A 72,089-nucleotide genomic window follows, 5' to 3' on the forward strand; every position below is an offset into this window, starting at 1 on the left:
AGAGCGGAAGTGAGCACTGGCATCTCCTAGGAAGGAGATGGGGGCCAGCGCTCACAGATCCATGGCTGCGGGTGTCGGGAGGTGAGTAAACCCGACGGCCCGCGGCCATGGACGCTACATTTGGGTACGTTGCTTATGTAGTTGTACATACAGTATAATGCATAGAAAAATAAAGATGAGCATTATGTGTCTCGCGGGGGGTGTCAGAATGCCCCTAATATTCTGGCACTGTGTAGCAGTGATTGGCAGCACAATCCCACTAGGGTAACATCTGCCTGGAGGTTGTATGTTGTCCCCTTTTACTTGTGTGGGTTTCCTCCAGTTTCTCCAATTCCTTCCCCCACTCCAAAAACATAAATTTTTACTTCCTATAACCCTACTTTCCTAATGTTCTTGTAATATGGCAAATTAAATTGTAAGCTCTACTGGGAGAAGGGACTGATGTGAGCAGGGCCGGATTTATCTATAGGATACTTGAATGTCTGTTAGACACCCGGAAAAAGGGGAGAACTACCTCGCACTCAGAAGAGCAGGCAAATTGTTTCTCAAAAGTTGTCAAGTATGACCTACAGGTACAGTAGGCCTACGCCTATAGGTGGCCCTACATGACTTTAGGTGTGGCCTACTTGGTGGGCGGAGTCTAAAGGGCCAGGCTCCTGAGAGGTGCATCTGATACTGGTTGTGAGTGATGATATCTGTACTACGCTTGTGAATGTGATGGTGCTACATAGTTGATAGTTGACAATGTGAGCTGGTGGGAAATGTAATCGTTTGATGTATGTGTCGTGCAGTAGATGGTGGCGTCACGTGTCCTTTCTTTCTGCTCACAGTGTCGAGCAAACACCACTTTGTGGACAGCGCTCTCCTGTACCAGTTCCGGCTGAACTTCAGAAGAAGACGAAGAGTCATGGAGCTTCTCATTAAAAGGCCCCAGGCCGTTGTGGAGAGTCAAGACAGCCCATTTTGCCTTCGTAAGCAGAGCCATGACAAGTCTACAAGCTTCGTATCTGGTAAATCATCCGGTTAGATATCAAATGTATTAATTTTTACCTCTTAATGTAGATGTTTGCACCTAGTGCCTAGAAAATAACTATACCCAATCACCTCTCCATGTTGGCTTTGGGTACTCAAAATTACAAAGTACTCCCCCTAAGCCCAGTGGCCCTTGACATTAGCGCAGGTTTGCCTCGTGCTGGCGCTGGACCTACAAGTTTACTGCTTGACATATGCATAGATAAGGAAAGATGGCCAAACTAGATTTCGGTGGCAGGGTTTGTTCTGCAAATTTTACACCTGTGATAGCTTGGACTTCCATATATAAAATAAAAAAATCATACTAAATCCAATGAACATATATTTTATGAAAGTAGGTACCTGGCCAGGGGTGTAGCTAAAGGCTCATGGGCCCCAGTGCAAATGTTCCTCATGGGCCCCCCCCCCCCCCAACTTCTCTTCATGGCCGACAGCGCGCAACTTTCAGTTGCATCTCTGGGTCTCCTTAGTGACCCATCAATGCAGCACTTGCAGCCAAGGGCGTTGCTAAGGTCTTAAAACGTCAGGGGCAATAGCCCATAGACATATGTTTTGCCCCCCCCAACAAATGTGATATGTTTAGTCACAGGGCCCAGCGGACAGTATCACAAATGATAGGCTTAGATACAGCGCCCAGCGTATAGTATCACACATGGTATTCTTAGATACAGGGCCTATGTGTGATACTGTCTGTTGGGCCTTAAAGATAAGCATTAAATTATACATTTGTGGTATATCTAATATTTTTTCTTTGAGAATGCACAAAATATCACCCCCTCTATAATGTAATATCACCTCCTCTATAATGTAATATCACCTCCTCTATAATGTAATATCACCTCCTCTATAATGTAATATCACCTCCTCTATAATGTAATATCACCCCCTCTATAATGTAATATCACCTCCTCTATAATGTAATATCCCCTCCTCTATAATGTAATATCACCCCCTCTATAATGTAATATCACCCCTCTATAATATCACCTCCTCTATAATGTAACATCACCTCCTCTATAATGTAATATCACCCCCTCCTCTATAATGTAATATCTCCTCCTCTATAATGTAATATCACCCCCTCTATAATGTAATATCACCCCCTCTATAATGTAATATCACCTCCTCTATAATGTAATATCACCTCCTCTATAATGTAATATCACCCTCTATAATGTAATATCACCTCCTCTATAATGTAATATCACCTCCTCTATAATGTAATATCACCTCCTCTATAATGTAATATCACCTCCTCTATAATGTAATATCACCTCCTCTATAATGTAATATCTCCTCCTCTATAATGTAATATCTCCTCCTCTATAATGTAATATCACCTCCTCTATAATGTAACATCACCTCCTCTATAATGTAATATCACCTCCTCTATAATGTAATATCGCCTCCTCTATAATGTAATATCACCCCCTCTATAATGTAATATCACCTCCTCTATAATGTAATATCACCCCCTCTATAATGTAATATCACCTCCTCTATAATGTAACATCACCTCCTCTATAATGTAATATCACCTCCTCTATAATGTAATATCACCCCCTCTATAATGTAATATCACCTCCTCTATAATGTAATATCACCTCCTCTATAATGTAATATCACCTCCTCTATAATGTAACATCACCTCCTCTATAATGTAATATCACCTCCTCTATAATGTAATATCACCTCCTCTATAATGTAATATCTCCTCCTCTATAATGTAATATCTCCTCCTCTATAATGTAATATCACCTCCTCTATAATGTAATATCTCCTCCTCTATAATGTAATATCACCTCCTCTATAATGTAACATCACCTCCTCTATAATGTAATATCACCTCCTCTATAATGTAATATCACCTCCTCTATAATGTAATATCACCTCCTCTATAATGTAATATCACCCCCTCTATAATGTAATATCACCTCCTCTATAATGTAATATCACCTCCTCTATAATGTAATATCACCTCCTCTATAATGTAATATCTCCTCCTCTATAATGTAATATCTCCTCCTCTATAATGTAATATCACCTCCTCTATAATGTAATATCTCCTCCTCTATAATGTAATATCACCTCCTCTATAATGTAATATCTCCTCCTCTATAATGTAATATCACCTCCTCTATAATGTAATATCGCCTCCTCTATAATGTAATATCACCCCCTCTATAATGTAATATCTCGTCCTCTATAATGTAATATCACCTCCTCTATAATGTAATATCACCTCCTCTATAATGTAATATCACCCCCTCTATAATGTAATATCACCTCCTCTATAATGTAATATCACCCCCTCTATAATGTAATATCACCTCCTCTATAATGTAATATCACCCCCTCTATAATGTAATATCACCTCCTCTATAATGTAATATCACCTCCTCTATAATGTAATATCACCTCCTCTATAATGTAATATCACCTCCTCTATAATGTAATATCACCCCCTCTATAATGTAATATCACCTCCTCTATAATGTAATATCACCTCCTCTATAATGTAATATCACCTCCTCTATAATGTAATATCACCTCCTCTATAATGTAATATCACCCCCTCTATAATGTAATATCACCTCCTCTATAATGTAATATCACCTCCTCTATAATGTAATATCACCCTCTATAATGTAATATCACCTCCTCTATAATGTAATATCACCTCCTCTATAATGTAATATCACCTCCTCTATAATGTAATATCACCTCCTCTATAATGTAATATCACCTCCTCTATAATGTAATATCACCTCCTCTATAATGTAATATCCCCTCCTCTATAATGTAATATCACCTCCTCTATAATGTAACATCACCTCCTCTATAATGTAATATCCCCTCCTCTATAATGTAATATCACCCCCTCTATAATGTAATATCACCTCCTCTATAATGTAATATCACCTCCTCTATAATGTAATATCACCTCCTCTATAATGTAATATCACCTCCTCTATAATGTAATATCACCTCCTCTATAATGTAACATCACCTCCTCTATAATGTAATATCCCCTCCTCTATAATGTAATATCACCCCCTCTATAATGTAATATCACCTCCTCTATAATGTAATATCACCTCCTCTATAATGTAATATCACCTCCTCTATAATGTAATATCACCCCCTCTATAATGTAATATCACCTCCTCTATAATGTAATATCACCTCCTCTATAATGTAATATCACCTCCTCTATAATGTAATATCACCTCCTCTATAATGTAATATCACCTCCTCTATAATGTAATATCACCTCCTCTATAATGTAATATCACCCCCTCTATAATGTAATATCACCTCCTCTATAATGTAATATCACCTCCTCTATAATGTAATATCACCTCCTCTATAATGTAATATCACCTCCTCTATAATGTAATATCACCCCCTCTATAATGTAATATCACCTCCTCTATAATGTAATATCCCCTCCTCTATAATGTAATATCACCCCCTCTATAATGTAATATCACCCCTCTATAATATCACCTCCTCTATAATGTAACATCACCTCCTCTATAATGTAATATCACCCCCTCCTCTATAATGTAATATCTCCTCCTCTATAATGTAATATCACCCCCTCTATAATGTAATATCACCCCCTCTATAATGTAATATCACCTCCTCTATAATGTAATATCACCTCCTCTATAATGTAATGTCACCCTCTATAATGTAATATCACCTCCTCTATAATGTAATATCACCTCCTCTATAATGTAATATCACCTCCTCTATAATGTAATATCACCTCCTCTATAATGTAATATCACCTCCTCTATAATGTAATATCTCCTCCTCTATAATGTAATATCTCCTCCTCTATAATGTAATATCACCTCCTCTATAATGTAACATCACCTCCTCTATAATGTAATATCACCTCCTCTATAATGTAATATCGCCTCCTCTATAATGTAATATCACCCCCTCTATAATGTAATATCACCTCCTCTATAATGTAATATCACCCCCTCTATAATGTAATATCACCTCCTCTATAATGTAACATCACCTCCTCTATAATGTAATATCACCTCCTCTATAATGTAATATCACCCCCTCTATAATGTAATATCACCTCCTCTATAATGTAATATCACCTCCTCTATAATGTAATATCACCTCCTCTATAATGTAACATCACCTCCTCTATAATGTAATATCACCTCCTCTATAATGTAATATCACCTCCTCTATAATGTAATATCTCCTCCTCTATAATGTAATATCTCCTCCTCTATAATGTAATATCACCTCCTCTATAATGTAATATCTCCTCCTCTATAATGTAATATCACCTCCTCTATAATGTAACATCACCTCCTCTATAATGTAATATCACCTCCTCTATAATGTAATATCACCTCCTCTATAATGTAATATCACCTCCTCTATAATGTAATATCACCCCCTCTATAATGTAATATCACCTCCTCTATAATGTAATATCACCTCCTCTATAATGTAATATCACCTCCTCTATAATGTAATATCTCCTCCTCTATAATGTAATATCTCCTCCTCTATAATGTAATATCACCTCCTCTATAATGTAATATCTCCTCCTCTATAATGTAATATCACCTCCTCTATAATGTAATATCTCCTCCTCTATAATGTAATATCACCTCCTCTATAATGTAATATCGCCTCCTCTATAATGTAATATCACCCCCTCTATAATGTAATATCTCGTCCTCTATAATGTAATATCACCTCCTCTATAATGTAATATCACCTCCTCTATAATGTAATATCACCTCCTCTATAATGTAATATCACCCCCTCTATAATGTAATATCACCTCCTCTATAATGTAATATCACCTCCTCTATAATGTAACATCACCTCCTCTATAATGTAATATCACCTCCTCTATAATGTAATATCACCCCCTCTATAATGTAATATCACCCCCTCTATAATGTAATATCACCTCCTCTATAATATAATATCACCTCCTCTATAATGTAACATCACCTCCTCTATAATGTAATATCACCCCCTCTATAATGTAATATCACCTCCTCTATAATGTAATATCACCTCCTCTATAATGTAATATCACCTCCTCTATAATGTAATATCACCTCCTCTATAATGTAATATCACCTCCTCTATAATGTAATATCCCCTCCTCTATAATGTAACATCACCCCCTCTATAATGTAATATCACCTCCTCTATAATGTAATATCACCTCCTCTATAATGTAATATCACCCCCTCTATAATGTAATATCACCTCCTCTATAATGTAATATCACCTCCTCTATAATGTAATATCACCTCCTCTATAATGTAATATCACCTCCTCTATAATGTAATATCACCTCCTCTATAATGTAATATCGCCTCCTCTATAATGTAATATCACCCCCTCTATAATGTAATATCACCTCCTCTATAATGTAATATCACCTCCTCTATAATGTAATATCACCTCCTCTATAATGTAATATCACCTCCTCTATAATGTAATATCACCTCCTCTATAATGTAATATCACCTCCTCTATAATGTAATATCCCCCCTCTATAAATGTAATATCCCCCTCTATAAATGTAATATCCCCCCTCTATAATTTAATATCACCTCCTCTATAAATGTAATATCACCTCCTCTATAATGTAATATCCCCCCCTCTATAATGTAATATCACCTCCTCTATAATGTAATATCACCTCCTCTATAATGTAATATCACCCCCTCTATAAATGTAATACTCCCCTCTATAAATGTAATATCCCTCCTCTATAAATCCCTTGTAAGGCCACATTTAGAATATGGAATTCCGTTTTGGGCTCCACATTGTAAAAAGGACATAGGGGAACTGGAGAGGGTTCAAAGGCGACAGCGAGATTATTAAATGGGATGGGAGGTGTCGCTTACAATGTAAGGCTGGAAAATTGGGCTTGTTCAGCTTGGAAAAAAGACGTCTTAGAGGAGATCTTATTAATATGTTTAAATATATGTGGGGTCAATCCAGAGAAGCAGCACATGATCTGTTCCTTCCAAGGACTCTACAAAACACCAGGGGACATTAAGTGTGGAAGAAAGACGTGTCCGACATCAATATAGGAAAGGGTTCTTTACACTTAGAGCGGTCAAGCTATGGAATACCCTTCCCCAAGAGGTAGAGATGGCAGATACAATGTCCGCAAGGGCAGGATGATTATTTATTCACGAATAACATTGAGGGTTATAGTAATTTACTGAGAAAGGTTGAACCTGATGGACCGGGGTCTTTTTTCAACCTATATATTTAACTATGAATGTACAGTGTGACCTGCTGTGGGACTTCACATATGTTAACTCTTCAGAGCCCCTCTATAGATATATAGGTGTCATTATTAATCGCCTGCTTCCTACTGAGTGAGTAAATTTGCTCACACTTCCATCTGGAAAAGGAATCATTCTAGGTAGAGGATGAGGAACTGTGAGAATTGACACCCTGTCCCCATTATCCTGTCAAGCTCCCAGTGAATGACTTGATTAGTGGACACTGCCACCACTGTGAACACCTGTGACATGTAGCAGACCTTGTGAAATCTCTGCCCGAGAGCAGACACCCCCGGATCTGGGAAAAGTCTTGAGAATGGAAAGCTCCCCCACAGCACAGAATGGATCGCCCTCTGCGTCCCACAAGCTGGAATTACTGGACATTTATAATGGGGAAGTTGCACTTTTTTTGATTAGATAAATTAGTCAAACTTTTCTAAAGTTACCCTGACCCTCACCTTAAATCAGACGTCTCCAGCATTACAGAGGAGGTTATCGCCCCGACCGGGAGCGCATTTCACCTGGTAAAGCATCAAACAAATCAGGACTCCGTCCCTGCAAATATGTCTCTCATACATTGGGATATGTGGGTGCCGTTAACTACGTTTCCATATATCGAAGCTGGAATTGAGATCCCTTATTCTGATCTGACAGCTGGGAGGCCCCAAAGAGCAAACAGCAATACAAGAAACGGCTGCACATTTCTGGATTGACACTCGCCGAGGACTCCCCGAGTACAGTGCTACTTTAAGCGCTGTGCTCGGGGAAGCCCTGATGTCACTGTCCATATATGATCAAGGAGTAGCCATTGACGTCACATACAACCTATATCGGTCTGACTCCCACCTACCGATCTTCTTAACCATCGCCGGGGATAAACCCCACCGAGCTGCTTCCGTAGCTGCGCCAATTCTAAAGGAATGAGAGCTAAAACCTGCTCCACCTCTGCCAGACAACAGGATACATTTCTTGAACACCTGTGAAAACTGGAATTTTGACAAAGACAAACAATCTGAATGAACCAACAAGGACTCCGGCCCCTCAGGCCTCACTGCAACAAACTCCCGAAAACAGTGAACCGGGCACACCCGCGACCCTGGTAACTCATACAAACGCACCACAAAACCTCTCCCCTCCTGATCTGTCTTTGATCTACGAAGCAAACAAGAAAGGCAGGAGCCATCCAAATCCACATCCGCGTACAATAAACCCCCTGCCACACTCTTACTCCGATATCCGGAACGCCCCAAAGAACACCAAAGAAAAGGCCATTGTAAATAGCCGCGCTTCAAACGCCGAAACACAAACATCCCCTAATAAATCACAAATCGCTACCAACAGCTCAAATGACACCGGCTTCCTGTGGTCCCTAACTGCGGAACCCCTCCTGAAACCCTTCATTGCCTGCCGGACCAGAAAGGACTTAGTCACGTCCTCCTCACCTTTCTTCTTGAACCAAAACGCCAAGGCCGACAAACTCCGAGCAACCGTTGCTGCAGACGCCCCTTCACTGTACGCATTTCCTATAAAATACAGCAAACACGCCTGCCGATCTGCAATACCTGCCTGCGCATTTTCCAACAAAGCCTCCCATACCTGCCATACCGCACTGTACCTCTGCCACGTGACCGCACTAACCGACCTTTCCACAAGCGACATCGCCATTGTCACACCACCTCCACAGATGCTCTGGACAAGGCAGGCCATGAGACTCCGCCCCCGGCGCCAGCAGACGAAACCTGTCCCACTGTTGACGAGAAAGGGAATCAGCCACAGAATTCAGCACCCCAGGAATATGCACTGCCACAAAATGCGCATTCAACATCAGACCTCTCAAAACTAAATGTCTCAATAGTCGCACGACTGGCGGAGAATTAGCTGTCTGCGCATTAACTGCCTGAACCACACCCAGATTGTCACATACGAAACGCACTCTCCGGTCCCGCAGACAATCCCCCCACAACTCCGCCGCCACCACAATCGGGAACAATTCCAGCAGAGCCAAGTTACGGACAAAACCACATTCATGCCATGTATCAGGCCAAACTCCCGCACACCAACCCGCACACCAACCTGCACACCCCCGCACACCAACCTGCACACCCCCGCACACCAACCCGCACACCAACCCGCACACCCCCGCACACCAACCCGCGCACCACTGCCCCTGGAAATAAGCCCCAAAGCCACAAGCACCTGATGCATCAGTATACAGCTCCAAGTCCACACTAGACACCGGCTGATACATGAGAACAGACCACCCATTGTAGCGCTGCAAATGCTCCCCCCAAACCAACAAATCAGCTTTCAACTCTGCCGACAACCTAATAAAATGATGGGGAGAATGCACCCCTGCGGTAGCACCAGCCAACCGCCTGCAAAACACCCGCCCCATGGGCATAATCCTACAAGCAAAATTCAAATGCCCCAACAAGTATTGCAAGTCCCGCAACTGTATCTTCTTCCTGCGCAGCGCACTCGCCACCAACTCTCTCATCTCCAGCAACTTATCATCAGGCAAGCGACACTCCATATTATCTGAATCAATCATGATTCCCAAAAACGTAATGACCGTCGTGGGTCCCTCAGTTTTTTCAGGCGCCAGAGGTACCCCAAAATCCTTTGCCACTCTCTCCATAGTGTGTAGCAATCCTGCACACACATAGGTACCCGGCGGGCCGATAAACAGGAAATCATCCAGATAATGCAGGGCAGATTGCACCTGCGCCTCCCGACGGACCACCCACTCCAAAAACGTGCTAAACATCTCAAAATAAGCGCATGAAATGGAGCAGCCCATCGGGAGGCAACAATCCACAAAATATTCCTCCTGCCAATAACATCCCAGCAAACAAAAACTATCCGGATGCACCGGCAATAAACGAAAAGCGGCCTCAATGTCAGTTTTCGCTAACAGAGAGCCCTTCCCGTACCTGCGAACCCAAACAACCGCCGCATCAAAGGAAGTGTAACTGACCGCGCACAAGGCCGGATCAATGCCGTCATTCACCGACTCGCCTTCCGGATAAGACAAGTGATGAATAAGGCAAAATTTATTCACCTCCTTTTTAGGAACCAAACCCAACGAGGAAACCCGCAAACCAGAAACAGGCGGGGAGGAAAACGGACCCGCCATGCGGCCCAAAGCCACCTCCTTCAGCAGCTTATCCGTAACCAGATCAGGCCGCGCCAAAGCAGACGACAAATTACGGACCAGCCCATCACGTCCCGCCGACGTACACGGAATCCGAAAACCTTCTGAAAAACCTAACAACAACAACTCTGCAACTTTCTTATTTGGATACTCCCTTAAAAACGGGAGCATCCTTTCCACCCTCACCGGCGTCGCCCCTCTTCTGCTCAGCATCTCCCTGCCTGCCCTTATGCTTCTTGAAGCATCTGGACAAACCATGGGCGCCTCCGCAACCGGAGCACTCGTGCTTGTACCTGCAGTCTGGGCCGAACTTGCAATGCCCCTCGTTGTACTGCCAGCAACACCCCTTTCCTGAGGATCCTGACCGACCCGCTGCTGACCCCTGACCGCCGGCCGCATCCCGAAAGGGCTGCTGCCCCTGTTTTGGCACAGACATCAGACGCATCCACAAACTGATATCCTAAATATTTTCTCCTGTTGTCCAGCGGGAAAGAGGGCTGCCTCTTCCCCGCATGGACTTATATACATTACTCTCCACCCACCACATATAGATACATTTGCCCCATGCCCCTTTCACTTAACCCTCTAATCCCTATAAAATAGCCTAAAACGTAGTAGCCTAAAACCCCAAACACCTAGTCATGCGCTCCCTTCATTACGGCTGCGCCTACATTACGTTGGGCTTACTTTACTATAATAATAGTGCTAGGTTTAAAATTTCAGATATTTCTCCACGCGCTTATTTCAACAATCCAGTTTTCCAGTTTAAGTGTCGGTAAATGCAGTCCGGCGGCTCAGTTAGCAGCGTTTGGCAGACACACATGTCAAGATTGGGCAGCCCCTTTTTAGATAGTGCTACAGTGCCCTCTGTAGATGCTGCCACAGTGCCCTCCGTAGATGCTGCCACAGTGCCCTCTGTAGATGCTGCCACAGTGCCCTCCATAGATGCTGCCACAGTGCCCTCCGTAGATGCTGCCACAGTGCCCTCTGTAGATGCTGCCTCAGTGCCCTCTGTGGATGCTGCCGCAGTGCCCTCTGTGGATGCTGCCGCAGAGTCTTCTGTAGATGCTGCCACTGTGCCCTCTGTAGATGCTGCCTCAGTGCCCTCTGTGGATGCTGCCGCAGTGCCCTCTGTGGATACTGCCGCAGAGTTTTCTGTAGATGCTGCCGCAGTGCCCTCCGTAGATGCTGCCACAGTGGCCTCCGCAGATGCTGCCGCAGTGATGTCAGGTGCTTGCCCAGAGCTGGAGTCCCAGAGCAGAGCCGCTTCTAGCACTCTGCCTGGGATTCCAGCTCTGCTCCTGACATCACTGTCCATGTATGGACAGAGATGTCAGGGGCAACCCCAGAGCTTGAGTCCCGGGCAGAGCGCTAGTATGATCTTCCTGGGACTCCAGCTGTGCTCCTGACATCACTGGGACTCCTGATCTGGGGAAGCCCCTGACATCATTGTCGATGTATGGACAGCAATGTCAGAGGTTTTCCCAGAGTCCCAGCGCAGAGCCTATACTAGCGCTCTGCCCGGGACTCCGGCTCTGGGGAAGCCCCAGAAATCGTGTGTCCAAACATGGACACCGATGTCAGGGAATTTCCCACAGTCCTGGAGCAGAGCCGATACTAGCGCTCTGCCCGGGTCTCCGCTCTGGGGAAGACCCTTACACACTGTCCATATATGGACAGTGATGTCAGGGAATTCCACAGAGTTCCGGAGCAAAACCGATACTAGCGCTCTAACCGGGACTCCACTCTGGGGAAGACCCTGACACACTGTCCATATATGGACAGCGATGTCAGGGAATTCCACAGAGTCCCGGAGCAGAGCCTATACTAGCGCTCTGCACGGGACTCAGGCTCTGGGGAAGCCCCAGACATCGTGTGTCCAAACATGGACACCGATGTCAGGGAATTCCAGAGTCCCGGCCCGGAGCCAATACTAGCACTCTGCCCGGGACTCCGCTCTGGGGAAGAAGTGGACACACTGTCCATATATGGACAGCGATGTCAGGGAATTCCACAGAGTATCGGAGCAGAGCCTATACTAGTTCTCTGCCCGGGACTCCGGCTCTGGGGAAGCCCCAGACATCGCTGTTCATATGTGGACAGCGATGTCAGGGAATTCCAGAGTCTCGGAGCAGAGTCTATACTAGCAGCTCTGTGTCCCGCGGGCCGCAGATGACAGCCCCAGGGGTCCCAGGGGCCGCATGGGCCGCGTGCTTGAGACCCCTGACCTACAGGAAGGCGGGCTGTTTGTGGCACCCAATTGAGGGGGGCCTAGTCAAAACTTTGCTATGGGGCCCAGTGTTTCCTAGTTATGCCACTGAATGCCCCCTGGCTGCCACACACAGCCCTCCCCATGTAGATAGTGCCCCCTGTAGATTGTCCCATACAGCCTCCCCATAGACAGTGCCATAATCCCCCACCTCCCCCTTGTAGACAGTGCCATACAGCCCCCACCTCCCCATTGACACTATCTACAAGGAGGAGGTGGGGGGCTGTATAACACTGTCTACAAAGGAGATGTGGGGGCTGTATGGCACTGTCTACAAGGGGGAGGTGTGGGCTGTATGACACCATCTACAAAAATAGGGTGGGGGCTCTATTGCACTGTTTACAAGGGGGAGGTGGAGGCTGTATGGCACTGTCTACAAGTGAAGGAGGGGGCTGTTTGGCACTATCTACAAGGGGGAGGTGGGGGCTGTATGGCACTGTCTACAAGGGGAGGTGGGTGACTCTATGGCACTGTCTTCAAGGGGTAGGTGAGGGGCTGTATTGCTCTATCTACAAGGGGGAAGTGGGTGGCTCTATGGCACTGTCTTCAAGGGGAGGTGAGGGGCTGTATGGCACTATCTACTAGGGGGAGGTGGGGGCTGTATGGCACTATCTACAAGGGGAGGTGAGGGGCTGTATGGCACTGTCTACAAGGGGGAGGTGAGGGGCTGCATGGCACTGTCTACAAGGGGGAGGTGGGGGACTGTATGGCACTATCTACAAGGAAAAGGTGGGGGCTGTATGGCAGTCTACAATGGGGAGGTGGGGGCTGTATGATACTGTCTACAAGGGGGAGGTGGGGGGCTGTATGGCACTATCTACAAGGGGGAGGTGGGGGCTGTATGATACTATCTACAAGGAGAAGGTGGGGGCTGTATGGCAGTCTACAATGGGGAGGTGGGGGCTGTATGATACTGTCTACAAGGGGGAGGTGGGGGGCTGTATGGCACTATCTACAAGGGGGAGGTGGGGGGCTGTATGGCACTATCTACAAGGGGGAGGTGGGGGCTGTATTGCACAAGGAGGAGTTGGGGGATTATGCCACTATTTACAGGGGGCACTATCTACAAGTGGGACTGTGTGTGGCAGCCAGGGGAGGGGGTGGGTACTATAAAGGGCTTTATACTGTGTGTGGGTACTATAAAGGGGCATTATACTGTGTGGGTACTATAAAGGGCTTTATACTGTGGGGGGCATTTGACTTTCTTGTGGGCCATTTTTTTATGATGGGGTGGGGCACCGAAGGATAATTTCGCACGGGACGCCTTCTATCCTAAGGCCGGCCCTGGTCTCCAGCCTCCATGTTCTCCAGGGTTACAGAGAGAAGATATAGCACTCATGTGGAGAAGTAACTGCCCCCTGTAGATTTACAGCACATTTCTGCTGACCTAAACATTGTCACGGGGTATAAAGTCCTATAATAATATTTTTCGGTGCGTGCCCTCGATGTTTATGTATATGGCGGCATGCGTATAAACATATAATATTCATTCTTATTTATGGGGCTCACATTTTTCTATGGTGTTTACATTGTCTCACATTTTTGGTTTGTTCACATACCGATAAATGTAAATGTGCCGGATCTGACCAGATTGTCCGGGCTCTTTATTGTAGGTGTAACCAGGCGGCACAGGACCCTGAGCTCTACAGCAATGTCTGTGCTTAGTGAAAGGGATGAGAGCTGGAAGGGTGTGACTGCAGATAGTAGAGTATAGATACATAGATATATAGATACATAGATACAAGGATACATAGATATATAAATACATAGATTATATAGATACATAGATATCTAGATACATAGATACATAGATATATAGATACATAGATACATAGATATATAGATACATAGATACATAGATATATAGATATTTAGATACATAGATATATAGATATATAGATACATAGATATATAGATGCATAGATACATAGATATATAGATACATAGATATATAAATACATAGATATATAGATATATAGATACATAGATAGATATATAAATACATAGATATATAGATACATAGATACATAGATATATAGATGCATAGATATATAGATGCATAGATATATAGATACATACATAGATACATAGATACATAGATAGATAGATATATAGATACATAGATACATAGATAGATAGATATATAGATACATAGATAGATAGATAGATAGATAGATAGATAGATAGATAGATAGATAGATAGATAGATAGATAGATAGATAGATAGATAGATAGATAGATATAGATGCATAGATATATAGATGCATAGATATATAGATGCATAGATATATAGATGCATAGATATATAGATGCATAGATATATAGATGCATAGATATATAGATACATAGATATATAGATGCATAGATACATAGATACATAGATATATAGATACATAGATATATAGATGCATAGATATATAGATATATAGATGCATAGATATATAGATATATAGATACATAGATACATAGATATATAGATACATAGATACATAGATATATAGATACATAGATATATAGATGCATAGATATATAGATATATAGATATATAGATACATAGATATATAGATATATAGATATATAGATACATAGATACATAGATACATAGATATATAGATACATAGATACATAGATATATAGATACATAGATATATAGATGCATAGATATATAGATACATAGATACATAGATACATAGATATATAGATACATAGATACATAGATATATAGATACATAGATATATAGATGCATAGATATATAGATATATAGATACATAGATACATAGATACATAGATATATAGATACATAGATACATAGATATATAGATACATAGATACATAGATATATAGATACATAGATACATAGATATATAGATACATAGATACATAGATACATAGATACATAGATATATAGATATATAGATACATAGATACATAAATATATAGATACATAGATATATAGATACATAGATACATAAATATATAGATACATAGATATATAGATATATAGATACATAGATACATAGATACATAGATACATAGATATATAGATACATAGATATATAGATACATAGATACATAGATACACACATGCAGCAGCCAGGAGTGGATCTAAATGGAAGGAAAATGATAAATGACTAAGCCTCTGTTCACACTGGCATCGTGGCTTTCCTTGATAACCAATGACTATTGGAGGAATCCCAGGTTCCAAGACTTCAGTGCTTCAGGACACCAGGGCAGGGGACACTTCAAGGACATTTTCTCTATACTGTCCCCATTGTCAGGAACTACTGAAGACCTCGCACTGAAGACGACTGGTACATACCAAGATCAACGTGCAGTGTGATTATGAGCCCTGTGCAGTGTGATTATGAGCCCTGTGCAGTGTGATTATGAGCCCCGTGCAGTGTGATTAGGAGCCCCGTGCAGTGTGATTATCAGCCCCGTGCAGTGTGATTATGAGCCCCGTGCAGTGTGATTAGGAGCCCCGTGCAGTGTGATTATGAGCGCCATGCAGTGTAATTATCAACCCCGTGCAGTGTGATTATGAGCCCCGTGCAGTGTGATTATGAGCCCCACGCATTGTGATTATGAGCCCCATGCAGTGTGATTAGGAGCCCCATGCAGTGTGATTAGGAGCCCCGTGCAGTGTGATTATGAGCCCCGTGCAGTGTGATTAGAAGCCCTGTGCGTTGTGATTAGGAGCCCCGTGCAGTGTGATTATGTGTCCCATGCAGTGTGATTATGATCCCTGTGCAGTGGGATTATGAGCCCCGTGCATTGGGATTATGAGCCCCGTGGAGTGTGATTATGAGCCCCGTGCAGTGTGATTATGAGCCCTGTGCAGTGTGATTATGAGCCCCGTGCAGTGTGATTATGAGCCCCGTGCAGTGTGATTATGAGCCTGTGCAGTGTGATTATGAGCCCCGTGCAGTGTGATTAGGAGCCCCGTGCAGTGTGATTAGGAGCCCCGTGCAGTGTGATTAGGAGCCCCGTGCAGAGTGATTATGAGCCCCGTGCAGTGTGATTATGAGCCCCGTGCAGTGTGATTATCAGCCCCATGCAGTGTGATTATGAGCCCCGTGCAGTGTGATTATGAGCCCCGTGCAGTGTGATTATGAGCCCCGTGCAGTGTGATTATGAGCCCCGTGCAGTGTGATTATGAGCCCAATGCAGTGTGAGTAGGAGCCCCGTCCAGTGTGATTAGGAGCCCCGTGCAGTGTGATTAGGAGCCCCGTGCAGTGTGATTAGGAGCCCCGTGCAGTGTGATTATGAGCCCCGTGCAGTGTGATTATGAGCCCCGTGCAGTGTGATTAGGAGCCCCGTGCAGTGTGATTATGAGCCCCGTGCAGTGTGATTATGAGCCCCGTGCAGTGTGAGTAGGAGCCCCGTGCAGTGTGAGTAGGAGCCCCGTGCAGTGTGATTAGGAGCGCCGTGCAGTGTGATTAGGAGCCCCGTGCAGTGTGATTAGGAGCCCCGTGCAGTGTGATTATGAGCCCCGTGCAGTGTGATTATCAGCCCCGTGCAGTGTGATTATCAGCCCCGTGCAGTGTGATTATTAGCCCTGTGCAGTGTGATTATCAGCCCCGTGCAGTGTGATTATGAGCCCCATGCAGTGTGATTAGGAGCCCCGTGCAGTGTGATTAGGAGCCCCGTGCAGTGTGATTATGAGCCCCGTGCAGTGTGATTAGGAGCCCCGTGCAGTGTGATTATGAGCCCCGTGCAGTGTGATTAGGAGCCCCGTGCAGTGTGATTAGGAGCCCCGTGCAGTGTGATTAGGAGCCCCGTGCAGAGTGATTATGAGCCCCATGCAGTGTGATTATGAGCCCCGTGCAGTGTGATTATCAGCCCCGTGCAGTGTGATTATGAGCCCCGTGCAGTGTGATTATGAGCCCCGTGCAGTGTGATTATGAGCCCCGTGCAGTGTGATTATGAGCCCAATGCAGTGTGAGTAGGAGCCCCGTCCAGTGTGATTAGGAGCCCCGTGCAGTGTGATTAGGAGCCCCGTGCAGTGTGATTAGGAGCCCCGTGCAGTGTGATTATGAGCCCCGTGCAGTGTGATTATGAGCCCCGTGCAGTGTGATTATGAGCCCCGTGCAGTGTGATTATGAGCCCCGTGCAGTGTGATTATGAGCCCCGTGCAGTGTGATTATGAGCCCCGTGCAGTGTGATTATCAGCCCCGTGCAGTGTGATTATCAGCCCCGTGCAGTGTGATTATGAGCCCCATGCAGTGTGATTAGGAGCCCCGTGCAGTGTGATTAGGAGCCCCGTGCAGTGTGATTATGAGCCCCGTGCAGTGTGATTAGGAGCCCCGTGCAGTGTGATTAGGAGCCCTGTGCAGTGTGATTAGGAGCCCCGTGCATTGGCCGCTGTGACGTGACGTTGATTTATGTTCTGTGTGTGACATCCATTGTCTCCTGCACAAGAGCCGCCGGCCGGACGCCATTTGTCATTTGTATGTAATGGGTCATTTCTGGCTCTCGGAGCCGGTGTTCCAGTTTACAAACTGAATGATTCAAGTGCAATCAGTCACAACGACAACTTGGCCTAAACATCTCAAGAAAAATATGAATTTGTGAAGCACCTTCATCCATCAAGGTCATTGCTTCGGTTCTCAGCCCTGGGCAGATTATTTGGGGCGCCAGGTTGTTTTACCATCTTGATATCATTTCATCGGCGGACATCCTGGGAGGCGCGTCCTGGAGATCTTTACAAACCTCCTAATCCCACAGACCAATATTCTGACAACCATTAGCGCTGCCAGATTAATGTCAAGGCCTCGGTCCCATCTCTCTGCACAGTTGTCACATTTGCGGTGGCGATGGCTCGGATGGACATTGGTTATTGCGAGTTCTTCTGCAGCTTCAGGCCGGGGGACAGGGCAGGAGCATCCGGAGTTCCAGCTGTTAATCACACACTTGTTGATCTGAGCGTCGGGGTCAAGAAGTCCATACAGTGTCATTATGAGGTGGGGGTTGTGTAGGGCGCTCGCTATGTCCTCTGTGCACATCTCTACACCTGTTCTGTAACATAACAGCAAATGCAGACAATAAAAACAGAAGCTCCAGTCTCACTCCATGACTCTACCACCGTCACCTCCGGGGACATGCCAACAAAAAGCCCAAATCTCCACAAGGAACCCCATAACTGCAACACCCTGAGCCGAGAACCCCCAACACCAGCCCATATGACCCCTACTCAACGCGCCTGCGTTCAGACCTCATTGCCTGAATTTACAGGACAAGAGCCTTTCTCTCCGTGTCCCCATGACAACACTTTCTGGCAGTTCAGCCTTGTCATAGGACATTATAAATTATTAGACACTGAAGCAGAAAAATCGCAGAAAACCTGTACATACAATAAGATTCTGGCCATAAAACATGGGACTGACAAGACACTAGATATTTATAATGACCCCAGAAATGTAGAAATCATCTGCCTGGATGGGACGCCCTAGAATCCTTCATTTATTAAAGCTTCGCCTACGACTCCAGCACTTTCCTGTAACGACACCTAAGAAAACAATGGTCAGAGCAGCTGCTGGGCCGGATGTGACGTGACTGAAAATGCAGAGAGAAGCCTGAGATGGAGAAGCATCGCGGATGCCGACCTCCGGGCTCCTAAGTCACGGTGGCCGGATATGAAGTGTTGTTGGGTGCACTTTTATTCATCCGCGTTCCTCCCTCATCACATGCGGTCACCTCATCCTGGTATCTCGGCTGGATTACTATTCCACATTCGGCCTGCTGGAGCTTCTGTTGTCTGCCACCTCTAGAACTGTGAGGCGGTCTGTGCTCCTGGACACTTCTGGACGGACGGACGGACTCTACGGATCACAGACTTCTTTTACTGCAAATCTCAAACAACATTCCTAACACATTGACACTGAGATGGCCCTTTAGTAATAACCATATGGGATGATGCACCCTATAGAGCTTTGTCTTTAGACGGTCCCATGATGTCCCTGTCGGGGGACTTTCACATATGAGGGACAGCTTCTCATAACTCCATCTTTAGCTTCTCCTTTCAAGCAGAGAGATGGCGGGGTAAGAAGTCCTCCACAGGTTCCTCCACAGGTTCCCCCACTGGTTCCTCCACAGGTTCCCCCACAGGTTCCCCCACAGGTTCCTCTACAGGTTCCACCACAGGTTCCTCCACAAGTTCCACCACAGGTTCCCCCACAGGTTCCCCCACAGGTTCCTTCATGGGTTCCCCCACGGGTTCCACCACGGGTTCCTCCACAGGTTCCTCCACAGGATCCACCACTGGTTCCCCCACAGGTTCCTCCCCAGGTTCCACCACAGGTTCCTCTACAAGTTCCACCACAGGTTCCCCCACAGGTTCCCCCACAGGTTCCTTCACAGGTTCCCCCACGGGTTCCACCACGGGTTCCTCCACAGGTTCCTCCACAGGTTCCACCACTGGTTCCCCCACAGGTTCCACCACAGGTTTCTCCACAGGTTCCACCACAGGTTCCTCCACAGGTTCCTCCACAGGTTCCCCCACAGGTTCCTCCACAGGTTCCACCACAGGTTCCCCCACAGGTTCCACCACAGGTTCCTCCACAGGTTCCACCACAGGTTCCTCCACAGGTTCCCCCACAGGTTCCACCACAGGTTCCCCCACAGGTTCCACCACAGGTTTCTCCACAGGTTCCCCCAGAGGTTCCCCCACAGGTTCCACCACAGGTTCCCCCACAGGTTCCTCCACAGGTTCCACCAGAGGTTCCCCCACAGGTTCCCCCACAGGTTCCTCCACAGGTTCCACCACAGGTTCCTCCACAGGTTCCACCACAGGTTCCTCCACAGCCCCCTCCTTATACAGTATAATTCCTCCATATGTGCATAACAGAAAAATAATAAAGTTACTTACCTATCCTCGTTCCCACAACGGGTGGAGGAGCAGATCCTTCTCCTCCTTTGCCCTGTGTTATGAGTGACTTGGCGCAGACAGGCGCGATGACACCACTAAATCGCGCCTGTCTGCGGCGAGCCGCTAATAGCTCACGGCAGTGAATGCTGGAGGAAGGAGCCATCAGCTCCTTGCTCCAGGATTAAATTCAACTGGATCTGCGTCCTGAGGACGCAGATACAGTTGGAAGCAGGACCTCGGTGAGTGGTTTGCGACCCCCCGAAGGTCTTTACACGACCCCCCAGTGGGAGCGCGACCCACAGTTTGTAATGTATTATGTTGTGCAGTTTGTGTTTGCAGTGGAGAGAGGAGAGAGGAGAGGGGGGCCTGTAATTTAAAGCCCCTCTCTCCACCGCAAACACAGACAGTACAACACACATACATTACGGGCCCCTCTGCAGCTCACCTGCAGTCTTCCATGCTCTTCCGCATCGGCTCTTCCACAGTGGCTGGAATGCCCCCTCTCGTGACGTCACGGTCACATGTGTAAGGGAATCAGGTAGTGGCAAAGTCGTCACTCGGTATCAAACACGCCAGTAAATTCCAGTCCGCACAGCCTCAGGCCTCATGCACACGACCGTAAAAACTCCCGTTATTACGGGTCGTAATTACGACCCCTAATAACGGGCTCATAGACTTCTATTGGCGACGGGTGCCTTCCCGTTTTCTCACGGGAAGGTGCCCGTGCCGTTGAAAAAGATAGAACATGTCCTATTTCAGGCCGTAATAACGGCACGGACAGTCCATAGAAGTCTATGGAGCTCTCGTAATGACGGGTGGCTACATGTGTGCACCCGTCATTACGGCAGCGTTGCTAAGCGACGTCAGTAAATAGTCACTGTCCGGTGAGCTGACAGAGTTAACTGATCGGCAGTAACTCTTTCAGCACCCTGGACAGTGACTACCGATCAGTATAAACCTGTTAAAAATAAAAATAAAAGACGTTCATACTTACCGACAACTTCCTGCTTCCTCCAGGCCGGTCTCCCGCCCGTTGCCTTGGTGACGCGTCCCTCTCGACATCGGGCCCGACGTCCTGGATGACGTTTCAGGCCATGTGACCGCTGCAGCCAATCACAGGTCAATCACAGGCTGCAGCGGTCACATGGACTGCCGCGTCATCCAGGGATGTCGGGCTGGATGTGAAGAGAGGGACGCGTCACCAAGACAACGGCCGGGTAAGTATGAATTTCTTTAACTTTTATTACAGAAAAGGCTGTGCCTTCTCTCTATCCTGCACTGATAGAGAGAAGGGGCTGCCGATTAGTGCAGTGCTATTTTGCCGCCAAAAACGTGCTCGTAAATACGGGTGGAATACGTGTGACACCGGACCCATATTTACGGGCACGGGTTCGTAAATACTGGTGCAAAACGGGTGGAATACGTGTGACACCGGACCCGTATTTACGCCAGTATTTACGGGTGGGAAAAAATACGGTCGTGTGCATGAGGCCTCAGACAGTTTTATTTACAGGTTGTACATGAAATAAAAGAAAACAAATAAAAGAAAACTCTCTGCCTGTCCGGCACTAACTATACAATCAGGTATCCTAACTAACACAGTGCAGGCCTAATGCCTGGCACCATAAACCATGCTGACCAGACAACCTGTTATGAATGCAGTCGGTTTTGCTCTCACAAGCTCCTCCCCCAGGCTGAGAGAGAGTGTGACTGAACTGCAGGCTTTTTAAAGGGCTATCACACCTGATCCCTGATTAATAGATAGACAGCCCAAGACCAGGACTGTGAGGATGGAGTGGGGACCCCCCATCTCTCCCCACTCCAACAACCAGGCCCTTTTCCAGGTTTTAGACAAAACCTTTTGCAGAGGGAGAACCACATTCTCTGCTGAATTTATTCCCTGGTTGTTTTCAGATAGCAGAAGACAGAAATCTTGGGGAAATATAGACCCCATCCACAACCTGTCCACATGGTCTGTCATACATGGTACACTGAGTGTACCATGCGACTGTGACGTCTAAACAAACCATGCCCGTAACCAGGAAGTGTCGGGATCACGGCACATACAAACTTTGTATTAGCACGCTGCATGGCAATGGGGGCCCTGCGGGCCCCCTGGCTTGTGGGCCTGGTCACAACTGTGAACGCTGCGACCCCTATAGCTACGCCACTGGCACTGCACCTGGAACGTATCTCCTTCTATTTTTTAAAGAACTCTCTGAACCCTTTGCTTCTGGGTCTACCGTGGTTGCAGAATCACTCTCCTGTTATTGACTGGACTGGAGGTCAAATTACCCGCTGGAGTGACTTCTGTCACCAACATTGTCTACTATCTATTCACCCACCTATGCCTCAGTCTGCAGAACCTAACTCAGCAGGATTTCCTACTCCATACAAATGCTTCTCGGATGTCTTCTGCAAACAACAAGCTGAATTGCTGCCTCCTCACAGGCCATACGACTGTGCCATAGACCTGGTCCCCAACGCCACGCCTCCCGGAGGTAGAGTCTACCCTTTGTCTTTGCCTGAGATGGAGGCCATGTCTAGGTATGTCCAGGAAAATCTGGAGAGAGGATTCATCCGTAAGTCCTCCTCTCCTGCTGGCGCAGGGTTTTCCTTTGTGGGAAAAAAAAGTCGGTTCCCTGCGTCCTTGTATTGATTACCGAGGATTAAATAATATCACGTTAAAGAACAAGTACCCATTACCATTGATCTCAGATCTCTTTGACTGGCTACAGGGGGCGAAGATCTTCACCAAACTAGACCTTCGTGGAGCTTATAATCTCATCCGTATCCGCGAGGTAGAGGAATGGAAAACCGCCTTCAATACTCGTGATGGGCATTTTGAATACCTTGTCATGCCCTTTGGCCTTTGTAATGCTCCTGCAGTTTTCCAGGCCTTTGTTAATGACATTTTTCGGGATCTGTTGTCCAGCCGTGTGGTGGTATACCTAGATGACATCTTAATCTTCTCTCCCAATATTCAGACCCATTGTGTGCATGTGCGCCAAGTGTTAAAGCGTCTGCGAGAGAACTCTGTTTGCCAAGCTAGAGAAATGCCTCTTCGAGAAAACCAGCCTGCCTTTCCGGGGGTATGTCATTTCCGACTAGGGAATTCAAATGGATCCAGTCAAGTTATCCTCAATTCTCAACTGGCCTCGTCCGCAAGGACTCAAAGCGGTCCAACGCCTGCTGTGATTCCCTAATTATTCCCTAGTTTATTCCTCATTTCTCCTCTATGACGGGTCCTATTTCTGCTCTGACCAAAAAGGGGGTTAATGCCAAAGACTGGACCATGGAGGCCCTTAAAGTTGCCTTCTCTTATGCTTCAGTCCTACATAGACCGGATTCCACCAAACCCTTTGTTCTGGAGGTCGATGCTTAATTTGTGGGAGTCGGAGCTATTCTTTCACAAAAGACTTGTAGAGGGAGACTGGTGGCCTGCGTTTTTTTCTCCAAATCGTTCACATCCGCTGAGAAAAATTATGGTATTGGAGATAAAGAACTTTTGGCTATTAAATCGGCCCTGGAGGAATGGAGACATTTGCTTGAAGGTGCACGGCATCCTATCATCATCTACACAGATCATAAGAACCTCCTATACTTGCAGACTGCTCAACGCCTAAACTCTCGCCAAGCTCGGTGGGCATTATTCTTCTCTAGATTCTATTTTCAGCTTCACTACAGAACTGCTGGAAAGAATACCAAGGCTGACGCCTTATCTCACTGTTTTTGACCCCACAGACCAAGAGCCCAGCCCTCAGTTTATTATAGATCCTAAACGTATTGTGATCGCTGCTCCAGCTGAAGTGGTACACGTTCCCCGAGGAAAGACCTACGTACCCCCGAAACAAAGGGATTGTGCTCTTTGCTGGGGTCATGCCTCCAGGGTTTCTGGCCACCTTGGCATCAAAAAGACTCTCAATTTGATTGGCCGTCAGTACTGGTGGCCTTCCATGTCCCAAGACACTAAAGACTTTGTTTCAGCCTGCTCCACTTGCTCTCAAAATAAAGTCTCCCATTTAAGACCTGCTGGCCTTTTGCACCCCTTGCCTGTGCCTGACTCTCCCTGGTTGCACATTGCCATGGACTTCATCACCGATCTGCCTAGTTCTGCTGGGTGAAGCGTGATCTGGGTAGTAGTGGATTCGTTTTGCAAGATGTCGCATTTTGTACCCCTCTCAGACCTTTCCGTCATCTTCCCGACTGGCAACGCTGTTTTTCGAGCACATCTTTCGCCTGCATGGTCTTCCTAAGCACATTGTTTCTGACAGAGGAGTTCAGTGCAAGTTCTGGAGAACCTTGTGCAAACTGCTGGAGGTCAAACTAGACTTCTCTTCCGCATACCATACCCAATCCAATGGTCAAGTAGAGCGGATAAACCAAAGATTTGAAAGTTTCCTCAGGAATTTCGTGTCTCCACGACAAGACGACTGGGCTAGTCTACTTCCATGGGCCGAATTTGCCTACAACAACCATACGGGGGAATCTACCCGCTCTTCTCCCTTCTTCTTGGTGTATGGCCAGCACCCAGGAATTCCCCTACCAGTCTCTGTGCCTTCTGAGGTTCCAGCTGCGAAACACGGTCCACCGCGACTTTCTACGGATATGGCAGAAGGCCAAGGACTCCATCCATAAAGCCGTAGCCAGGTTTAAGAGAGACGTGGATAAAAGACGCAGGATACCACCACAGCTCCTTCCTGGGGATAAAGTCTGGCTGTCCACCTGGTACATACGTCTGAAGACCCCTTGTTACAAGCTCGCTCCTCGGTTTCTGGGTCACTATGAGATAACAAAACAAATCAATCCAGTAACTTTCAAACTTCACCTTCCTCAGTCTCTTAAAATCTCTAATTCCTTCCACATTTCTCTGCTGAAACCCACTATACTCAACCGATTTTCCCAAAAAATTCCTGTCCATCCTGCTCCTGCGGCTGATGCCGAAATTGAGATTAAAGAGATCCTAGATGTCAAACAAACACGGGGGAGATAATGGTCCTGAGGAGAGATCATGGGAGCCCGTGGAGCCCGTGGAGAATGTCAACGCCCCAGCTCTCATCAAGGACTTTGAACGAAGGTTCCCAAGCAACCCAAAAAAGAGGGGGCGTAAAGGGGGGTACTGTAACGGCTGCCGCGCCGTTCCCCACCTTCCCCACGGCCTCTGCTCCAGTTCCCTCGCCCTCCATTACCTCATGCTCATCCTGAGCTCCACTTACCAGATCCAGATGCTCTGCTGGCCCTAGGCGGCGTCAGGTAAGTGCAACCCTTACCTCCCTCCGCGGCCGTCATCGACTAGAGGGCGTGTGCACCTTAATTCAAAAGACTTCCTATATAGGGATCCTCCTTCCTCTAATCCATGCTTGCTCAACCAAGTTCCCTGTGAGTTTCCCTGTACCCTGGTTCTCTGTTTCCTTCCTTGCTGCCTTGGTCTGGATTTCCCGCTGTTGACCTCTGCCTGAACTTGACTATCCTTGTCTGCCGCCTGCCTTGACCTATTGCTATCCAAACCCGTTATGACGCCTGCCACCTGTCCTGACTTCTGCCTTACCATCCGACCGCCTCTAACCCGCTGCGCCAAGCATTGCCCTGGGTCCCTAAGCACCATCTCCCAGACAACACAGAGGATCCACAAACAAACCGGTGAGAACCGTTATAGTTCATTTCTTGGGGTTTGTTCTGTCTCTTCATGATTTTTGTATGGAATCCGCTGAGGTGTCCATCCTTGTCTCGTGATGTGAGTTCCTACGTCTCTGCCTGTGATGTCTGCGCTCGCGCTAAGACTTCTCCAACTCGTCCTATGGGTGAACTGCAGCCACTGTCTGTTCCGCAGAAACCTTGGTCTCCTCTGTTCATGGGTTTTATCTCTGATTTGCCTCCCCTGAAGGGAAATCTGTCATTTGGGTTGTGGTGGACGGTTCAGTAAAATGTGTTATTTCATTCTGTTGCCTCAACTCCCTGATTCCAGACCTCTGTCTATATTATTTATTGATCCGGCGGTCCGTCTGCACGGTATTCCGGAAAATCTTGTCTCTGATAGAGGTGGACGGATTGTGTCTGACTTCTGGAGAGCTTTCTGTAAGGAGATTGGGGCACAGTTATCGTTCTCTCCTGCTCTTCACCCCGAGACTAACGGTCACACCGAGCACATTACTCAAACCTTGGAGCAATATCTGATGTTATGTTGCGGATAATCCGGCTGAATGGGTCTCGTATCTTCCATTAGCGGAATATGTGATAAATAATCGCCACCATGTGTCTCTTGATAAATTTTCTGCGTCTTCACGTCTGGCTCCTCCTCCAGTTCAGTTGGATTTGGAGTTTGAGGTTCGGAGAATTGTGGATTCTAGAAGGGTCAGGGGTATTCTACAGTACTTGGTGCACTGGAAGGGGTATGGGCCAGAAGAGCGAACTTGGTTTCCTGCCCATTCAGTACACGCCAGTCATTTGGTTAAAGTTTTTCATTTAAAGTTTCCTTTGAAACCTGTCAGTGCTTGTGAATTTTCCTGTCTTCTGGTGTCTGATCAAGCTTCCCACATTCCCTGCACTCCTGACTTCTGAACCTTTTGGAAACTGACCTCAGCTTGTCCCTCGTTAACCCCTTGTTTGCTGAGTTTGGATTATCCACTCCCGGACGGTTTTGACCTTTTATTTTCCTGATATCCGCTTGCCTTCTGATTTGGACTTAAGGTTAACCTCTGGCTGTCTGGTTTCCTGCTCAGGTTAGCCTGCATTGCACCTCCTATCCAACGCTGAACTCTGCTAAGACAACTTGTGTTCGAAGCAGCAAAGACCACCCCACCTTGAGGTCGGCTCTGGCAAACACTTTTGAGTTGCCTTAGACACTGTTGATCAGAGTTGTGATGGATTTGAGGTTGCGGTTTTATGTGCACGCTCTCTCCTGGCACTCTCCAGCAGCCTATGGGGAATCGATCAAATTGCAATTCCATAACAGAGCAAAGAGGTATGTAGTGCTGTAATAGAAGTCTACAGATGGAGCAGAGAGGTATGTTGTCCTGTTTAGTCATTTACAGATGGAGCAGATGGGCAAGTAGCACTTTCACAACAGTCTGCAGATGGAGCAGAGAGGTATGTCGTCCTGTTATAGTCGTTTACAGATGGAGCAGAGGGGCATGTAGCATTTGTCATGAACAGAACCTTGAATAAGAGCTGGAACTTCCTTGCACTCACTTATGTGTTAATTTTTTACTTTGTTTCCTGGTGTAGAATTAGATAGCCTCATGCTGATCCCCAGTTACTTTATGGATTTGTAAAATAATCCCCCAGCCCATGATGATGTAAAAGATGAAATATTGTTTTAAGTATCCCAGGCGCCATTCTGCCTGCGCTCTTCTGTAAGTGGGCCTGATGCCAGTAGGCTGGCTGGCACTGTGCTGGTAAATTAAGCGTGTCTATCCCGTGTGAACAGAGAGAAGGGCAGGACCACCAGACCCCTGCGCTGACAGATGTGAGCAGGCTGGAACATGAGCGTGCAGTTGGACCATTGAATGGACTGTGTCCGGGGCCTGTGCACCTGCACCGCCACATATGCAGACATTTCTCCCAGACCTCCTCACCCTGCGCTGACAGGACATTATAGAGAGAGGGAATTAGCGCTGTTTTGACATCCTCTGGATTTGGGGAGTTTGCATTCACAGTAATTGGGGAGAATTCTCCAGTAAATCCTCAGGGAAGTCCAATGCTTCATATTAATGGAATTCCTGTTGAGTCTTTTCTTCCTCATTGTCAAGTTGTTTCTCTGCCACTTACTGTGTTGTTATGAGAGTTTCAAGGCTGCGGCCTGAACCTGGAGATGAGTGATTCTCTGCTGAGTGCGTACAGGGCATAAAGTCCTCATGATGCATTGACAATATGAATCCAAAGCCCCGGGAATCAGATCTGCATCTTGATGGGACTATGAGGCCAGGTTTACGCAGGGCAACGTGGCGCAGCAGCGGTTCCTAAATATATAAGAGAAAGACTTAACCTGTACGTTTTATGTTTAGCCCAAATCAGATGGGGTACAAGCAGAAGCCAGACGGTGGCTCAGTGGTCAGCCGACCATTCCAAAAGCGCCATATCACAGGATCTAGGATATCATAGAGCCTGAAGAAGATCAAGGATTTGCCCGAAACGTGGCACTGATACTGGCAAACAATAACAATCGTTCTTCAAAATTACTCTCATTGGTGTGCATAGTACCTTCTTATATTATATCAGGTTGGGCCAATATGCACCCACGAAAAAATCTAGTGCTGTCTGAGTCTTGACAAATCAGTGGTCAGTACTGTTCTCTTGTAGAACGGTTGCTCAGTTGTCAGTACTGTTCTCTTGTAGAACGGTGGCTCAGTGGTCAGCACTGTTCTCTTGCAGTACAGTGGCTCAGTGGTCAGTATGGTTCTCTTGCAGTACGGTGGCTCAGTGGTCAGCACGGTGGCTCAGTGTTCAGCACTATTCTCTTGCAGCTTGGTGGCTCAGTGGTCAACACTGTTCTCTTGCAGTATGGTGGTTCAGTGGTCAGCACTGTTCTCTTGCAGAATGGTGGCTCAGTGGTCAGTACTGTTTTCTTGTAGCACGATGGCTCAGTGGTCAGTACTGTTCTCTTGCAGCAGAGTGGCTCAGTGGTCAGCACTGTTCTCTTGTAGCTTGGTGGCTCAGTGGTCAGTACTGTTCCCTTGTAGCATGGTGGCTCAGTGGTCAGCACTATTCTCTTGTAGCACGGTAGCTCAGTGGTCAGCACTGTTCTCTTTTAGTACAGAGGCTCAGTGGTCAGCACTGTTCTATTTTAGTTCAGTGGCTTAGTGGTTAGTACTGTTCTCTTGTAGTATGGTGGCTCAATGGTCAGTACTGTTCTCTTGTAGTATGGTGGCTCAGTGGTCAGTACTGTTCTCTTGTAGTACGGTGGCTCTGTGGTCATTACTGTTCTCTTGTAGTTTGGTCTCTCAGTGGTCAGTACTGTTGTCTTGCAGTACGGTGGCTCAGTGGTCAGTACTGTTCTCTTGCAGCACAGTGTCTTAGTGGTCCATATTGTTCTCTTTTAGTACGGTGGCTCAGTGGTCAGTTCTGTTCTCTTGTAGTTCGGTGGCTCAGCGTTCAGTACTTTTCTCTTGTAGCACGCTGGCTCAGTAGTCAGTACTGTTCTCTTTTAGTATAGTGACTCAGTGGTCAGTACTGTTCTCTTGTGTTATGGTGGCTCAGTGGTCAGTACTGTTCTCTTGCAGCATGGTGTCTTAGTGGTCAGTACTGTTCTCTTTTAGTATGGTGGCTCAGTGGTCAGTTCTGTTCTCTTGTAGTTTGGTGGCTCAGTGTTCAGTACTTTTCTCTTGTAGCACGCTGGCTCAGTAGTCAGTACAGTTCTCTTTTACTATAGTGACTCAGTGGTCAGTACGGTTCTCTTGTGGTATGGTGGCTCAGTGGTCAGTATGGTTCTCTTGTGGTATGGTGGCTCAGTGGTCAGTACTGTTCTCTTGCAGCATGGTGTCTTAGTGGTCAGTACTGTTCTCTTTTAGTAAGGTGGCTGAGTGGTCAGTTTTGTTCTCTTGTAGTACGGGGGCTCAGTGGTCAGTACTGTTCTCTTGTAGTATAGTGGCTCAGTGGTCAGTATTGTTCTCTTGTACTATGGTGGCTCAGTGGTCAGTACTGTTCTCTTGTAGTACGGTGGCTCAGTGTTCAGTACTGTTCTCTTGTAGCACATTGGCTCAATGGTCAGTACTTTTCTCTTGCAGTATGGTGGCTCAGTGTTCAGCACTGTTCTTTTGCAGTATGGTGGCTCAGTGGTCAGTACAGTTGTCTTACAGCACGGTGTCTTAGTGGTCAGTACTGTTCTCTTTTAGTATGGTGGCTCAGTGGTCAGCACTGTTCTCTTGCAGTACGGGGGCTCAGTGGTCACTATTGTTCTTTTGTAGCACGGTGGCTTAGTGGTCAGTACTGTTCTCTTGTAGTACGGTGGCTCAGTGGTCAGTACTGTTTTCTTGTAGTAGGGTGGCTCAGTGGTCAGTACTTTTCTTTTGAAGTATGGTGGCTCAATGGTCAGCACTGTTCTCTTGTAGTATGGTGGCTCAGTGTTCAGTACTGGTCTCTTTTAGCATGCTGGCTCAGTGGTCAGTACTATTCCCTTGTAGTACGGTGGCTCAGTGCTCAGTACTTTTCTCTTGTAGCACGGTGGCTCATTAGTCAGCAATGTTCTCTTACAGTATGGTGTCTCAGTGTTCAGCACTCTTCTTTTGCAGCACGGAAGCTCATTGGTCAGCACTGTTCTCTTGTAGCACGGTAGCTCAGTGCTCAGCACTGTTCTCTTGCAGTATGGAGGCTGTGTTCAGCACTGTTCTTTTGCAGTACGGTGGCTCAGTAGTCAGTACTGTTCTCTTGCAGCACAGTGTCTTAGTGGTCAGTACCATTCTCTTGTAGTGCGGTGGCTCAGTGGTCAGCAATGTTCTCTTGCAGCTCGGTGTCTCAGTGATCAGTACTGTTCTCTTGCAGCAAAGTGTTTTAGTGGTCAGTGCTGTTCTCTTGTAGTATGGTGGCTCAGTGGTCAGTACTGTTCTCTTGTAGTATGGTGGCTCAGTGGTCAGTACTGTTCTCTTACAGCACGGTGTCTTAGTGGTCTGTACTGTTCTCTTTTAGTGCGGTGGCTGAGTGGTCAGTTCTGTTCTCTTGTAGTATGGTAGCTCAGTGGTCAGCACTGTTCTCTTTTAGTACAGTGGCTCAGTGATCAGTACTGTTCTCTTGTAGTATGGTGGCTCAGTGGTCAGTACTGTTCTCTTGTAGTATGGTGGCTCAGTGGACAGTACTGTTCTCTTGCAGCACAGTGTCTTAGTGGTCCATATTGTTCTCTTTTAGTATGGTGGCTCAGTGGTCAGTTCTGTTTTCTTGTAGTTTGGTATCTCAGTGTTCAGTACTATTCTCTTGTAACACGCTGGCTCAGTAGTTAGTACTGTTCTCTTGCAGCATGGTGGCTCAGTGGTCAGTACTGTTTTCTTTTAGTATGGTGACTCAGTGGTCAGTATGGTTCTCTTGTGGTATGGTGGCTCAGTGGTCAGCACTGTTCTCTTGCAGAACGGGGGCTCAGTGGTCAGTATTGTTCTTTTGTAGCATGGTGGCTTAGTGGTCAGTACTGTTCTCTTGTAGTACAGTGGCTCATTGGTCAGCACTGTTCTCTTGTAGTATGGTGGCTCAGTGTTCAGTACCTGTCTCTTTTAGCATGCTGGCTCAGTGTTCAGTACTGGTCTCTTGTAGTATGGTGGCTCAGTGGTCAGTACTATTCTATTGTAATACGGTGGCTCAGTGCTCAGTACTATTCTCTTGTAGCACGCTGGCTCAGAAGTCAGCACTGTTCTCTTGTAGTACGGTGGCTCAGTGGTCAGTACTGTTCTCTTGTAGTACGGTGGCTCAGTGGTCAGTACTGTTCTCTTGTAGTGTGGTAGCTCAGTGGTCAGCACTGTTCCCTTGTAGTGTGGTAGCTCAGTGGTCAGCACTGTTCTCTTTTAGTATGGTTGCTCAGTGGTCAGCACTGTTCTCTTTTAGTACGGTTGCTCAGTGGTCAGCACTGTTCTCTTGTAGCATGGTGGCTCAGTGGTCAGCACTGTTCTCTTGTAGCATGGTGGCTCAGTGGTCAGCACTGTTCTTTTGTAGTACGGTTGCTCAGTGGTCAGTACTGTTCTCTTGTATTACGGTTGCTCAGTGGTCAGTATAGTTCTCTTTTAGCACGGTAGCTCAGTGGTCAGCACTGTTCTCTTTTAGTACAGAGGCTCAGTGGTCAGCACTGTTCTATTTTAGTACAGTGGCTTAGTGGTTAGTACTGTTCTCTTGTAGTATGGTGGCTCAATGGTCAGTACTGTTCTCTTGTAGTATGGTGGCTCAGTGGTCAGTACTGTTCTCTTGTAGTACGGTGGCTCTGTGGTCATTACTGTTCTCTTGTAGTTTGGTGGCTCAGTGGTCAGTACTGTTCTCTTGCAGTACGGTGGCTCAGTGGTCAGTACTGTTCTCTTGCAGCACAGTGTCTTAGTGGTCCATATTGTTCTCTTTTAGTACGGTGGCTCAGTGGTCAGTTCTGTTCTCTTGTAGTTCGGTGGCTCAGTGTTCAGTACTTTTCTCTTGTAGCACGCTGGCTCAGTAGTCAGTACTGTTCTCTTTTAGTATAGTGACTCAGTGGTCAGTACGGTTCTCTTGTTGTATGGTGGCTCAGTGGTCAGTACAGTTCTCTTGCAGCATGGTGTCTTAGTGGTCAGTACTGTTCTCTTTTAGTATGGTGGCTCAGTGGTCAGTTCTGTTCTCTTGTAGTTTGGTGGCTCAGTGTTCAGTACTTTTCTCTTGTAGCACGCTGGCTCAGTAGTCAGTACAGTTCTCTTTTAATATAGTGACTCAGTGGTCAGTATGGTTCTCTTGTGGTATGGTGGCTCAGTGGTCAGTACTGTTCTCTTGCAGCATGGTGTCTTAGTGGTCAGTACTGTTCTCTTTTAGTATGGTGGCTGAGTGGTCAGTTTTGTTCTCTTGTAGTACGGGAGCTCAGTGGTCAGTACTGTTCTCTTGTAGTATAGTGGCTCAGTGGTCAGTATTGTTGTCTTGTACTATGGTGGCTCAGTGGTCAGTACTGTTCTCTTGTAGTACGGTGGCTCAGTGTTCAGTACTGTTCTCTTGTAGCACATTAGCTCAGTGGTCAGTACTTTTCTCTTGCAGTATGGTGGCTCAGTGTTAAGCACTGTTCTTTTGCAGTATGGTGGCTCAGTGTTCAGCACTGTTCTTTTGCAGTATGGTGGCTCAATGGTCAGTACAGTTGTCTTACAGCACGGTGTCTTAGTGGTCAGTAATGTTCTCTTTTAGTATGGTGGCTCAGTGGTCAGCACTGTTCTCTTGCAGTACGGGGGCTCAGTGGTCACTATTGTTCTTTTGTAGCACGGTGGCTTAGTGGTCAGTACTGTTCTCTTGTAGTACGGTGGCTCAGTGGTCAGTACTGTTTTCTTGTAGTAGGGTGGCTCAGTGGTCAGTACTTTTCTTTTGAAGTATGGTGGCTCAATGGTCAGCACTGTTCTCTTGTAGTATGGTGGCTCAGTGTTCAGTACTGGTCTCTTTTAGCATGCTGGCTCAGTGGTCAGTACTATTCCCTTGTGGTACGGTGGCTCAGTGCTCAGTACTTTTCTCTTGTAGCACGGTGTCTCATTGGTCAGCAATGTTCTCTTGCAGTATGGTGGCTCAGTGTTCAGCACTCTTCTTTTGAAGCATCGAAGCTCATTGGTCAGCACTGTTCACTTGTAGCACAGTAGCTCAGTGCTCAGCACTGTTCTCTTGCAGTATGGAGGCTGTGTTCAGCACTGTTCTTTTGCAGTATGGTGGCTCAGTGGTCAGTACTGTTCTCTTGCAGCACAGTGTCTTAGTGGTCAGTACCATTCTCTTGTAGTGCGGTGGCTCAGTGATCAGCAATGTTCTCTTGCAGCTCGGTGGCTCAGTGATCAGTACTGTTCTCTTGCAGCAAAGTGTTTTAGTGGTCAGTTCTGTTCTCTTGTAGTATGGTGGCTCAGTGGTCAGTGCTGTTCTCTTGTAGTATGGTGGCTCAGTGGTCAGTACTGTTCTCTTGTAGTATGGTGGCTCAGTCGTCAGTACTGTTCTCTTACAGCACGGTGTCTTAGTGGTCTGTACTGTTCTCTTTTAGTGCGGTGGCTGAGTGGTCAGTTCTGTTCTCTTGTAGTATGGTAGCTCAGTGGTCAGCACTGTTCTCTTTTAGTACAGTGGCTCAGTGATCAGTACTGTTCTCTCGTAGTATGGTGGCTCAGTGGTCAGTACTGTTCTCTTGTAGTATGGTGGCTAAGTGGTCAGTACTGTTCTCTTGCAGCACAGTGTCTTAGTGGTCCATATTGTTCTCTTTTAGTATGGTGGCTCAGTGGTCAGTTCTGTTTTCTTGTAGTTTGGTAGCTCAGTGTTCAGTACTTTTCTCTTGTAACACGCTGGCTCAGTAGTCAGTACTGTTCTCTTGCATCATGGTGGCTCAGTGGTCAGTACTGTTCTCTTTTAGTATGGTGACTCAGTGGTCAGTATGGTTCTCTTGTGGTATGGTGGCTCAGTGGTCAGCACTGTTCTCTTGCAGAACAGGGGCTCAGTGGTCAGTATTGTTCTTTTGTAGCACGGTGGCTTAGTGGTAAGTACTTTTCTCTTGTAGTACAGTGGCTCAGTGATCAGTACTGTTTTCTTGTAGTAGGGTGGCTCAGTGGTCAGTACTACTCTCTTGTAGTACGGTGGCTCATTGGTCAGCACTGTTCTCTTGTAGTATGGTGGCTCAGTGTTCAGTACCTGTCTCTTTTAGCATGCTGGCTCAGTGTTCAGTACTGGTCTCTTGTAGTATGGTGGCTCAGTGGTCAGTACTATTCTATTGTAATACGGTGGCTCAGTGCTCAGTACTATTCTCTTGTAGCACGCTGGCTCAGAGGTCAGCACTGTTCTCTTGTAGTATGGTGCCTCAGTGGTCAGTACTGTTCTCTTGTAGTACGGTGGCTCAGTGGTCAGTACTATTCTCTTGTAGTACGGTAGCTCAGTAGTCAGCACTGTTCCCTTGTAGCACGGTAGCTCAGTGTTCAGTACTGTTCTCTTTCAGTATGGTTGCTCAGTGGTCAGCACTGTTCTCTTGTAGTGTGGTAGCTCAGTGGTCAGCACTGTTCCCTTGTAGTGTGGTAGCTCAGTGGTCAGCACTGTTCTCTTTTAGTATGGTTGCTCAGTGGTCAGCACTGTTCTCTTTTAGTACGGTTGCTCAGTGGTCAGCACTGTTCTCTTGTAGCATGGTGTCTCAGTGGTCAGCACTGTTCTCTTGTAGCACGGTGGCTCAGTGGTCAGCACTGTTCTCTTGTAGTACGGTTGCTCAGTGGTCAGTACAGTTCTCTTTTAGCACGGTAGCTCAGTGGTCAGCACTGTTCTCTTTTAGTACAGAGGCTCAGTGGTCAGCACTGTTCTATTTTAGTACAGTGGCTTAGTGGTTAGTACTGTTCTCTTGTAGTATGGTGGCTCAATGTTCAGTACTGTTCTCTTGTAGTATGGTGGCTCAGTGGTCAGTACTGTTCTTTTGTAGTACGGTGGCTCTGTGGTCATTACTGTTCTCCTGTAGTTTGGTGGCTCAGTGGTCAGTACTGTTCTCTTGCAGTACGGTGGCTCAGTGGTCAGTACTGTTCTCTTGCAGCACAGTGTCTTAGTGGTCCATATTGTTCTCTTTTAGTACGGTGGCTCAGTGGTCAGTTCTGTTCTCTTGTAGTTCGGTGGCTCAGTGTTCAGTACTTTTCTCTTGTAGCACGCTGGCTCAGTAGTCAGTACTGTTCTCTTTTAGTATAGTGACTCAGTGGTCAGTACGGTTCTCTTGTGGTATGGTGGCTCAGTGGTCAGTACTGTTCTCTTGCAGCATGGTGTCTTAGTGGTCAGTACTGTTCTCTTTTAGTATGGTGGCTGAGTGGTCAGTTTTGTTCTCTTGTAGTACGGGGGCTCAGTGGTCAGTACTGTTCTTTTGTAGTATAGTGGCTCAGTGGTCAGTATTGTTCTCTTGTACTATGGTGGCTCAGTGGTCAGTACTGTTCTCTTGTAGTACGGTGGCTCAGTGTTCAGTACTGTTCTCTTGTAGCACATTGGATCAGTGGTCAGTACTTTTCTCTTGCAGTATGGTGGCTCAGTGTTCAGCACTGTTCTTTTGCAGTATGGTGGCTCAGTGGTCAGTACAGTTGTCTTACAGCACGGTGTCTTAGTGGTCAGTACTGTTCTCTTTTAGTATGGTGGCTCAGTGATCAGCACTGTTCTCTTGCATTACGGGGTCTCAGTGGTCACTATTGTTCTTTTGTAGCACGGTGGCTTAGTGGTCAGTACTGTTCTCTTGTACTACGGTGGCTCAGTGGTCAGTACTGTTTTCTTGTAGTAGGGTGGCTCAGTGGTCAGTACTTTTCTTTTGAAGTATGGTGGCTCAATGGTCAGCACTGTTCTCTTGTAGTATGGTGGCTCAGTGTTCAGTACTGGTCTCTTTTAGCATGCTGGCTCAGTGGTCAGTACTATTCCCTTGTAGGACGGTGGCTCAGTGCTCAGTACTTTTCTCTTGTAGCACGGTGGCTCATTGGTCAGCAATGTTCTCTTGCAGTATGGTGGCTCAGTGTTCAGCACTCTTCTTTTGCAGCACGGAAGCTCATTGGTCAGCACTGTTCTCTTGTAGCACGGTAGCTCAGTGCTCAGCACTGTTCTCTTACAGTATGGAGGCTGTGTTCAGCACTGTTCTCTTGCAGTACGGTGGCTCAGTGGTCAGTACTTTTCTCTTGCAGCACAGTGTCTTAGTGGTCAGTACCATTCTCTTGTAGTGCGGTGGCTCAGTGGTCAGCAATGTTCTCTTGCAGCTCGGTGGCTCAGTGATCAGTACTGTTTTCTTGCAGCAAAGTGTTTTAGTGGTCAGTTCTGTTCTCTTGTAGTATGGTGGCTCAGTGGTCAGTGCTGTTCTCTTGTAGTATGGTGGCTCAGTGGTCAGTACTGTTCTCTTGTAGTATGGTGGCTCAGTGGTCAGTACTGTTCTCTTGCAGCACGGTGTCTTAGTGGTCTGTACTGTTCTCTTTTAGTGCGGTGGCTGAATGGTCAGTTCTGTTCACTTGTAGTACGGTAGCTCAGTGGTCAGCACTGTTCTCTTTTAGTACAGTGGCTCAGTGATCAGTGCTGTACTCTTGTAGTATGGTGGCTCAGTGGTCAGTACTGTTCTCTTGTAGTATGGTGGCTCAGTGGTCAGTTCTGTTTTCTTGTAGTTTGGTAGCTCAGTGTTCAGTACTTTTCTCTTGCAACACGCTGGCTCAGTAGTCAGTACTGTTCTCTTGCAGCATGGTGGCTCAGTGGTCAGTACTGTTCTCTTTTAGTATGGTGACTCAGTGGTCAGTATGGTTCTCTTGTGGTATGGTGGCTTAGTGGTCAGCACTCTTCTCTTGCAGAACGGGGGCTCAGTGGTCAGTATTGTTCTTTTGCAGCACGGTGGCTTAGTGGTCAGTACTGTTCTCTTGTAGTACAGTGGCTCAGTGGTCAGTACTGTTTTCTTGTAGTAGGGTGGCTCAGTGGTCAGTACTACGCTCTTGTAGTACGGTGGCTCATTGGTCAGCACTGTTCTCTTGTAGTATGGTGGCTCAGTGTTCAGTACCTGTCTCTTTTAGCATGCTGGCTCAGTTTTCAGTACTGGTCTCTTGTAGTATGGTGGCTCAGTGGTCAGTACTGGTCTCTTGTAGTATGGTGGCTCAGTGGTCAGTACTATTCTATTGTAATACGGTGGCTCAGTGCTCAGTACTATTCTCTTGTAGCACGCTGGCTCAGAGGTCAGCACCTGTTCTCTTGTAGTACGGTGGCTCAGTGGTCAGTACTGTTCTCTTGTAGTACGATGGCTAAGTGGTCAGTACTATTCTCTTGTAGTACGGTAGCTCACTAGTCAGCACTGTTCCCTTGTAGCACGGTAGCTCAGTGTTCAGTACTGTTCTCTTTCAGTATGGTTGCTCAGTGGTCAGCATTGTTCTTTTGTAGTGTGGTAGCTCAGTGGTTAGCACTGTTCCCTTGTAGTGTGGTAGCTCAGTGTTCAGCACTGTTCTCTTTTAGTACGGTTGCTCAGTGGTCAGCACTGTTCTCTTTTAGTACGGTTGCACAGTGGTCAGCACTGTTCTCTTGTAGCATGGTGGCTCAGTGGTCAGCACTGTTCTCTTGTAGCACGGTGGCTCAGTGGTCAGTACTGTTCTCTTGTAGTACGGTTGCTCAGTGGTCAGTACAGTTCTCTTTTAGCACGGTTGTTCAGTGGTCAGCACTGTTCTCTTTTAATATGGTGGCTCAGTGGTCAGCATTGTTCTCTTTTAGTACGGTGGCTCACTGGTCAGCACTGTTCTCTTGTAGCACGGTGGCTCAGTGGTCAGCACTGTTCTCTTGTAGTACTTTTGCTCAGTGGTCAGTACTGTTCTCTTGTAGTGTGGTAGCTCAGTGGTCAGCACTGTTCTCTTGTAGCACGGTGGCTCAGTCATCAGCACTGTTCTCTTGTAGCACGGTGGCTCAGTGGTCAGCACTGTTCTCTTGTAGTACGGTTGCTCAGTGGTCAGTACTGTTCTCTTGTAGAGTGGTAGCTCAGTGGTCAGCACTGTTCTCTTGTAGCACTTTGGCTCAGTGGTCAGCACTGTTCTCTTTTGGTATGGTTGCTCAGTGGTCAGCACTGTTCTCTTGTAGTACGGTTGTTCAGTGGTCAGCACTGTTCTCTTGTAGTACGGTGGCTCAGTGGTAAGTGCTGTTCTCTTGTAGTACGGTTGCTCAGTGGTGAGCACTGTTCTCTTTTAGTACGGTGGCTCAGTGGTCAGCACTGTTCTCTTGTAGCACGGTGGCTCAGTGGTCAGCACTGTTCTCTTGTAATACGGTTGCTCAGTGGTCAGTACTGTTCTCTTGTAGTGTGGTAGCTCAGTGGTCAGCACTGTTCTCTTGTAGTACAGTTGCTCAGTGGTCAGCACTTTTCTCTTTTGGTACGGTGGCTCAGTGGTCAGCACTGTTCTCTTTTAGTACGGTTGCTCAGTGGTCAGCACTCTTCTCTTTTGGTACGGTTGCTCAGTGGTCAGTGCTGTTCTCTTGTAGTACGGTTGCTCAGTGGTCAGTACTGTTCTCTTGTAGCACGGTTGCTCAGTGGTCAGTACTGTTCTCTTTTGGTACGGTTGCTCAGTGGTCAGTACTGTTCTCTTGTAGAGTGGTAGCTTAGTGGTCAGCACTGTTCTCTTGTAGCACGGTGGCTCAGCGGGTCAGCACTGTTCTCTTTTAGTACGGTTGCACAGTGGTCAGCACTGTTCCCTTTTGTTACGGTTACTCAATAAGTGTTTACTGGTCTACACTGGCTACTCGATAAGTGACTACTGGTCTACACTTACTACTCCATGAGTATTACTGGTCTACACTGGCTACTCAATGAGTGATTACTGGTCTACACCAGCTATTCAATGAGTAATTTCTGGTCTACACTGGCTACTCAATGAGTCATTACTGGTCTACACCGGCTACTCAATGAGTGATTACTGGTCTACACTGGCTACTCGATGAGGGATTACTGGTCTACACCGGCTACTCGATGAGTAATTACTGGTTTACATTGGCTATTCGATGAGTTATTTCTGGTCTACACTGGCTACTCGATAATTGATTATGGGTCTACACTGGCTACTCGTGGAGCGATTACTGGGGTACACTGTTCTCTTGCAGCACAGTGTCTTAGTGGTCCATATTGTTCTCTTTTAGTATGGTGGCTCAGTGGTCAGTTCTGTTTTCTTGTAGTTTGGTAGCTCAGTGTTCAGTACTTTTCTCTTGTAACACGCTGGCTCAGTAGTCAGTACTGTTCTCTTGCAGCATGGTGGCTCAGTGGTCAGTACTGTTCTCTTTTAGTATGGCGACTCAGTGGTCAGTATGGTTCTCTTGTGGTATGGTGGCTCAGTGGTCAGCACTGTTCTCTTGCAGAACGGGGGCTCAGTGGTCAGTATTGTTCTTTTGTAGCACGGTGGCTTAGTGGTAAGTACTTTTCTCTTGTAGTACAGTGGCTCAGTGATCAGTACTGTTTTCTTGTAGTAGGGTGGCTCAGTGGTCAGTACTACTCTCTTGTAGTACGGTGGCTCATTGGTCAGCACTGTTCTCTTGTAGTATGGTGGCTCAGTGTTCAGTACCTGTCTCTTTTAGCATGCTGGCTCAGTGTTCAGTACTGGTCTCTTGTAGTATGGTGGCTCAGTGGTCAGTACTATTCTATTGTAATACGGTGGCTCAGTGCTCAGTACTATTCTCTTGTAGCACGCTGGCTCAGAGGTCAGCACTGTTCTCTTGTAGTATGGTGGCTCAGTGGTCAGTACTGTTCTCTTGTAGTACGGTGGCTCAGTGGTCAGTACTATTCTCTTGTAGTACGGTAGCTCAGTAGTCAGCACTGTTCCCTTGTAGCACGGTAGCTCAGTGTTCAGTACTGTTCTCTTTCAGTATGGTTGCTCAGTGGTCAGCACTGTTCTCTTGTAGTGTGGTAGCTCAGTGGTCAGCACTGTTCCCTTGTAGTGTGGTAGCTCAGTGTTCAGCACTGTTCTCTTTTAGTACGGTTGCTCAGTGGTCAGCACTGTTCTCTTTTAGTACGGTTGCTCAGTGGTCAGCACTGTTCTCTTGTAGCATGGTGTCTCAGTGGTCAGCACTGTTCTCTTGTAGCACGGTGGCTCAGTGGTCAGCACTGTTCTCTTGTAGTACGGTTGCTCAGTGGTCAGTACAGTTCTCTTTTAGCACGGTAGCTCAGTGGTCAGCATTGTTCTCTTTTAGTACAGAGGCTCAGTGGTCAGCACTGTTCTATTTTAGTACAGTGGCTTAGTGGTTAGTACTGTTCTCTTGTAGTATGGTGGCTCAATGTTCAGTACTGTTCTCTTGTAGTATGGTGGCTCAGTGGTCAGTACTGTTCTTTTGTAGTACGGTGGCTCTGTGGTCATTACTGTTCTCCTGTAGTTTGGTGGCTCAGTGGTCAGTACTGTTCTCTTGCAGTACGGTGGCTCAGTGGTCAGTACTGTTCCCTTGCAGAACAGTGTCTTAGTGGTCCATATTGTTCTCTTTTAGTACGGTGGCTCAGTGGTCAGTTCTGTTCTCTTGTAGTTCGGTGGCTCAGTGTTGAGTACTTTTCTCTTGTACCACGCTGGCTCAGTAGTCAGTACTGTTCTCTTTTAGTATAGTGACTCAGTGGTCAGTACGGTTCTCTTGTGGTATGGTGGCTCAGTGGTCTGTACTGTTCTCTTGCAGCATGGTGTCTTAGTGGTCAGTACTGTTCTCTTTTAGTATGGTGGCTGAGTGGTCAGGTTTGTTCTCTTGTAGTACGGGGGCTCAGTGGTCAGTACTGTTCTTTTGTAGTATAGTGGCTCAGTGGTCAGTATTGTTCTCTTGTACTATGGTGGCTCAGTGGTCAGTACTGTTCTCTTGTAGTACGGTGGCTCAGTGTTCAGTACTGTTCTCTTGTAGCACATTGGATCAGTGGTCAGTACTTTTCTCTTGCAGTATGGTGGCTCAGTGTTCAGCACTGTTCTTTTGCAGTATGGTGGCTCAGTGGTCAGTACAGTTGTCTTACAGCACGGTGTCTTAGTGGTCAGTACTGTTCTCTTTTAGTATGGTGGCTCAGTGATCAGCACTGTTCTCTTGCAGTACGGGGTCTCAGTGGTCACTATTGTTCTTTTGTAGCACGGTGGCTTAGTGGTCAGTACTGTTCTCTTGTACTACGGTGGCTCAGTGGTCAGTACTGTTTTCTTGTAGTAGGGTGGCTCAGTGGTCAGTACTTTTCTTTTGAAGTATGGTGGCTCAATGGTCAGCACTGTTCTCTTGTAGTATGGTGGCTCAGTGTTCAGTACTGGTCTCTTTTAGCATGCTGGCTCAGTGGTCAGTACTATTCCCTTGTAGGACGGTGGCTAAGTGCTCAGTACTTTTCTCTTGTAGCACGGTGGCTCATTGGTCAGCAATGTTCTCTTGCAGTATGGTGGCTCAGTGTTCAGCACTCTTCTTTTGCAGCACGGAAGCTCATTGGTCAGCACTGTTCTCTTGTAGCACGGTAGCTCAGTGCTCAGCACTGTTCTCTTGCAGTATGGAGGCTGTGTTCAGCACTGTTCTCTTGCAGTACGGTGGCTCAGTGGTCAGTACTGTTCTCTTGCAGCACAGTGTCTTAGTGGTCAGTACCATTCTCTTGTAGTGCGGTGGCTCAGTGGTCAGCAATGTTCTCTTGCAGCTCGGTGGCTCAGTGATCAGTACTGTTTTCTTGCAGCAAAGTGTTTTAGTGGTCAGTTCTGTTCTCTTGTAGAATGGTGGCTCAGTGGTCAGTGCTGTTCTCTTGTAGTATGGTGGCTCAGTGGTCAGTACTGTTCTCTTGTAGTATGTGGCTCAGTGGTCAGTACTGTTCTCTTGCAGCACGGTGTCTTAGTGGTCTGTACTGTTCTCTTTTAGTGCGGTGGCTGAATGGTCAGTTCTGTTCACTTGTAGTATGGTAGCTCAGTGGTTAGCACTGTTCTCTTTTAGTACAGTGGCTCAGTGATCAGTGCTGTACTCTTGTAGTATGGTGGCTCAGTGGTCAGTACTGTTCTCTTGTAGTATGGTGGCTCAGTGGTCAGTACTGTTCTCTTGCAGCACAGTGTCTTAGTGGTCCATATTGTTCTCTTTTATATGGTGGCTCAGTGGTCAGTTCTGTTTTCTTGTAGTTTGGTAGCTCAGTGTTCAGTACTTTTCTCTTGCAACACGCTGGCTCAGTAGTCAGTACTGTTCTCTTGCAGCATGGTGGCTCAGTGGTCAGTACTGTTCTCTTTTAGTATGGTGACTCAGTGGTCAGTATGGTTCTCTTGTGGTATGGTGGCTTAGTGGTCGGCACTCTTCTCTTGCAGAACGGGAGCTCAGTGGTCAGTATTGTTCTTTTGCAGCACGGTGGCTTAGTGGTCAGTACTGTTCTCTTGTAGTACAGTGGCTCAGTGGTCAGTACTGTTTTCTTGTAGTAGGGTGGCTCAGTGGTCAGTACTACGCTCTTGTAGTACGGTGGCTCATTGGTCAGCACTGTTCTCTTGTAGTATGGTGGCTCAGTGTTCAGTACCTGTCTCTTTTAGCATGCTGGCTCAGTTTTCAGTACTGGTCTCTTGTAGTATGGTGGCTCAGTGGTCAGTACTGGTCTCTTGTAGTATGGTGGCTCAGTGGTCAGTACTATTCTCTTGTAGCACGCTGGCTCAGAGGTCAGCACCTGTTCTCTTGTAGTACGGTGGCTCAGTGGTCAGTACTGTTCTCTTGTAGTACGATGGCTAAGTGGTCAGTACTATTCTCTTGTAGTACGGTAGCTCACTAGTCAGCACTGTTCCCTTGTAGCACGGTAGCTCAGTGTTCAGTACTGTTCTCTTTCAGTATGGTTGCTCAGTGGTCAGCACTGTTCTTTTGTAGTGTGGTAGCTCAGTGGTCAGCACTGTTCCCTTGTAGTGTGGTAGCTCAGTGTTCAGCACTGTTCTCTTTTAGTACGGTTGCTCAGTGGTCAGCACTGTTCTCTTTTAGTATGGTTGCTCAGTGGTCAGCACTGTTCTCTTGTAGCATGGTGGCTCAGTGGTCAGCACTGTTCTCTTGTAGCACGGTGGCTCAGTGGTCAGTACTGTTCTCTTGTAGTACGGTTGCTCAGTGGTCAGTACAGTTCTCTTTTAGCACGGTTGTTCAGTGGTCAGCACTGTTCTCTTTTAATATGGTGGCTCAGTGGTCAGCATTGTTCTCTTTTAGTACGGTGGCTCAGTGGTCAGCACTGTTCTCTTGTATCACGGTGGCTCAGTGGTCAGCACTGTTCTCTTGTAGTACTTTTGCTCAGTGGTCAGTACTGTTCTCTTGTAGTGTGGTAGCTCAGTGGTCAGCACTGTTCTCTTGTAGCACGGTGGCTCAGTCATCAGCACTGTTCTCTTGTAGCACGGTGGCTCAGTGGTCAGCACTGTTCTCTTGTAGTACGGTTGCTCAGTGGTCAGTACTGTTCTCTTGTAGAGTGGTAGCTCAGTGGTCAGCACTGTTCTCTTGTAGCACTTTGGCTCAGTGGTCAGCACTGTTCTCTTTTGGTATGGTTGCTCAGTGGTCAGCACTGTTCTCTTGTAGTACAGTTGTTCAGTGGTCAGCACTGTTCTCTTGTAGTACGGTGGCTCAGTGGTAAGTGCTGTTCTCTTGTAGCACGGTTGCTCAGTGGTGAGCACTGTTCTCTTTTAGTACGGTGGCTCAGTGGTCAGCACTGTTCTCTTGTAGCACGGTGGCTCAGTCGTCAGCACTGTTCTCTTGTAATACGGTTGCTCAGTGGTCAGTACTGTTCTCTTGTAGTGTGGTAGCTCAGTGGTCAGCACTGTTCTCTTGTAGTACAGTTGCTCAGTGGTCAGCACTTTTCTCTTTTGGTACGGTGGCTCAGTGGTCAGCACTGTTCTCTTTTAGTACGGTTGCTCAGTGGTCAGCACTCTTCTCTTTTGGTACGGTTGTTCAGTGGTCAGTGCTGTTCTCTTGTAGTACGGTTGCTCAGTGTTCAGTACTGTTCTCTTGTAGCACGGTTGCTCAGTGGTCAGTACTGTTCTCTTTTGGTACGGTTGCTCAGTGGTCAGTGCTTTTCTCTTGTAGTACAGTTGCTCAGTGGTCAGCACTGTTCTCTTGTAGTACGGTTGTTCAGTGGTCAGCACTGTTCTCTTTTAGTACGGTGGCTCAGTGGTCAGCACTGTTCTCTTGTAGCACGGTGGCTCAGTGGTCAGCACTGTTCTCTTGTAGTATGGTGGCTCAGTGGTCAGCACTGTTCTCTTGTAGTACGGTGGCTCAGTGGTCAGCACTGTTCTCTTTTAGTACGGTGGCTCAGTTGTCAGCACTGTTCTCTTGTAGCACGGTGGCTCAGTGGTCAGCACTGTTCTCTTGTAGTTCGGTTGCTCAGTGGTCAGTACTGTTCTCTTGTAGAGTGGTAGCTTAGTGGTCAGCACTGTTCTCTTGTAGCACGGTGGCTCAGCGGGTCAGCACTGTTCCCTTTTGTTACGGTTACTCGATAAGTGTTTACTGGTCTACACTGGCTACTCGATAAGTGACTACTGGTCTACACTTACTACTCCATGAGTATTACTGGTCTACACTGGCTACTCAATGAGTGATTACTGGTCTACACCAGCTACTCAATGAGTAATTTCTGGTCTACACTGGATACTCAATGAGTGAATTCTGGTCTACACTGGCTACTCAATGAGTGATTACTGGTCTACACTGGCTACTCAATGAGTCATTACTGGTCTACACCGGCTACTCAATGAGTTATTACTGGTCTACACTGGCTACTCGATGAGGAATTACTGGTCTACACCGGCTATTCGATGAGTTATTTCTGGTCTACACTGGCTACTCGATGAGTGATTACTGGTATACACTGACTACTCGATGAGGGATTACAGGTCTACACTGGCTACTCGATGAGTGATTACTGGTTTACACTGGCTACTCAATGAGTGATTACTGGTCTAAGTAGAAAATGTATGGGAGGAAACCTCCAGCTCACCTTAGGGCAAATGGATTTTCAATGCCTGCTGCGCACGGATCCTCGTGTCGGCACACGTTGGTAGGAGTGTAGAAAAAGGAATGGATGAGATCCAGCGCAAAAATGAAGTAAATTCCAATGATGAGTTAAAATGGAATCTGGTTCCAATTTTATTGAAAACGTAAAACCGGGAGTCTGGCTTCCCACAGCGGGTAAGGTGGATGTGAAAGAAGAGATAGGTGTGTAGCCTACGCGTTTCAGACGATGTCCTCGTCCTTAGTCATGGCTGAGAATGAAAAGTTTGACAGCTGGGGTTGGAGCTATATCCGGTTCTATACAGGTGAATTTGATTGCGGTTCAGAGAAATAGACATATGAAACGCAAAACTGCAATTGATAACAAACGAATAACATATTTTTGGACTTCCTAGTATTGTGAAGTAATGAAACTCATTACAATTTCATGTGGTAAAATAAAGAACTAACAAAGAACTAAACTCATGTGCCCATTGCCATTACGTTAGTCATTTGAGACGCACTAAAGCCAAGGCAAGCAGCATCACGATCTGCGTCTGGTAAGAAAATTTTTTATCAGCGTGTTTGTATCTGAAGTATAAATATTTTGATATCAACTTATAGTTACAGAGAAAAAAAAATATGTTATTAATCTAAAATAGTGATGTTTTATTGAGTTAGAACCGGAGATGACTCCTGTTTTGATGGAAAAACCCCTGCATGTCATACATATTGTAAAGGAATGAAAAAATAGTGTGAATACAATACAAAGAAAAATACTTAAAATAGATTAAAAGTGACAAACATTGATGTATATGTCTATAAGTCTGTACTAGACTGCTGATCCTGTATGACGTATCTCATATCACATAACAAAATAACTGTATATGTTAATTCATTAATTAATTGAAGTGCGGCAAGTGGTATAATCAACTGTGGAATCACTATTATTTTTTGCAGAACAGAAACGATGAATGTAAATATAAATTCATTCATGTGTCAATGACATAGCCATGAATGCGATATGTCGCAATATATATTGGACTATGGTGTCATAGACCGACAACCATTGACTATAATTCCAAAGGAGACGAAATCCATAGAATTAGGTTAATGATATGAAGGTCAATCCATAGCTTAAATAGTTGACAACCAGTATGAATACAGAAAACATTGTTATAATGGAGAGATAACAAAGTGAGAATACTCTAATTCTGTATATTCGTGTATGTGCTTCAAGAATTTGGATCGTGAATTTCTGGATTTATGTTCTAATCTTATGTTGACTATGTATATTTCTTATTTACATATGTTTTCTGAAACCATGTTTATAATTCATGGTTCCATGTATGGAAGTATCGAAAAGCAAACAATATTTGTTAATCAGACAAAAGAATATAAGCAACTAATTCTGATGGTGAAAAATGAAGATGGAAAGAAGGGAACTGAAAGAGATGTTATTCTTATTTTAGCGTTGATGATTATTGATTACTATGATTTACATATTGCTTGTATATTGGTAGTGAAACAAGCTTAATTATGATTATGGGCTGGTTATCAAACAATCTATTTGGATTTTTGGTGTGTAATATATTTTTTATTTTTTCATTACCTATCAAGTATGAACCAAAGCAGTGTGTTTTAAATAATGTATGGGAGCGATTTTAGTAGTGAAACATAAGTTCCTTTCTCAAATTCAAACCATGGGGATGTCTCGTATTCAGACGAAAAATCCAAAAAGCTTCCCTTCCCAAAGTTTTGTGCTTCAAATTTCCTCCCCGTTTGGGTGAGTTGACCTTTTCGATGGCATAACATTTCAAGGAATCAGTGGATCTATTATGATGTTTAATGAAATGTTTGGCTGCATTAGAGGTGTTCAGGATATTAGGGTTCCTAATATAACTATTTAAGCTATGGATTGACCTTCATATCATTAACCTAATTCTATGGATTTCGTCTCCTTTGGAATTATAGTCAATGGTTGTCGGTCTATGACACCATAGTCCAATATATATTGCGACATATCGCATTCATGGCTATGTCATTGACACATGAATGAATTTATATTTACATTCATCGTTTCTGTTCTGCAAAAAATAATAGTGATTCCACAGTTGATTATACCACTTGCCGCACTTCAATTAATTAATGAATTAACATATACAGTTATTTTGTTATGTGATATGAGATACGTCATACAGGATCAGCAGTCTAGTACAGACTTATAGACATATACATCAATGTTTGTCACTTTGAATCTATTTTAAGTATTTTTCTTTGTATTGTATTCACACTATTTTTTCATTCCTTTACAATATGTATGACATGCAGGGGTTTTTCCATCAAAACAGGAGTCATCTCCGGTTCTAACTCAATAAAACATCACTATTTTAGATTAATAACATATTTTTTTTTCTCTGTAACTATAAGTTGATATCAAAATATTTATACTTCAGATACAAACACGCTGATAAAAAATTTTCTTACCAGACGCAGATCGTGATGCTGCTTGCCTTGGCTTTAGTGCGTCTCAAATGACTAACGTAATGGCAATGGGCACATGAGTTTAGTTCTTTGTTAGTTCTTTATTTTACCACATGAAATTGTAATGAGTTTCATTACTTCACAATACTCGGAAGTCCAAAAATATGTTATTCGTTTGTTATCAATTGCAGTTTTGCGTTTCATATGTCTATTTCTCTGAACCGCAATCAAATTCACCTGTATAGAACCGGATATAGCTCCAACCCCAGCTGTCAAACTTTTCATTCTCAGCCATGACTAAGGACGAGGACATCGTCTGAAACGCGTAGGCTACACACCTATCTCTTCTTTCAATCCACCTTACCCGCTGTGGGATGCCAGACTCCCGGTTTTACGTTTTCAATAAAATTGGAACCAGATTCCATTTTAACTCATCATTGGAATTTACTTCATTTTTGCGCTGGATCTCATCCATTCCTTTTTCTACACTGATTACTGGTCTACACTGGCTACTCGATGAGGGATTACTGGTCTACAATGACTACTCGATGAGTGATTACTGGTTTAAACTTGCTACTCAATAAGTGATTACTGGTCTACACTAACTACTCGATGAGTGATTACTGGTCTACACTGACTACTCGATGAGTGATTACTGGTCTACACTGGCTCCTCGATGAGTCATTACTTGTCTACATTGACTACTCAATAAGTGATTACTGGACTACACTGACTACTCGATGAGTGATTACTGGTCTACACTGGCTCCTCGATGAGTCATTACTGGTCTACATTGACTACTTAATGAGTTATTACTGGTCTACACTGGCTACTCGATGAGGAATTACTGGTCTACACCGGCTATTCGATGAGTTATTTCTGGTCTACACTGGCTACTCGATGAGTGATTACGGGTCTACACTGACTACTCGATGAGTGATTACTGGTCTACACTGGCTACTCGATGAGGGATTACAGGTCTACTCTGGCTACTCGATGAGTGATTACTGGTCTACACTGGCTACTAAATGAGTGATTACTGGTCTACACTGGCTACTCAATCAGTGATTACTGGTCTACACTGGCTACTCGATGAGGGAATACTGGTCTACACTGACTACTCGATGAGTGATTACTGGTCTACACTGGCTCCTCGATGAGTCATTACTGGTCTACATTGACTACTTAATGAGTTATTACTCGTCTACACTGGCTACTCGATGAGGAATTACTGGTCTACACCGGCTATTCGATGAGTTATTTCTGGTCTACACTGGCTACTCGATAAATGTGATTACGGGTCTACACTGACTACTCGATGAGTGATTACTGGTCTACACTGGCTACTCGATGAGGGATTACAGGTCTACACTGGCTACTCGATGAGTGATTACTGGTCTACACTGGCTACTCAATGAGTGATTACTGGTCTACACTGGCTACTCAATGAGTGATTACTGGTCTACACTGGCTACTCGATGAGGGATTACTGGTCTACACTGACTACTCGATGAGTGATTACTGGTTTACACTTGCTACTCAATAAGTGATTACTGATCTACACTGGCTTTTCGATGAGTGATTACTGGTTTACACCGGCTACTCAATGAGTGATTACTGGTCTAAACTGGCTACTCGATGAGTGATTACTGGTTTACACTGGCTACTCAATGAGTGATTACTGGTCTACACTGGCTATTCGATGAGTGATTACTGGTCTACACTGGCTACTTGATGAGTGATTACTGGTTTATATTGGCTATTCGATGAGTGATTACTGGTCTACAGCGGCTACTCAGTGAGTCATTACTGGTCTACACCGGCTACTTGGTGAGTGATTACTGATCTACACTGGCTATTCGATGAGTGATTACTGGTCTACACTGGCTACTCGATGAGGGATTACTGGTCTACACAGACTACTCGATGAGTTATTACTGGTCTACACTGGCTACTTGATGAGGAATAACCGGTCTACACTGGCTACTCAATGAGTGATTACTGGTCTACACTGGCTACTCGTTGAGGGATTTCTGGTCTACACTGACTACTCAATGAGTGATTATAGGTCTACATCGGCAACTCGATGAGTGATTACTGGTCTACACTGGCTAATCGATGAGGAATAACCGATCTACACTGGCTACTCAATGAGTATTTACTGGTCTACACTGGCTACTTGATGAGTGATTACTGGTCTACACTGGCTATTCGATGAGTGATTACTGGTCTACACTGGCTATTCGATGAGTGATTACTGGTTTACATTTGCTATTCGATGAGTGATTACTGGTCTACACTGGCTACTTGATGAGTGATTACTGGTTTAAATTGGCTATTCGATGAGTGACTACTGGTCTACAGCGGCTACTTAGTGAGTCATTACTGGTCTACACAGGCTACTTGATGAGTGATTACTGGTTTACACTGGCTACTCAATGAGTGATTACTGGTCTACACTGGCTTTTCGATGAGTGATTACTGGTTTACACCGGCTACTCGATGAGTGATTACTGGTTTACACTGGCTACTCAATGAGTGATTACAGGTCTACACTGGCTATTCGATGAGTGATTACTGGTTTACATTGGCTATTCGATGAATGATTACTGGTCTACACTGGCTACTCGATGACGGATTGCTGGTCTACACTGACTACTCGTTGAGTGATTGCTGGTCTACACTGGCTACTCGATGAGGGATTACCGGTCGACACTGGCTACTCAATGAGTGATTACTGGTCTACACTGGCTACTCAATGAGTGATTACTGGTCTACACTGACTACTCTATGAGTGATTACTGGTCTACACCGGCTACTCGATGAGTGATTACTGGTTTACATCGGCTACTCGATGAGTGATTACTGGTCTACACTGGCTACTTGATGAGTGATTACTGGTCTACACTGGCTATTCGATGAGTGATTACTGGTCTACACTGGCTATTCGATGAGTGATTACTGGTTTTTATTTGCTATTCAATTAGTGATTACTGGTCTACTCTGGCTACTTGATGAGTGATTACTGGTCTACACTGGCTATTCGATGAGTGATTACTGGTCTACACTGGCTATTCGATGAGTGATTACTGGTTTACATTTGCTATTCAATGAGTGATTACTGGTCTACACTGGCTACTTGATGAGTGATTACTGGTTTACATTGGCTATTCGTAGAGTGATTACTGGTCTACAGCGGCTGCTCAGTGAGTCATTACTGGTCTACACAGGCTACTTGATGAGTGATTACTGGTTTACACTGGCTACTCAATGAGTGATTACTGGTCTACACTGGCTATTCGATGAGTGATTACTGGTTTACATTGGCTATGCTATAAGTGATTACTGGTCTACACTGGCTACTTGATGAGTGATTACTGGTCTACACTGGCTACTTGATGAGTGATTACTGGTCTACACTGGCTATTCGATGAGTGATTACTGGTTTACATTTGCTATTCAATTAGTGATTACTGGTCTACACTGGCTACTTGATGAGTGATTACTGGTCTACACTGGCTATTCGATGAGTGATTACTGGTCTACACTGGCTATTCGATGAGTGATTACTGGTTTACATTTGCTATTCAATGAGTGATTACTGGTCTACACTGGCTACTTTATGAGTGATTACTGGTTTACATTGGCTATTCGTTGAGTGATTACTGGTCTACAGCGGCTGCTCAGTGAGTCATTACTGGTCTACACAGGCTACTTGATGAGTGATTACTGGTTTACACTGGCTACTCAATGAGTGATTACTGGTCTACACTGGGTTTTCGATGAGTGATTACTGGTTTACACCGGCTACTCGATGAGTGATTACTGGTTTACAATGGCTACTCAATAAGTGATTACTGGTCTACACTGGCTATGCTATAAGTGATTACTGGTCTACACTGGCTACTTGATGAGTTATTACTGGTTTACATTGGCTATTCGATGAGTGATTACTCGTCTACAGCGGCTACTCAGTGAGTCATTACTGGTCTACATCGGGTACTTGATGAGTGATTATTGGTTTACATTGGCTATTCGATGAGTGATTACTGGTCTACACTGGCTACTTGATGAGTGATTACTGGTCTACACTGGCTACTCAATGAGTGATTACTGGTCTACACTGGCTTTTCGATGAGTGATTACTGGTCTATATCGGCTACTCGATGAGTGATTACTGGTTTACATTGGCTACTCGATGAGTGATTACTGGTCTACACTGGCTACTTGATGAGTTACTACTGGTCTACACTGGCTATTCGATGAGTGATTACTGGTCTACACTGGCTACTCGATGAGGGATTGCTGGTCTACACTGACTACTCGTTGAGTGATTGCTGGTCTACACTGGCTACTCGTTGAGGGATTACCGGTCGACACTGGCTACTCAATGAGTGATTACTGGTCTACACTGACTACTCTATGAGTGATTACTGGTCTACACTGTCTACTCAATGAGTGATTACTGGTCTACACTGACTACTCTATGAGTGATTACTGGTCTACACTGGCTACTCGATAAGTGATTACTGGTTTACCTTGGCTATTCGATGAGTGATTACTGGTCTACACTGGCTACTCAATGAGTGATTACTGGTCTACACTGGCTACTCGATGAGTTATTACTGGTCTACACTGACTACTCGAGGGATTACCGGCCTACACTGGCTACTCAATGAGTGATTACCGGTCTACACTGACTACTCGATGAGTGATTACTGGTCCCCTCTAGCTACTCGATGAGTGATTACTGGTTTACACTGGCTACTCAATATGTGATTACTGGTCTACACTGGCTATTTGATGAGTGATTACTGGTCGACACTGGCTACTTGATGAGTGATTACTAATCTACACTGGCTATTCGATGTGTGACTACTAGTCTACACTGGCTATTCGATGATGGATTGCTGGTCTACACTGACTACTCGATGAGTGATTACTGGTCTACACTGGCTACTCGATGAGGGATAACCGGTCTACACTGGCTACTCAATGAGTGATTACTGGTCTAGACTGGCTACTCCTTGAGGGATTACTGGTCTACACTGACTACTCGATGAGTAATTACTGGTATACACTGACTACTCGATGAGTGAATTACTGGTCTACACTGGCTACTCGATGAGGGATTACCGGTCTACACTGGCTACTCAATGAGTGATTACCAGTCTACACCGGCTACTCGATGAGTCATTACTGGTTTACACCGGCTACTCGATGAGTGATTACTGGTCTACATTGACTACTTAATGAGTTATTACTGGTCTACACTGGCTACTCGATGAGGAATTACTGGTCTACACCGGCTATTCGATGAGTTATTTCTGGTCTACACTGGCTACTCGATGAGTGATTACGGGTCTACACTGACTACTCGATGAGTGATTACTGGTCTACACTGGCTACTCGATGAGGGATTACAGGTCTACACTGGCTACTCGATGAGTGATTACTGGTCTACACTGGCTACTCAATGAGTGATTACTGGTCTACACTGGCTACACAATGAGTGATTACTGGTCTACACTGGCTACTCGATGAGGGATTACTGGTCTACACTGACTACTCGATGAGTGATTACTGGTTTACACTTGCTACTCAATAAGTGATTACTGATCTACACTGGCTTTTCGATGAGTGATTACTGGTCTACACAGGCTACTCAATGAGTGATTACTGGTCTACACTGGCTACTCGATGAGTGATTACTGGTTTACACTGGCTACTCAGTGAGTCATTACTGGTCTACACCGGCTACTTGGTGAGTGATTACTGATCTACACTGGCTATTCGATGAGTGATTACTGGTCTACACTGGCTACTCGATGAGGGATTACTGGTCTACACAGACTACTCGATGAGTGATTACTGGTCTACACTGGCTACTTGATGAGGAATAACCGGTCTACACTGGCTACTCAATGAGTGATTACTGGTCTACACTGGCTACTCGTTGAGGGATTTCTGGTCTACACTGACTACTCGATGAGTGATTACAGGTCTACATCGGCTACTCGATGAGTGATTACTGGTCTACACTGGCTAATCGATGAGGAATAACCGATCTACACTGGCTACTAAATGAGTGATTACTGGTCTACACTGGCTACTTGATGAGTGATTACTGGTCTACACTGGCTATTCGATGAGTGATTACTGGTCTACACTGGCTATTTGATGAGTGATTACTGGTTTACATTTGCTATTCGATGAGTGATTAATGGTCTTCACTGGCTACTTGATGAGTGATTACTGGTTTAAATTGGCTATTCGATGAGTGACTACTGGTCTACAGCGGCTACTTAGTGAGTCATTACTGGTCTACACAGGCTACTTGATGAGTGATTACTGGTTTACACTGGCTACTCAATGAGTGATTACTGGTCTACACTGGCTTTTCGATGAGTGATTACTGGTTTACACCGGCTACTCGATGAGTGATTACTGGTTTACACTGGCTACTCAATGAGTGATTACTGGTCTACACTGGCTATTCGATGAGTGATTACTGGTTTACATTGGCTACTCGATGAATGATTACTGGTCTACACTGGCTACTCGATGAGGGATTGCTGGTCTACACTGACTACTCGTTGAGTGATTGCTGGTCTACACTGGCTACTCGATGAGGGATTACCGGTCGACACTGGCTTCTCAATGAGTGATTACTGGTCTACACTGGCTACTCAATGAGTGATTACTGGTCTACACTGACTACTCTATGAGTGATTACTGGTCTACACCGACTACTCGATGAGTGATTACTGGTCTACATCGGCTACTCGATGAGTGATTACTGGTTTACATCGGCTACTCGATGAGTGATTACTGGTCTACACTGGCTACTTGATGAGTGATTACTGGTCTACACTGGCTATTCGATGAGTGATTACTGGTCTACACTGGCTATTCGATGAGTGATTACTGGTTTACATTTGCTATTCAATGAGTGGTTACTGGTCTACACTGGCTACTTGATGAGTGATTACTGGTTTACATTGGGTATTCGTTGAGTGATTACTGGCCTACAGCGGCTGCTCAGTGAGTCATTACTGGTCTACACAGGCTACTTGATGAGTGATTACTGGTTTACACTGGCTACTCAATGAGTGATTACTGGTCTACACTGGGTTTTCGATGAGTGATTACTGGTTTACACCGGCTACTCGATGAGTGATTACTGGTTTACACTGGCTACTCAATAAGTGATTACTGGTCTACACTGGCTATTCGATGAGTGATTACTGGTTTACATTGGCTATGCGATAAGTGATTACTGGTCTACACTGGCTACTTGATGAGTGATTACTGGTTTACATTGGCTATTCGATGAGTGATTACTCGTCTACAGCGGCTACTCAGTGAGTCATTACTGGTCTACACCGGGTACTTGATGAGTAATTATTGGTTTACATTGGCTATTCGATGAGTGATTACTGGTCTACACTGGCTACTTGATGAGTGATTACTGGTCTACACTGGCTACTCAATGAGTGATTACTGGTCTACACTGGCTTTTCGATGAGTGATTACTGGTCTATATCGGCTACTCGATGAGTGATTACTGGTTTACATTGGCTACTCGATGAGTGATTACTGGTCTACACTGGCTACTTGATGAGTTACTACTGGTCTACACTGGCTATTCGATGAGTGATTACTGGTCTACACTGGCTACTAGATGAGGGATTGCTGGTCTACACTGACTACTCGTTGAGTGATTGCTGGTCTACACTGGCTACTCGTTGAGGGATTACCGGTCGACACTGGCTACTCAATGAGTGATTACTGGTCTACACTGTCTACTCAATGAGTGATTACTGGTCTACACTGACTACTCTATGAGTGATTACTGGTCTACACTGGCTACTCGATGAGTGATTACTGGTTTACCTTGGCTATTCGATGAGTGATTACTGGTCTACACTGGCTACTCAATGAGTGATTACTGGTCTACACTGGCTACTCGATGAGTTATTACTGGTCTACACTGACTACTCGAGGGATTACCGGTCTACACTGGCTACTCAATGAGTGATTACCGGTCTACACTGACTACTCGATGAGTGATTACTGGTCCCCTCTAGCTACTCGATGAGTGATTACTGGTTTACACTGGCTACTCAATATGTGATTACTGGTCTACACTGGCTATTTGATGAGTGATTACTGGTCTACACTGGCTATTTGATGAGTCATTACTGGTCTACACTGACTACTCAATGAGTGATTACTGGTCAACACTGGCTATTCAATGAGTGATTTCTGGTCTGCATTGGCTACTCGAAGAGTGATTACTGGTCTACACTGACTACTCGATGAGTGACAACTGGCCTACACTGGCTACTCGATGAGTCAATACTGGTCTACACTGACTACTCGATGAGTGACTACTGGTCTACACTTACTACTCGATGAGTGATTACTGGTCTACACTGGCTACTCAATGAGTGATTACTGGTCTACACCAGCTACTCAATGAGTAATTTCTGGTCTACACTGGCTACTCAATGAGTGAATTCTGGTCTACACTGGCTACTCAATGAGTGATTACTGGTCTACACTGGCTACTCAATGAGTCATTACTGCTCTACACCGGCTACTCAATGAGTTATTACTGGTCTACACTGGCTACTCGATGAGGAATTACTGGTCTACACCGGCTATTCGATGAGTTATTTCTGGTCTACACTGGCTACTCGATGAGTGATTACGGGTCTACACTGACTACTCGATGAGTGGTTACTGGTCTACACTGGCTACTCGATGAGGGATTACAGGATTACACTGGCTACTCGATGAGTGATTACTGGTCTACACTGGCTACGCAATGAGTGATTACTGGTCTACACTGGCTACGCAATGAGTGATTACTGGTCTACACTGGCTACTCAATGAGTGATTACTGGTCTACACTGGCTACTCGATGAGGGATTACTGGTCTACACTGACTACTCGATGAGTGATTACTGGTTTACACTTGCTACTCAATAAGTGATTACTGATCTACACTGGCTTTTCGATAAATGATTACTGGTCTACACCGGCTACTCAATGAGTGATTACTAGTCTACACTGGCTACTCGATGAGTGATTACTGGTTTACACTGGCTACTCAATGAGTGATTACTGGTCTACACTGGCTATTCGATGAGTGATTACTGGTCTACACTGGCTACTTGATGAGTGATTACTGGTTTATTTTGGCTATTCGATGAGTGATTACTGGTCTACAGTGGCTACTCAGTGAGTCATTACTGGTCTACACCGGCTACTTGATGAGTGATTACTGATCTACACTGGCTATTCGATGAGTGATTACTGGTCTACACTGGCTACTCGATGAGGGATTACTGGTCTACACTGGCTACTCGATGAGGAATAACCGGTCTACACTGGCTACTCAATGAGCGATTACTGGTCTACACTGGCTACTCGTTGAGGGATTTCTGGTCTACACTGACTACTCGATGAGTGATTACAGGTCTACATCGGCTACTCGATGAGTGATTACTTTTCTACACTGGCTAATCGATGAGGAATAACCGGTCTACACTGGCTACTCAATGAGTGATTACTGGTTACACCGGCTACTCGATGAGTGATTACTGGTTTACACTGGCTACTCAATGAGTGATTACTGGTCTACACTGGCTATTCGATGAGTGATTACTGGTTTACATTGGCTATTCGATGAATGATTTTTGGTCTACAGTGGCTACTCGATGAGGGATTGCTGGTCTACACTGACTACTCGTTGAGTGATTGCTGGTCTACACTGGCTACTCGATGAGGGATTACCGGTCGACACTGGCTACTCAATGAGTGATTACTGGTCTACACTGGCTACTCAATGAGTGATTACTGGTCTACACTGACTACTCGATGAGGGATTACTGGTCTACACAGACTACTCGATGAGTGATTACTGGTCTACACTGGCTACTCGATGAGGAATAACCGGTCTACACTGGCTACTCAATGAGCGATTACTGGTCTACACTGGCTACTCGTTGAGGGATTTCTGGTCTACACTGACTACTCGATGAGTGATTACAGGTCTACATCGGCTACTCGATGAGTGATTACTGGTCTACACTGGCTAATCGATGAGGAATAACCAGTCTACACTGGCTACTCGATGAGTGATTACTGGTTTACACTGGCTACTCAATGAGTGATTACTGGTCTACACTGGCTATTCGATGAGTGATTACTGGTTTACATTGGCTATTCGATGAATGATTTTTGGTCTACACTGGCTACTCGATGAGGGATTGCTGGTCTACACTGACTACTCGTTGAGTGATTGCTGGTCTACACTGGCTACTCGATGAGGGATTACCGGTCGACACTGGCTACTCAATGAGTGATTACTGGTCTACACTGGCTACTCAATGAGTGATTACTGGTCTACACTGACTACTCTATGAGTGATTACTGGTCTACACCGGCTACTCAATGAGTGATTACTGGTCTACATCGGCTACTCGATGAGTGATTACTGGTTTACATCGGCTACTCGATGAGTTATTACTGGTCTACACTGGCTATTCGATGAGTGATTACTGGTCTACACTGGCTACTCAATGAGTGATTACTGGTCTACACTGACTACTCTATGAGTGATTACTGGTCTACACCGACTACTCGATGAGTGATTACTGGTCTACATCGGCTACTCGATGAGTGATTACTGGTTTACATCGGCTACTCGATGAGTGATTACTGGTCTACACTGGCTACTTGATGAGTGATTACTGGTCTACACTGGCTATTCGATGAGTGATTACTGGTCTACACTGGCTATTCGATGAGTGATTACTGGTTTACATTTGCTATTCAATGAGTGGTTACTGGTCTACACTGGCTACTTGATGAGTGATTACTGGTTTACATTGGGTATTCGTTGAGTGATTACTGGCCTACAGCGGCTGCTCAGTGAGTCATTACTGGTCTACACAGGCTACTTGATGAGTGATTACTGGTTTACACTGGCTACTCAATGAGTGATTACTGGTCTACACTGGGTTTTCGATGAGTGATTACTGGTTTACACCGGCTACTCGATGAGTGATTACTGGTTTACACTGGCTACTCAATAAGTGATTACTGGTCTACACTGGCTATTCGATGAGTGATTACTGGTTTACATTGGCTATGCGATAAGTGATTACTGGTCTACACTGGCTACTTGATGAGTGATTACTGGTTTACATTGGCTATTCGATGAGTGATTACTCGTCTACAGCGGCTACTCAGTGAGTCATTACTGGTCTACACCGGGTACTTGATGAGTAATTATTGGTTTACATTGGCTATTCGATGAGTGATTACTGGTCTACACTGGCTACTTGATGAGTGATTACTGGTCTACACTGGCTACTCAATGAGTGATTACTGGTCTACACTGGCTTTTCGATGAGTGATTACTGGTCTATATCGGCTACTCGATGAGTGATTACTGGTTTACATTGGCTACTCGATGAGTGATTACTGGTCTACACTGGCTACTTGATGAGTTACTACTGGTCTACACTGGCTATTCGATGAGTGATTACTGGTCTACACTGGCTACTAGATGAGGGATTGCTGGTCTACACTGACTACTCGTTGAGTGATTGCTGGTCTACACTGGCTACTCGTTGAGGGATTACCGGTCGACACTGGCTACTCAATGAGTGATTACTGGTCTACACTGTCTACTCAATGAGTGATTACTGGTCTACACTGACTACTCTATGAGTGATTACTGGTCTACACTGGCTACTCGATGAGTGATTACTGGTTTACCTTGGCTATTCGATGAGTGATTACTGGTCTACACTGGCTACTCAATGAGTGATTACTGGTCTACACTGGCTACTCGATGAGTTATTACTGGTCTACACTGACTACTCGAGGGATTACCGGTCTACACTGGCTACTCAATGAGTGATTACCGGTCTACACTGACTACTCGATGAGTGATTACTGGTCCCCTCTAGCTACTCGATGAGTGATTACTGGTTTACACTGGCTACTCAATGAGTGATTACTGGTCTACACTGGCTACTCAATGAGTGATTACTGGTCTACACTGACTACTCGATGAGGGATTACTGGTCTACACAGACTACTCGATGAGTGATTACTGGTCTACACTGGCTACTCGATGAGGAATAACCGGTCTACACTGGCTACTCAATGAGCGATTACTGGTCTACACTGGCTACTCGTTGAGGGATTTCTGGTCTACACTGACTTCTCGATGAGTGATTACAGGTCTACATCGGCTACTCGATGAGTGATTACTGGTCTACACTGGCTAATCGATGAGGAATAACCAGTCTACACTGGCTACTCGATGAGTGATTACTGGTTTACACTGGCTACTCAATGAGTGATTACTGGTCTACACTGGCTATTCGATGAGTGATTACTGGTTTACATTGGCTATTCGATGAATGATTTTTGGTCTACACTGGCTACTCGATGAGGGATTGCTGGTCTACACTGACTACTCGTTGAGTGATTGCTGGTCTACACTGGCTACTCGATGAGGGATTACCGGTCGACACTGGCTACTCAATGAGTGATTACTGGTCTACACTGGCTACTCAATGAGTGATTACTGGTCTACACTGACTACTCTATGAGTGATTACTGGTCTACACCGGCTACTCAATGAGTGATTACTGGTCTACATCGGCTACTCGATGAGTGATTACTGGTTTACATCGGCTACTCGATGAGTCATTACTGGTCTACACTGGCTATTCGATGAGTGATTACTGGTCTACACTGGCTACTCAATGAGTGATTACTGGTCTACACTGACTACTCTATGAGTGATTACTGGTCTACACCGACTACTCGATGAGTGATTACTGGTCTACATCGGCTACTCGATGAGTGATTACTGGTTTACATCGGCTACTCGATGAGTGATTACTGGTCTACACTGGCTACTTGATGAGTGATTACTGGTCTACACTGGCTATTCGATGAGTGATTACTGGTCTACACTGGCTATTCGATGAGTGATTACTGGTTTACATTTGCTATTCAATGAGTGGTTACTGGTCTACACTGGCTACTTGATGAGTGATTACTGGTTTACATTGGGTATTCGTTGAGTGATTACTGGCCTACAGCGGCTGCTCAGTGAGTCATTACTGGTCTACACAGGCTACTTGATGAGTGATTACTGGTTTACACTGGCTACTCAATGAGTGATTACTGGTCTACACTGGGTTTTCGATGAGTGATTACTGGTTTACACCGGCTACTCGATGAGTGATTACTGGTTTACACTGGCTACTCAATAAGTGATTACTGGTCTACACTGGCTATTCGATGAGTGATTACTGGTTTACATTGGCTATGCGATAAGTGATTACTGGTCTACACTGGCTACTTGATGAGTGATTACTGGTTTACATTGGCTATTCGATGAGTGATTACTCGTCTACAGCGGCTATTCAGTGAGTCATTACTGGTCTACACCGGGTACTTGATGAGTGATTATTGGTTTACATTGACTATTCGATGAGTGATTACTGGTCTACACTGGCTACTTGATGAGTGATTACTGGTCTACACTGGCTACTCGATAAGTGATTACTGGTCTACACTGGCTACTCGATGAGTGATTACTGGTCTACACTGGCTACTCGATGAGGGATTACTGGTCTACACCACGGCTACTTGATGAGTAATTACTGGTTTACATTGGCTATTCGATGAGTGATTACTGGTCTACAGCGGCTACTCAGTGAGTCATTACTGGTCTACCCTGGCTACTCAATGAGTGATTACTGGTTTACATTGGCTATTCGATGAGTGATTACTGGTCTACACTGGCTACTCGATGAGTGATTACTGGTCTACACTGGCTATTCGTTGAGTTATTATTGGTTTACATTGGCTATTCGGTGAGTAATTACTGGTCTACACAGGCTACTCGATGAGTTATTACTGGTCTACACTGACTACTCGATGAGTGATTACTGGTTTACACTGGCTACTCGATGAGGGATTACTGGTCTACACCGGCTACTCGATGAGTGATTACTGGTTTGCATTGGCTATTCGATGAGTGATTACTGGTCTACACCGGCTTCTTGATGAGGGTTTACTGGTCTACACTGGCTATTCAATGATTGATTACCGGTCTACACTGGCTATTCGTTGATTGATTACTGGTTTACATTGGCTATTCGATGAGTGATTACTGGTCTACAGCTGCTACTCAGTGAGTCATTACTGGTCTACAGCGGCTACTCAGTGAGTGATTACTGGTCTATACTGGCTACTCGTTGAGTGATTACTTGTCTACACTAACTTGTCAATGAGTGATTACTGGTCTACACTGACTACTCAATGAATGATTACTGGTCTACACTGGCTACGCGATGAGTGGTTACTGGTCTACACTGGCTACTCGATGAGTTATTACTGGTCTACACTGGCTACTCGATGAGGGATTACCAGTCTGCACTGACTACTTAATGAGTGATTACTGGTCTACACTGGCTACTCAATGAGTGATTACTGGTCTACACTGGCTACTCAATGACTGATTACTTGTCTACACCGGCTACTCGATGAGTGATTACTGGTCTACACTTGCTACTCAATGAGTGATTAGTGGTCTACACTGGCTACTCGATGAGTGATTACTGGTGTACACTGGCTACTCGATGAGTGATTATTGGTTTACACTGGCTACTCAACGAGTGATTACTGGTCTACACTGGCTACTCGATGTGGGATTACTGGTCTACACTGACTACTGGATGAGTGATTACTGGTCCCCACTAGCTACTCGATAAGTAATTACTGATTTACACTATCTACTCAATGTGTGATTACTGGTCTACACTGGCTAATCGTTGAGTGCTTACTGGTTTACATTGGCTATTCGATAAGTGATTACTGGTCTACAACGGCTACTCAGTGAGTCATTACTGGTCTACAGCGGCTACTCAGTGAAAGATTACTGGTCTATACTGGCTACTCGTTGAGTGATTACTTGTCTACACTGACTAGTCAATGAGTGATTACTGGTCTACACTGACTACTCAATGAATGATTACTGGTCTACACTGGCTACGCGATGAGTGATTACTGGTCTACACTGGCTACTCGATGAGTTATTACTGGTCTACACTGGCTACTCGATGAGGGATTACCAGTCTGCACTGGCTGCTCAATAAGTGATTACTGGTCTATACTGGCTACTCGTTGAGTGATTACTGGTCTACACTGACTACTCAATGAGTGATTACTGGTCTACACTGGCTACTCGATGAGTGATTACTGGTCTACACTGGCTACGCGATGAGTGATTACTGGTCTACACTGGCTACTCGATGAGTTATTACTGGTCTACACTGGCTACTCGATGAGGGATTACCAGTCTGCACTGGCTGCTCAATAAGTGATTACTGGTCTATACTGGCTACTCGTTGAGTGATTACTGGTCTACACTGACTACTCAATGAGTGATTACTGGTCTACACTGACTACTCAATGAGTGATTACTGGTCTACACTGGCTACGCGATGAGTGATCACTGGTCTACACTGGCTACTCGATGAGTGATTACTGGTCTACACTGACTACTCAATGAGTGATTACTGGTCTACACTGACTACTCAATGAGTGATTTTTGGTCTACACTGGCTACTCGATGAGTGATTACTGGTCTACACTGGCTACTCAATGAGTGATTACTGGTCTACACTGGCTATTCGATGAGTGATTACTGGTCTGCACTAGCAATTCGATGAGTGATTACTGGTTTACACTGACTACTCAATGAGTGCTGACTGCATACTATGGTCTAATAGTGTTTTTTTAGCAGGGATTCTGAGATGTGGGATGAGTTATTTATAGGAAGTATCTCTGATTTAGTTTCCTAAACGTAAGTCTAGAGAGACATTTATTCTGGTCTAGTGGTAGTTGGAACAAAACGTTACAGTTTCCGCTTAGATTGTATCGATGATAAATTGCCTATTAAGATGCTGATGGCCACTCCGCACAGACTCTTTGTTATCAGAGTAATGTAATATGTGTCCCTGCTTAGCAGTTTTACAATATGTTGCTTGTGGTGCCCCTGGGTTAAATAAACCAGCTACTGTTGTGCCCCAGAGCAGGTGTGAAAAGCGTCAGCCACTGTGAGTGTAAGCTCCTGGTCCTGACAGTGACATGTTGCTGTCAATCACGGCTGCTACACAGTGACATAGAGAAACTGCTGTGAAAAGTCCAGTACATGGCGTTAGTGTGTCTAATGGTGGAGGGCGAGGATTATTCATGGCCATGGCTTCGTCTTCTGCTTCAGGTGATCACATTGTCCCTACATTTCGTCTCGCACAATGATACCTGCTCAGTACTTACTGTGGAGACACCAGTTGGATACTTGTTGTCCGGTTCTTACCTTGACTCAACGTACAGGATGCGCGATGCACTGTGTTAACGCTGCCCAATAATTACTAGGAAAGATCTTCATCATTTATTTTTATTACACAAAAATACGCATTAGTAATTCTGGAGGTAAAAACGCAGAAAAAATGCATGAAAAGAAAATGACATTGGCAGATTTTTAATATGTGACCAATTTTTATGCCGTGTGGAACCCGCCAAAAAAATCCGTACCAAAAGCAATGTTTTTTGGGGTGATTTTGGTGTGAAATTTAGCCACGGATTTTACTCATCACTTGATGTGCGGCACTTCCTCAGCAGATCCGCACTTGTCTAGAAGCCGCGGTGGGTTTCTTAGTTTGTTAAAAGGCCATTCCCTATTATTGTACTTTGGTGCGGAGTCCGAAACTGATATTTCACAACAAGTATAAATATAAACTCATCATTACCCCAAATCGGCTGCATCTGATTCTAATGTTGGGTCTTTAGGTCATTGATAAATGTGGAGGCCCTCACGTGACTGAATTAATTGTGTGATTTATTCTTCCAGCTGAAATCAATTTAACGCATTTAAAAAAATCTTTATTTCCATTTCAGTTCTTGAAGCCGGTGAAGTTCGCTGAAAATGACAGAACGTTGTATAAGAATAGCACGGGGCCACCAGCCGAGGAGCCTCCGCATCTACAGCTCAGATTCTGCCCATTCGTAAAATCTTCACTGCTTTTCTATGATCTGTAAAACAGTCCAAAAAGTGAGGTCACTGGGGGTCACATGTGAGGGGCCCCCACACCAAACAGGTAGAATAACAGCTGCTCTGTAATAAGCAACTGGCCGGGAGCAGCTGCCGGTAAAGATTCCAGGGCTGCGCCGCGGGTCACATAGAGGTTGTCACTTACTGTTCAGACGTCACAGATCTCAGGCCCCTTCACTGCCGGGACTCTATATATAACGCCTATGTGTAGTAATATGGAGGTCTCCGGCCTAGAACCCCAGCACGGGCACTGCCAGCCTCACATCTCCTGGCACATCTATATATTCACTGCCCGGACTCTAAATATAACGTCTATGTGTAGTAATATGGAGGCCTCCGGCCTAGAACCCCAGTACGGGCACTGCCAGCCTCACATCTCCTGGCACATCTATATACACACTGCCCGGACTCTGTATATAACGTCTATGTGTAGTAATATGGAGGTCTCCAGCCTAGAACCCCAGCACGGGCACTGCCAGCCTCACATCTCCTGGCACATCTATATACACACTGCCCGGACTCTGTATATAACGTCTATGTGTAGTAATATGGAGGTCTCCAGCCTAGAACCCCAGCACGGGCACTGCCAGCCTCACATCTCCTGGCACATCTATATATTCACTGCCCGGACTCTGTATATAACGTCTATGTGTAGTAATATGGAGGTCTCCGGCCTAGAACCCCAGCACGGGCACTGCCAGCCTCACATCTCCTGGCACATCTATATACTCACTGCCCGGACTCTGTATATAACGTCTATGTGTAGTAATATGGAGGTCTCCGGCCTAGAACCCCAGCGCGGGCACTGCCAGCCTCACATCTCCTGGCACATCTATATACTCACTGCCCGGACTCTGTATATAACGTCTATGTGTAGTAATATGGAGGTCTCCGGCCTAGAACCCCAGCACGGGCACTGCCAGCCTCACATCTCCTGGCACATCTATATACACACTGCCGGGACTCTATATATAACGCCTATGTGTAGTAATATGGAGGTCTCCGGCCTAGAACCCCAGCACGGGCACTGCCAGCCTCACATCTCCTGGCACATCTATATACACACTGCCCGGACTCTGTATATAACGTCTGTGTGTAGTAATATGGAGGTCTCCAGCCTAGAACCCCAGCACGGGCACTGCCAGCCTCACATCTCCTGGCACATCTATATACTCACTGCCCGGACTCTGTATATAACGTCTATGTGTAGTAATATGGAGGTCTCCGGCCTAGAACCCCAGCGCGGGCACTGCCAGCCTCACATCACCTGGCACATCTATATACTCACTGCCCGGACTCTGTATATAACGTCTATGTGTAGTAATATGGAGGTCTCCAGCCTAGAACCCCAGCACGGGCACTGCCAGCCTCACATCTCCTGGCACATCTATATACTCACTGCCCGGACTCTGTATATAACGTCTATGTGTAGTAATATGGAGGTCTCCGGCCTAGAACCCCAGCACGGGCACTGCCAGCCTCACATCTCCCTGGCACATCTATATACTCACTGCCCGGACTCTGTATATAACGTCTATGTGTAGTAATATGGAGGTCTCCGGCCTAGAACCCCAGCACGGGCACTGCCAGCCTCACATCTCCTGGCACATCTATATACTCACTGCCCGGACTCTGTATATAACGCCTATGTGTAGTAATATGGAGGTCTCCGGCCTAGAACCCCAGCACGGGTAATGCCAGCCTCACATCTCCTGGCACATCTATATACTCACTGCCCGGACTCTGTATATAACGTCTATGTGTAGTAATATGGAGGTCTCCGGCCTAGAACCCCAGCACGGGCACTGCCAGCCTCACATCTCCCTGGCACATCTATAAACTCACTGTCCGGAGTCTGTATATAACGTCTATGTGTAGTAATATGGAGGTCTCTGGCCTAGAACCCCAGCACGGGCACTGCCAGCCTCACATCTCCTGGCACATCTATATACACACTGCCCGGACTCTGTATATAACGTCTATGTGTAGTAATATGGAGGTCTCCAGCCTAGAACCCCAGCACGGGCACTGCCAGCCTCACATCTCCTGGCACATCTATATACTCACTGCCCGGACTCTGTATATAACGTCTATGTGTAGTAATATGGAGGTCTCCGACTTAGAACCCCAGCACGGGCACTGCCAGCCTCACATCTCCTGGCACATCTATATACTCACTGCCCGGACTCTGTATATAACGTCTATGTGTAGTAATATGGAGGTCTCCGGCCTAGAACCCCAGCGCGGGCACTGCCAGCCTCACATCACCTGGCACATCTATATACTCACTGCCCGGACTCTGTATATAACGTCTATGTGTAGTAATATGGAGGTCTCCAGCCTAGAACCCCAGCACGGGCACTGCCAGTCTCACATCTCCCTGGCACATCTATATACTCACTGCCCGGACTCTGTATATAACGTCTATGTGTAGTAATATGGAGGTCTCCGGCCTAGAACCCCAGCACGGGCACTGCCAGCCTCACATCTCCTGGCACATCTATATACTCACTGCCCGGACTCTGTATATAACGTCTATGTGTAGTAATATGGAGGTCTCCGGCCTAGAACCCCAGCACGGGCACTGCCAGCCTCACATCTCCCTGGCACATCTATATACTCACTGCCCGGACTCTGTATATAACGTCTATGTGTAGTAATATGGAGGTCTCCGGCCTAGAACCCCAGCACGGGCACTGCCAGCCTCACATCTCCTGGCACATCTATATACTCACTGCCCGGACTCTGTATATAACGCCTATGTGTAGTAATATGGAGGTCTCCGGCCTAGAACCCCAGCACGGGTAATGCCAGCCTCACATCTCCTGGCACATCTATATACTCACTGCCCGGACTCTGTATATAACGTCTATGTGTAGTAATATGGAGGTCTCCGGCCTAGAACCCCAGAACGGGCACTGCCAGCCTCACATCTCCCTGGCACATCTATAAACTCACTGTCCGGAGTCTGTATATAACGTCTATGTGTAGTAATATGGAGGTCTCTGGCCTAGAACCCCAGCACGGGCACTGCCAGCCTGACATCTCCTGGCACATCTATATACTCACTGCCCGGACTCTGTATATAACGCCTATGTGTAGTAATATGGAGGTCTCCGGCCTAGAACCCCAGCACGGGCACTGCCAGCCTCACATCTCCTGCACATCTATATACTCACTGCCCGGACTCTGTATATAACGTCTATGTGTAGTAATATGGAGGTCTCCGGCCTAGAACCCCAGCACAGGCACTGCCAGCCTCACATCTCCTGGCACATCTATATACTCACTGCCCGGACTCTGTATATAACGTCTATGTGTAGTAATATGTAGGTCTCCGGCCTAGAATCCCAGCACGGGCACTGCCAGCCTCACATCTCCTGGCACATCTATATACTCACTGCCCGGACTCTGTATATAACGTCTATGTGTAGTAATATGGAGGTCTCCGGCCTAGAACCCCAGCACGGGCACTGCCAGCCTCACATCTCCTGGCACATCTATATACTCACTGCCCGGACTCTGTATATAACGTCTATGTGTAGTAATATGGAGGTCTCCGGCCTAGAACCCCAGCACGGGCACTGCCAGAATCACATCTCCTGGCACATCTATATACTCACTGCCCGGACTCTGTATATAACGTCTATGTGTAGTAATATGGAGGTCTCCGGCCTAGAACCCCAGCACGGGCACTGCCAGCCTCACATCTCCTGGCACATCTATATACTCACTGCCCGGACTCTGTATATATATTACTATGTGTAGTAATATGGAGGTCTCCGGCCTAGAATCCCAGCACGGGCACTGCCAGCCTCACATCTCCTGGCACATCTATATACTCACTGCCCGGACTCTGTATATAACGTCTATGTGTAGTAATATGGAGGTCTCCGGCCTAGAACCCCAGCACGGGCACTGCCAGCCTCACATCTCCTGGCACATCTATATACTCACTGCCCGGACTCTGTATATAACGTCTATGTGTAGTAATATGGAGGTCTCCGGCCTAGAACCCCAGCACGGGCACTGCCAGCCTGACATCTCCCTGGCACATCTATATACTCACAGCCCGGACTCTGTATATAACATCTATGTGTAGTAATATGGAGGTCTCCGGCCTAGAATCCCAGCACGGGCACTGCCAGTCTCACATCGCCTGGCACATCTATATATTCACTGCCCGGGACTCTGTATATAACGTCTATGTGTAGTAATATGGAGGTCTCCGGCCTAGAACCCCAGCACGGGCACTGCTAGCCTCACATCTCCCTGGCACATCTATATACTCACTGCCCGGGACTCTGTATATAACGTCTATGTGTAGTAATATGGAGGTCTCCAGCCTAGAACCCCAGCACGGGCACTGCCAGCCTCACATCTCCTGGCACATCTATATACTCACAGCCCGGACTCTGTATATAACATCTATGTGTAGTAATATGGAGGTCTCCAGCCTAGAACCCCAGCACGGGCACTGCCAGCCTCACATCTCCCTGGCACATCTATATACTCACTGTCCGGACTCTGTATATAACGTCTATGTGTAGTAATATGGACGTCTCCGGCCTAGAACCCCAGCACGGGCACTGCCAGCCTCACATCTCCTGGCACATCTATATACTCACTGCCCGGACTCTGTATATATATATTACTATGTGTAGTAATATGGAGGTCTCCGGCCTAGAACCCCAGCACGGGCACTGCCAGCCTCACATCGCCTGGCACATCTATATACTCACTGCCCGGACTCTGTATATATATTACTATGTGTAGTAATATGGAGGTCACAGCCTAGAACCCCAGCACGGGCACTGCCAGCCTCACATCTCCCTGGCACATCTATATACTCACTGCACGGACTCTGTATATAACATCTATGTGTAGTAATATGGAGGTCTCCAGCCTAGAACCACAGCACGGGCACTGCCAGCCTCACATCTCCCTGGCACATCTATATACTCACTGCCCGGGACTCTGTATATAACGTCTATGTGTAGTAATATGGAGGTCTCCAGCCTAGAACCCCAGCACGGGTACTGCCAGCCTCACATCTCCCTGGCACATCTATATACTCACTGCCCGGACTCTGTATATAACGTCTATGTGTAGTAATATGGAGGTCTCCAGCCTAGAACCCCAGCACGGGCACTGCCAGCCTCACATCTCCTGGCACATCTATATATTCACTGCCCGGACTCTGTATATAACGTCTATGTGTAGTAATATGGAGGTCTCCGACTTAGAACCCCAGCACGGGCACTGCCAGCCTCACATCTCCTGGCACATCTATATACTCAATGCCCGGACTCTGTATATAACGTCTATGTGTAGTAATATGGAGGTCTCCGGCCTAGAACCCCAGCACGGGCACTGCCAGCCTCACATCTCCTGGCACATCTATATACTCACTGCCCGGACTCTGTATATAACGTCTATGTGTAGTAATATGGAGGTCACCGGCCTAGAATCCCAGCACGGGCACTGCCAGCCTCACATCTCCCTGGCACATCTATATACTCACTGCCCGGACTCTGTATATAACGTCTATGTGTAGTAATATGGAGGTCTCCAGCCTAGAACCCCAGCACGGGCACTGCCAGCCTCACATCTCCCTGGCACATCTATATACTCACTGCCCGGGACTCTGTATATAACGTCTATGTGTAGTAATATGGAGGTCTCCAGCCTAGAACCCCAGCACGGGTACTGCCAGCCTCACATCTCCCTGGCACATCTATATACTCACTGCCCGGACTCTGTATATAACGTCTATGTGTAGTAATATGGAGGTCTCCAGCCTAGAACCCCAGCACGGGCACTGCCAGCCTCACATCTCCTGGCACATCTATATATTCACTGCCCGGACTCTGTATATAACGTCTATGTGTAGTAATATGGAGGTCTCCGACTTAGAACCCCAGCACGGGCACTGCCAGCCTCACATCTCCTGGCACATCTATATACTCAATGCCCGGACTCTGTATATAACGTCTATGTGTAGTAATATGGAGGTCTCCGGCCTAGAACCCCAGCACGGGCACTGCCAGCCTCACATCTCCTGGCACATCTATATACTCACTGCCCGGACTCTGTATATAACGTCTATGTGTAGTAATATGGAGGTCACCGGCCTAGAATCCCAGCACGGGCACTGCCAGCCTCACATCTCCCTGGCACATCTATATACTCACTGCCCGGACTCTGTATATAACGTCTATGTGTAGTAATATGGAGGTCTCCAGCCTAGAACCCCAGCACGGGCACTGCCAGCCTCACATCTCCCTGGCACATCTATATACTCACTGCCCGGACTCTGTATATAACGTCTATGTGTAGTAATATGGAGGTCTCCGGCCTAGAACCCCAGCACGGGCACTGCCAGCCTCACATCTCCTGGCACATCTATATACTCACTGCCCGGACTCTGTATATAACGTCTATGTGTAGTAATATGGAGGTCTCCGACTTAGAACCCCAGCACGGGCACTGCCAGCCTCACATCTCCTGGCACATCTATATACTCAATGCCCGGACTCTGTATATAACGTCTATGTGTAGTAATATGGAGGTCTCCGGCCTAGAACCCCAGCACGGGCACTGCCAGCCTCACATCTCCTGGCACATCTATATACTCACTGCCCGGACTCTGTATATAACGTCTATGTGTAGTAATATGGAGGTCTCCGGCCTAGAATCCCAGCACGGGCACTGCCAGCCTCACATCTCCTGGCACATCTATATATTCACTGCCCGGACTCTGTATATAACGTCTATGTGTAGTAATATGGAGGTCTCCAGCCTAGAACCCCAGCACGGGCACTGCCAG

This window comes from Rhinoderma darwinii, chromosome 9 (assembly GCF_050947455.1).
Source record: "Rhinoderma darwinii isolate aRhiDar2 chromosome 9, aRhiDar2.hap1, whole genome shotgun sequence".
NCBI lineage: Eukaryota > Metazoa > Chordata > Amphibia > Anura > Rhinodermatidae > Rhinoderma > Rhinoderma darwinii.